We start from the raw sequence: 72,089 nt of genomic DNA, 5'->3' as shown, positions 1-72,089 counted from the left end.
TACTCTTTTGTTGTAATTTCCTTTATGTTGTTCTTGTGTTTTGTTGTAGATCTACTTTTGTTTCTCCCATTTTCTTTCAATTCAATAAGAGGTAATTCATAATAATTGTTCTTCTTTGCTTTTCTATTGTTGATCTCTTGCCTTTGTAGTTAGATCTCTCTTTAATTCTTGCAATTTATGTTGTTTACTTGTATTGCACTCTATGTGTTTGTTGAAATGCCTCTTCTAGATTTAGTGTAGATTTTGTTCCTCTTGGCCTAGGTAGAGTAATTAGTGACACTTGAGTTATCTAATTCCTTTGTTGATTGATAATTGGAGAGATTGCTAATTGGTTTGGAGTGCACTAAAGCTAGTCTTTCCTTGGGAGTTGGCTAGAACTTGTGGCTCAAGTCAATTCATCCACTTGACTTTCCTTTATCTGGTAAGGGTTAACTAAGTGGTAGCAATGAACAATTCTCATCACAATTGAGAAGGATAACTAGGATAGGACTTCTAATTTTCATACCTTGCCAAAAGCCTTTTATAGTTATTAGTTTACTTTCATTTCCATTTACTTTCATGCCTCTTATCAAAACCCCAAAACAACTCAAACCAATAACAAGACACTTTATTGTAATTCCTAGGGAGAACGACCCGAGGTTTGAATACTTCGGTTTATAAATTTAGGTGTTTGTTTTAGTGACAGACAACTTTTTGTATGAAAGGATTATTGCTAGGTTTAGAAACTATACTTCGACGAGATTTTATTTGAGAAATTTTAAACCGTCAAAAATCTAATCGTCAACAGTCCATTCATCATTTTCTCCCTCATTTGAAGCTAAAAAATGTCTTTTCATAGATTAGATTATTTCTGACAAAAAAATCTGAGTCAATAACATCTCATTAGAGTTCAGATTGTTACATAAGCATATAATCTTTTTTCATGACAAATCTACTATTACTTAAACAAGAGGGCAATATTTTAAATCACTGCATCACCCATTTCTTAACTTCTAAATTTTGTAGGAGTTTAAATTATGTCTCATCTAACTTAAGCAATAATTCATTCAAATATATAAAATTATTAAGTACAAAAATTATTAGTGCATAATATAAAATAACATAAAAATTTGTAAAAGATGACTTATCCAATCAATAAAATATTTTGTGCTGAAAATGTTTAGTGTTAGAAAACAGCAAGAATTACTAAAATAAAAAACGAAACAATACAAGTTTCAAGCAAAAAGTGTTGACAAAGAGGTTGAAGATCTTGACGAACAAATTCACCTTATTATTGAACAAACAAAAATAATCCAAATGAAATGGACCAAGTTGAATAAGGACTTGGAAGAATGTGACGGCAAAAGGAGGAACTAACAGATGAGGATAAGAATTGGGTAGGTGAAAGCAAGGAGCTGATGTTGACAATTAACAATTCTAAAGTCTCATATGCATCTGAAACATCCAAGCAGGAGAAGTTGAAGCTTGAAATGGGAAGGTTTTGGAACATCCTTTTCACAGAACTCAATAAGAAGTTAAACAAGATCAATGTTGTAGCAAGAGTTTTAAAAAGGTGTTTTCACAAGGTGTTTTAATGGTTGAATCTTTGAATGTAAATATACTTGTAATGATCCCATTTTTAATAAAACAAACTAAATTATTATTTTTTTTAAATGACATCATCATTAACAACCCCGCTACGTTACCAACAACATTTCTGCCAACTTCTGTCAACTCTAATTTATAACAGTATTTAATAGAAGTGTCTTTGTGAATATGTCTAATAAAAATATTTTTTTTATGGTTGTATCTAATGAAAATGTCTTTATAGATATATTTCTTAGATGTGTCTTTTTATACATATGTTTAAAATATAATAATTTTAATAATAAGTTGACAAATAGTATATTAGTATCCTATACTTTTCCTAAAATCTATATACATCTATTATTATAAGCAATTAATGGAGACTAAGATTTTTAAAAATAGACAAAATCAAGGATATTTTAGTAAGATTATATAAATAGAATGTTATTAATAATTGAAGAGTGTGTAATTAGTTTCCCCAAGACACTAACAAACTATAGCTTAATGGCATAGTCTACTCACCTTCGTCTAGAGATTTTGGATTCGAATCTCAATTCTATATTTGAAAAAAAAAATTCCCCCCAAGATGAGCACGGTCAAAATTTAAATCTTGGGGTCAAAATAATAATTTAGTCGCCACGGACATGGTCATGACCACCATTGTCAAAGTTGCTGGTGTCTTCTTCACTTTCAGTCTCCTCCGTATTAGATGGGGATACTATCTGCCCATTTTGAATCTCCTTGAAAGCTCCAAGCCTACTTAAATCAAGTTCAGGGTACAATTTAGAAACCTGCAACCTGCAATTTTTAAACGAGCATTTTGCCGCTTCCGTAATCAGCTCACTCTCTTTTCTTTTCCAATAAGATTCTCTCTGAGCTCCTACATCTTTCTCATCTTCAAGTTTCTTTCGGGTTTCTTTGAGCGACTTTTCAGTTTCTTCATATTTACTTCTCCAAGAAGCCACCTCAGTATTCAAATCCTCAATTCTTTTCTCCAACGATTCAACATGTGAAACCCTCTCCTCCATTCTTTTCAATGCTTCTTCAAACTTTGCATTTTCTTCTCTTGCAACTCTTAATTCTTCCTCTCTTTCCCGTTTGGCCGCTTCGAACTTCATCTCTGCGTATCTCGCAACGCTCACTGAACGAAGACCTTGAACTTGAAGCCAACGACAGAGTGTCGAAACATCAAGGTCTTTTGTTATGGAATGATCATATGGATATAGAACATGATGGTCCACAAACTCTGTTATTTGGAGGCGTTTCGCTGATGCATCGAAGTGTTTTAGCAACTCCAGAGCAACTTGAGGATCATCCAAGGAGGGAATGGTAATTTTATCATGAGTTTTTGCAATAGAAGTAGAAGCATTTTGAGCTGGAACCTTGTTCAAATGGATATCTTCTATTCTTTTGCCTTTAATATTCGAACGGGAAAAATCAGAAGTTTCCATGGCTAAATTTGTAGCTTGAGTTGCTCTTGCAGGGTTGCCTTCAACTTTTGCCTTCTTGTCTACCTTCCTTGAGTGACGGCGGAGTTCTTTCACAGTCAACTTAGGAGCCCTCTTCTCTGCAAAAAATAGTCCAAAGTAGTTAGGTTATGTGTTTGGCAAAGTTAAAAGATTAAAAGACCATATTAGCCTCAATTTGAAATCTGTTCTTTTAGTTTAAGATAATCCGTTTTAGTTTCTAAGTTTTAAATATATTTTAATTAACAGAATACTACTTATGTGTGAAAGTAACTGTTGTAACTTATTAGTTAGTTGGTGTGAGACTTAATTTAGTCATTAAATGATCCAAATCAATCAAATTTAGTTCATTGAACAACCGAATTGAGTTAGACCCCTTGAGTGCCATGTCAAAATAGCAATTAACTACATACACAAGAATTCTATTAACTAGATTGATAACAGAAGAATCAATTTGATTCACGGCTATGAAACTCAATGACCAAACTGTATATGTCTAAAACTTATATATCGAATTGATTATTAGATGAAAACTAACATTAAATTAAGTCTTATCTGATTAAAACATTTTTCACTTATTTATAATCTGAAAACTAATTTTGTTTAAATAGTTTAATTAAAAAGAAGAGAAATTATGGAGTGATAGTTGTGTTATCTCTGTGTGATTTCAAGGTTATAGATTCAAGATGTGTAATTAGCTATTGCTATTTGTATTAGATTGGTTGCCTATGTTACATGATAGCTTGTGATGCAAGTTAACTCAGAATTAGAAGTTAGTTCAGATATTTAATTAGTCTGATTGTTATCGAGCCCATGTGGCTTGTAGTTACAGTTAGTTGTCGAGTAGTTGATTCTTTCGGTTCGTTGTGTTGCTCGGAATTGTTGTGGAGGTTGTATATAAAATTATAAACTAAGGTGAACCTATCTGTTAAGTAGGATTTAACCATTTCTCTTCACCAATAAGAATCTCAGTTTCACAGTTTTCTCCATTCCACTATTCTCTCTTGAATCCTGTTCTCTTTTCTCCTTTCTCTTCACCCAAGCTCACGCCATACATATTGGTGAAATCTAATTTATATCTCATACAATTTTCTACAGCATACATTATACTTTGTCAATACCTTAATGGGAGTTTACAATCCCTTCACCTCCTCTATATTCTGTTTCCAGAAACCTGATCCACCATTGCACCTTTGGCATAGCCATTAGCCCAATAGTGATCCTTCCAAACAGCTCATCGACATTATTATCAGTCCCAATCTCAAGTACAGAGTTTGTTCCTTCAAGCACTACACCCACTTGCTACTTTCTGTCAATCCTAATTTAAAATCTTTGTCCACAAATGACCATTCGGTTTGCTTCGTGCTATGGTTTCAATGCTAAAGTTGCATCATTCCTTTTAAAAATGTGGCTTATGCTTATAGAATATTTTTCAGCTTACATTAACAACTTAGTACCATAATGTATTCCTGAAATTTTACCAACCAAGATTATTAATTTAGAAACGACTTTCTCATTGAGGAAAACAGTTGTTCTTAGTGTTCCATAGCCTAAGATTGAAAAAAAGATGATTTGGAACAGTAAAACGAATAGTAAGATTCTACAAAAAGTACAGTTCATCAACGGAGCTATCAAACATAATGAATGATAAACAAAGGGATTGCTTAAAGGGAACTCACTGTCGTGTGGAGGTATGCAGGAATTAATGGGTTGAGCAAGCTCAATCGTTTTCTCTTTGCGTAGCTCTTGCACTTTCTTAGCATCCCCAAGATTTTCTGTTTGTTCTACATTGCTAGTGTGGTCTTGACATTCAGATGTTTCAAGATCCATTGGTTCCCCTTGTTTTTCTTTGTATGGTTCATCAGCAGTCATATCATGGACGTTATGATGAACTTCTTGTAGTTTTTCTTCCAAATCTTTGGCCTCTTCCATACTATCTGGCTGATCATAATAATTTTCATTTGAAATGTCCTGGAACACATTGTTTTTAACTGAATCAATACATAGAGGCAATGCAGCATCAGGTTCAGTTGGTGTTTCTTCATTTCCTTTGCCTTTGATCTGCACAATGTAATTTTAAAATAGTGGTAAAATAATTATGACTATGTTTGTAATTATGGCATGTTTTGAGTAAGATGGAATGAAGTCAACAAAGCTTTTTCAATACTTCTCTAAGAACTCAGGATTATAAAACACTTCCAGTCTCTACCAATAATATTATAAGAAGGTAAACAACTATGGCAGATATACAACTATTTTTCTAATTTTATTGACTGATAATATAATAATTTTATACTGTCAGAGTGTCAGTATGTAAAAATTAATGTCAGACATAAAAGAAAATTTTTGACTTACTATGTTCTCCTTATCACTTTTTCCACCACTAGTCTTGTTTTCATTGGGAGCGGATTCCATCTTCTCTTCTGAAAATGTCAATGATAGTGACTAATAATGTAGATGATAGTATGAAAAAATTTTACATTATCCGTACTTTTAACAAATATAATTGCAAAACTGACCAAATTGTAGTAAATAACCATTCACCTTAATACAGTTTATGTAAAATGATTTGACAATGTGTGAAAATGGTACTAATTACTGTATAAGAATAGTGAGGTAGAAGAATAGGTTGTTACTTACCAATTTTCTGATCAAAAGATGATTGTTCATTCATTTCTCTTTTTCGCTTTGATATCTGGTTTTCGATGTCATTGCTCTGCTTCTCATCAAATCTTTCTTTCTTCTTGTCTTGAGGTGGAGTCTGGACATGGCTGTGATCTTGAGATCCATGTGGTGGATGAAAGTGTAAATGCTGCGCTGATGATTCCTCCTCCATGTCTTTTTTCTTCTTATCTAATTCCAGTAAAAATCTCTGCAATTCTAATTCATTTATGATGTGGACACCACACTCTTTAATAATAATTGACTCATCAACTTCCCCTGTGTCAGTTGCAACACTGAACTCAAGATGAAAACTTGTCCCATATTGTCCAAGAATTTTGTCAGCGAGGAATGGATCATACCATATATATACAATATCCGAGTTCAATTCACTTATGGTTATGTCCTCCCACGAAGAATTCTTGCCTCCTGCAAAGTTGTATTCGCATCGGATTTTGGCACCCTGCATCTTCATTCCATGAGGCGGTGAAAGAACCACTGAATAGATAAAGCCAAGAAAGTTGGAAGGAGAGTCAGGGAGTTCAATTGTTATGGAGGAGGATTTCTCCGTCTTATATGCAAATTGCTCTGGGATTGTGTCTCCTGGCAAACAGACCTCCACACTATTGTAGTTGTAGCTATGGACATCGGTTGCATAGCTTCTTACCGTGACATTGCTAGATACAGCACTCACCATTGTTGAATGAATGCTTTGCATGATCGAATGCAATGTGTCTCCGGCCGACAATTTCAAGCTATTATTGAAGGAGATGCGTTTCGTCTTTCCCACCATCTTTGTTGCCAGAGTGTTTAGAGCTGATACAGACCCCAATGAGATGCAGTTATCGGCAGAGAACTCCTTGACAGAGGATGGAAGCTCAGGCAGTGTCTCAAGAAACCTGCAATTCTTTAGGGACAAAATTTCCAACTCTTGAAGGCGCTTGATGGTTGCAGGCAACCAGGTCACATTGCTTCCGTCTAGCCTTAACTCGCGCAATTTCGATAAGGAATCAATGTTGTCAGGGAATTCAAACAAGTGATTACAATCCTTCAAATGTAGTATTTGTAGAGATGATAAACCGTTAAACAGGCCTTGCAGCTGATGCTTGTCAATATCTAGTCCACTGTATGAATGCTTCAACTCCTTAAGCAATTTTAAGGCTGATAGCTCCTTTGGAAGATGCTTAACTCTTGAACCTTCTAGATTGAGACATTTGAGGTTCTGTAGCTGCCCAATTGATTCGTCCAGCTTTTCAACCTTTGTGTTGCTCAAATCCAAGTTTTCAATTAAATCTGACGATACCACAAATTCTTTGAGATTTGAGCAGCCTTTGACACTTATGTGCTGCAGAGAATTCAAATGCCTTTCGGCCTTAACACACTGCAAATTCGTACACCGATCCAGTATCAAAGAAACAAGTGTGTTGGAGGAAAATACAGATGAATGAAGAATAGGCAAAGTCTCACAACCGGAGAGATTCACCCATCTGAGTCTTTTAGCCCCAGACAAATCTGGAAGCTCTTCTAAGTCTTTGCATTCACTTAAGTCGATTCCTTCTAAATTATTAAGTTCCTGTTCCAATTGCACAGGGTACTGAATCATCAGAATGGAAAATCTTCAAATCTGAATTTAACAAAAAAAGAAAACCTGATCATGACTCATATGTATGTTTATATCTTTACCTGCTTTTCCTCCCAGAGTTTCTTGACATGGCTGTGCGGCATGCGAATCTCAACAAGTAACTTAGCATAAAAACTTGGTGGAAGAGAAATGAAAGGGTACTGATGCCACTCAAAGTACCTTAGTTTATCAGAAAATGGTTCAAGGTCTGTAGGAAGGATCATATTACCAGAACTCTGACCCGAGGGGATGTATAATTTTAGAAATCTCAAGTTATTCATCCTTTTAAATGTGTCAGGACTCAAACGCAAGTCTTTAATTTGAGACAAATCTAATATTATGCCTTCAATTGCATCAAGCGATTTCTGAAAAACAATGCAACCAAAAAAGTAAACTAAGCTACAATATAATTTCCAAATAAAATTGTGTGCAACAAGAATGCATAGATACAAGTTACAACCTCTTCTTTACCTTGTTCTCTTTGAGTACAACACAAATGTCTTCAGTATCCTTCAATCGGCTACGTTTTCTAGGGTCTTTACTGTTTTCCTCGTGTACGATCTCGTAAGCCATTTCTCTTAGCAAGCCATGCATTTCGATTGTTTCTTTATATGGAATAGTAGTAATCATTGCTTTATCTTGAAGGATCTCTATTCCCCTTATTGGTGAGAATTCACATGCTTTTAATATGCTTGTGACAAGATCTTTCTTTTCTCCATGGAAAAAGAATGCAATGTCAAGAAATATCTCCTTGTCTAACTCGTCCAATTCATCATAGCTCTCCGTAAAGGCAGCCTGAATGCGCTTAATAGGATGCTTCTGGAGCTTTTCCAAAGTACTTTCCCAGAACTGAATGCTTTTGGATCGAAGATATGAACCCAAAAGGTTCAGAGCTAACGGAATTCCCCCGGCATACTTAACAACCTTATTCACCAGAATCTCATAAGGCTTTGGAGGGATGCTTTCCTCGAATGCTTTCAGGCTAAGAAGCTCTATAGATTTTGAGTCGTCCCATTGTTTGACCTCAAATGTCCAATCAACTCTCTTTTCAAGCAAATGCTTATGTGTTGTTGTTATAATAAGTTTACTTTCTCGACTGTGGCTCTTGTACCCTTGGCAAACTGCTTCTAACAATGGTTGATCAGAATCCTTCACATTGTCGAGGATAATGAGAACTTTCTTATTGCTAAGGCTGCTCATACTGTTGACAAACCCTGTTGCGTCAGTGGTAATTCGTTCCCTCAATAGCTCCGACAAAAGCTTTTGCGGCGTATACTCTTTTGCATTTTCCGCATAGCAAACATGGTCATAATGAGGAAAGGATTTTGCAAATAACATTTTAGCGATGGTTGTCTTCCCTATCCCACGCATACCCCAAATTCCAATTACTCGGTGTTGCTTCATGTTGACTTTAACAATCTTACGGATTTCTTCAATTCCAACCAGGCCTGTTGGCACTATGGGATGCTTTAGTATACGCATTTTCAATACATCATTCACAACCTTCCTGATGAGTTCATGATTGTCCCTACAATGAATTCAAAAACCAAATAAACTGGCTCTCTTCTTCTCTAAGAAATATCATCTTATTAGACTGTTATTACATAATTTCCTTGACTGTTTTTTAGTGTTTAAAAACCTACAATAAGTCAAGTGATGTGAGTTCCATTCTCCACTACCATCCATCAATCTATCTATTTTTAATATATAAAAGTAAATACATAAGTTTACCCATATTATTTTTAAGGCATTTCTTTCTTCCTACTAATGTCATGTCAGCAATATCTTATACTTAGCAAAATTTTAGAATCAACCACTCAATTCTTGCCAAATCAATTATTATTTTCAAATTAACAAAAAAAATAAAATATACAAATAAAAAACTAAAAAATACAATACAATAAATTTGTAACCTACAAATACATTGAATTCATATTCCTATATTTATTATATCTTACCGTTATAAACAACACAATAAATTTATAACCCCAACAATTAATTTATTAATTTTTATAAATAACTCACTAAAGTTAATAAACATCCATATTACAAATGTCATAATAATATTATTAATCATAATAAATTTTACGTTATAAGTATTCAAATTTAATACTATTTAAACTACTTATATAAGTCTCTTATCAATATTCCTTCAAATAACATCAAATTTAGCACAAAAAAATCATTTTCAAACTATACATCTCAAACTTACTCAATAGAGCATCATTCTTTTAGAGCAGAATGATTAGAAATCGAATAACTATCAAAGATCTAATGGCCATACAATGAGAATCTGATGATCAGGTTTGACAAAAAAAAATTCACAACATGCATTATACATTCATACTTACTCAAATACCATATTCCTAATGATAACATAAATTGAATATTGAAATAGGAAAAGATCTTCATAATTTTAGCAAATATAAACGAAATTGATGACAAATATGGATTGAACTATGTTTGGATGGAACTATGTTGAATGTAAAAAGTGTCAGAAAAAGCATATAAAAAAAGGAAACAATTACATTTGTGGCATATGTAATCAAACACCATAATATCCAACAATAAAGTAACTCTATATATTTTTCATAATCTCATCTATCAAATTATTAGTTACTAACCCAATACTTATTTTAGGTTCAGAATTCAATTAAAGGTTTTAGATCAAAGTGTTACAACAACTTTTGTACTATTTGATGGCGAAGCAAAAAACTTATTGGGCACAACTGCTTCAAATCTAATAACATTTCAGAAAAATAATGATATTGAAGCACCACTACATCAAGAGATTAAGGAGAAAGAAAACCATACAAATTCAAGACACATCTTCGAAAGAAGAACATACATACAAAGATGGAACAAACAACACAATAGAAAGTGCATCAAACTCAACAATTCATAAAGAACATGTCTTCATAAGAACCTACGACAGAAAGAAGAAAGCAACAACTCTAACAACAACCAATGAAAAAAAAAGAGGACGAACGCCACATAAAAAGATTAAGTCCAACATCCAAATCTTTTATACTACAAATTATTTTAAATAAAACACTTTTTATATACTATCATTAATTTACCGCCCCTCATATTGTGCAGATCTTATTCTAGTTTCTACTAATTCTAAAAAGGAACTTGCACCATTCTCTTGCTATATCTTTTTTATTAGTCTTTCCTTTATTATAATGGAGTACTGGACACATAAATGAATTTCTTTTTTGTTTTTTTTAATTTCTCATTTCAAATATATTTATTCTGTATATTTTCAAAACAATTTATGAATGAAATTTTTATTTTTTAAAGCCATTCATCAATTTTTAAGACTATTATATTTTGAATAAAGGAAAAGGAAAGTTTAACTCGTGATGACCCCAAATTCTTTCATTATTAATAAATATTTTTCAAATTCTTTCGCATCCTCTTATTCTAAAACACTCCGGACTTCTCTAGTGATGTAATTTTTCACGTCTTTTTCGATAAAATTTAACTCGTGGTGACCCCCGGTTGCTGCAACAAATAATTGGAAAGTTTTGCTAGGTCTGATACCGGCTTTTTCGCTATTCTCTATTGTACGATGCACGGACATGCTTAGTTTCCTGTGCTGTTTGAATATCAATACTTGATCTGGACAGTAAGGATGTGAATGATGTAACACGACCTTCGAAATGATCCAAACATCAACATCCTTCAATACGTGTATATAAATTCTTGCAGGACAATTTAAACCAGCTGAGGGATTTGTCTTCTCGGTCGGAGATATTTTTGATTTCCATTTTCCCTCTCTGCTACATGTAATCAATTGATTCTTAATTTCGTTTCCCTTCTTATTTGTACTCCGAACTCTTGTAGAAAAACCTGCAACCTTCGAATAATCCTTGTAGAATTTTGCAGTATCTTCAAGGGTGTTAAAAGTCATCCCAACTTTGGAGACAAACTGGTCATCAACACCACAGAAAGTTTACAAAATACACTCAAAATACACCATATTAAAACAAGCATAAACTATAGAATGCAAATACAACTATATAACCATCATCAAAAATAAGAAAACCAGATTTATGAATCATTACTAAACAAAAACTAAAACAATTCAACTAAAATAATAAGACAATTCACCCTCTGTCAGATGAAAAGTCATAAATTGTAAATACACCCAAACTTTCTTAAAATACACCGAATTATGACTGATCTACATCCAAATCTCTGATATAAAATGGACAAAATTATTTTAATTCTAATGAGAACTAGTACATTAGATTCAATTCAAATAAGGAAGAATAAACAACAAATATCATAGGCAAGGTTCACGCATTATTCAGCTACACAATCAAAAACTACTAATTGGATTCAAATTCAGATTCAATTACTAAGTAAAACTAAATCACACCTCAGGAACTCATTTGATTCAGTTTCAAAATCCATTTTGCTCTGGTTCAGCTGATAATCTGAAGTTGAATCATCTATTATCTTCAAAAATGATTTCACAACTTGATGTCAAAAAACAATGGATAAATGTACAATGAAAAATCTGAAGTACGTAAATGAAGAAGGAGAAAGCAGAGAAAAACGCATGTAAAAGACAAAGGAGAAGGCAGAGAGAAACGCAGGAAAGAGATCGAAGAGAGAAGGTAAGAAATTCGAAAAAGGAAAACGAAATTCTTTCAAAAAAAATTATATATTCGCGCGTTGATTGAGTTAAAATCTGTTAGAAGCGCGTGAAACATACGTGCATAACAGACACGTTTGAGCATAACATCAATTAGAGGACTTGTAAGACTCTAAAGTAAAATTACTTGTATGTAGAGATTAATTATTATTATATTTAAAATATGTTGTTTTTTTTATAGTTTTTATTTTTATTTTTGGAGAAAAAGAGAAGGAGAAGAAACAAAAAGGGAGAAACAAGAAAAGAGCAAGGAAGAGGGGACTAAGCAAGGTCCTTTTGCAGGAGCAGCTGAAGCGGGCCTGGTGGGTGCAACCACACAGTAGAGGCAGCCTCGCCATGAGCCCCTTCCTTAGCAAGCCAATCAGCCACCGAATTGGCATCTCTCCTTATCAGCCCAAAACGCACAGTCCAGCCCTGCAGTCTCTTCAACTCAATGAAGCGCATAACCAGATCCTTCTCCACATGGTCACTGGGAATCCTCCAACCTGAAACCAGAGAGAAGGCTTCCATGGAGTCCGTTTCACACACAAGGAACTCGATGCCAGCTTCCAAAGCCAGGAGAAGACCTCTCCATAAGCTCCAAAGCTCCAATCTCAACCCACTAGTTACAGCCACCTTGCCACAGCAGCCTCGGACCCACCTTCCAGAGCTATCTCTGAGCACGCACCCAAAGCCCGCCTTATGCTCATCTTCAAAAACACTGCCGTCGCAGTTCACTTTGAAGAAGCCCGTCTCAGGTCGTGCCCAAGAAGCAGCTGGAAAGAAGCGGCCATGCTGATTAACTGCCCAAACAGAGCTGGTCTTATCGCTGAACATCTGCTCGTTCCTATCAAATTTAAAGTATAGATCTTAGTTAAGCATTTTAAAGTATCAAAAATCAAATTGGCTCAAACAACCAATTTGAGAAAATAAAACAATTATTACCTCCTAATGTCAGGATACGGAATTTGAACCTGCAACCTACTATTTTGAAACGAGGCAACCAACATTGCCACCTCTGTCTCCAACGCACTTTCCCTTATACGCCATTTCTCTTGAGCTTCTTCATATTTTCTTCTCCAAGAAGCCAGCTGGTAGTTTAGATCCTGGAGTCTATCCTCCATTATTTTCAAACTTTCTTGCTTCCTGACCGCCTCATCTCTCGCAAGTCTTAATTCTTCATCTTTCTCAGCAATGCTTCTTGAGGCAGCTTGGAACACCTGCTCCGCGTATCTTGCAACGCTCGCCGAACGAAGCGCTTGATCTTGAAGCCAACGGAAAAGTGCAGGACCTCCATGGCCTTTCATTAGGGAATGATCGTCTAAATTTAGGACATGATCATCCAATAACGGTCCTTCCAAGTTTTCTAACAACTGAGCAGCCATTGCAGAGTCGCCTTCACCTTCTGCCTGTTTGGCTACATCTTTCACTGCCATAGAAAATACAAACACAAGACTAGTTGATAAAAAAAAACAAAATAAAATGGAGTTTCAAATATAGGGCTTAAATGAAACTAACTGTTTGAAGGTAAGGTGCATTCAGTTCGTTGCACGAGCGCATTTTTTCTTTCTTGCAGTAATCCTTTAGATTTGTCAAGATCCATGGATTTATTTTGATTATCTTCTGAAGGCGTATCTAGTTGAGAAGAATAACATGCAATTGGCTTCTCCTCAGGGGCCAGCACATTTTCTTCCTCAACCAAATCAACAGGCAAATGCAGCTCCAATTCTTGTAAAACACTTTCCACAACGGAAAAACTTATGAGGAGTACACCGCACTCTTTAATATGGATTGATCCATCCACTTCCCCTTCATCAGTTGTAACACTAAACTCAAAGCGAACCTTTGGTGGATGGAATCTAAGAATGTTGTCGCAATGAAGTGGATCATACCATACATAAACATGATCCGAGTTCAATTCACTGACGGCTTTGTTCAACCATGTACCCTTTTGGCCTCCTACCAACTGGCATTGACATCGAAGCTTAGCGCCTTCCTTCCTTATTCCTTCGGATGGCGAAAGAACAACACAGTAAATGAAGCCTAACCATTCAGAGTCAGGAAGTTCGGTAATGATAATGGATGAAGACTCTGATTTTTTGTATGCGAAGAACTCTCTTGGAACTCTGCTTCCTGGTAAACAAACCTCCATACTGTTATAATTATAGCCTCCGCGGTGTTTTCTCACTACCACATTGTTAGCCACAGCTTTAATCATTGTTAAATGGAGGCTTTTCATAACAGACTGCAACGACTCTTCCTCCAATTTCAAGCTATTCTTGAACGAAATGTGTTTCGTCTTTCCCACCATCTTCCTAGAAAAGGTCTTCAAGTTTGACACCGACTTCAATATGGCGCAGTCATCAGCACAGAACTCATGGATTAGTGGTGGAAGCTCTGGCAAACTCCGGAGCTTCTTGCAACTCTTCAAGGACAGAATTTCCAGCCTTTGAAGATGCTTAATGCTCGGAGGCAAGCACTGCACAGAGCTTCCATCAAGTATTAGTTCCTGTAATTTTGACAAGATGCCAATGTTGTCAGGGAATTCAGTGAGATAGATTACTACATTCCTTGAGATGCAATATCTGTAGAGAACGTAAGCCATCAAAGAGAACATGAAGTTGTTGCTTGTCGATTACTAGGCCATCATACGAGAGCTTTAGGACCTTAAGCGATGTCAAGCATAGCTCGGTCGGGAGATGCTTAACGGGAGAACCTTCTAGATTGAGGCTTCCAAGTTTGCATAGACGGCCAATTGATGTGTCTAGCATTTCAATTCTTGTGTTGCTTAGATCCAAGCTTTCAATCAAATCAGATGACACTGCGAATTCCTCCAGACTTGAGCAACCATTGACGCTAATATTCTCTAGAGATTTTAAGTGCTTATCGCCCTTAACATATTGTAAATTTATGCACCTGTCTAGTATCAAAGTTATAAGTGTGTCGGAGGATAAAACTGATGAATGAAGAGCACACAAACTCTCACAGCCGGAGAGGTTCACCCATCTCAGTCTTTTTGCCTTAGACAAATCTGGAAGCTTTATTAACTGCTTGCATTCACTTAAGTCAATTCTCTCCAGGTTGCTAACTTCCTGTAACAAACAATTCAAAAGTAAGCATACATATTTTATTTAGGAGAATTTTTTTTAGTACCTATAAAATTGTGTTTAATTTGCCTAAAAATAATTTATAGTTAAATTTTATGAGTAAAATTTAGACACCATAAAAGATATATTTTATTTATAATGTTATTTGTACGTCTGAAAAAATCACATTTATTTATAAAAACTCCTAAAATATTTTAACAATTTTGCTACCCATAACTTTTAAAACTGGTATTTTAGTGTTGGTATTTTTTAATAACTAACGGTATTCTCTTCTTTTTATTTAAAAATAATTTGAATACATAATTAATAATAACTGTTATTTTTATACGAATGTCAAAAATTTAGCATATGATGAATAGTGATATTGTATTTTTAATATGATTTTAAACCACTGCAACTACTCAATTTAATTTATATTTTTTAAAAAAATAATAAAACTAGAACTAAGTAGTTATAGTTGATCTTAGATAATGCATTAAAAATGTGTTTTACTCTATTTTATTGAAACAAAAATACCCAGAAAGATAAAGTCTTATACACACGCTTTTTTTTTCTTATATATCACTCTTAAATCACATTATAAACTATATATATTTCTGTAATAACCAAAATATAAGTAAAAAATAAATAAGTAAGATGGTGGGTCTATTTTTAGATTTTTTTTTTCTCTAACCCTAACCACGCACCAATATTTTTTACTCACCTCACCATTCACTAACTCTCAACCCGGCGCACACACTTTTATTCTCACTCACCCTCAAAAAAGAAAAGAAAAAAAAAAGAAAAATAGGAAGAAGAACCAAGAAATAAAAAGAAAGAAGAGAAGATAGGAGAGAAGAGAAAGAAGTGTGTGACGGAGAGAGAAACATAAAAGAGGAGGAACCGTCCGCTACCACTAATGTTATTGTTGCCATTGTTGTTGTCATTGGGGCTCACTGTCGTCATTTGGGTATCTAACCAAGCCATCGTCTTTACTGTCGGAGTTGTTGGTGTCGCTAGAATTGAACCGTTTATATCACTATCCCGAACTATTTGCCATCTCCACCTTGTCTTTGTCCCAGTCTAAATTCTACACTCATTCATTTTATTCTACTTCAAGTCTCCTTACTTTAAATTTGGCGTTTTGGGTTTAGTGTCTTCGGTCCCTTAAGACTAAGTTGTGAGTAGACTTTACATTTATAACCGTTAACCTTTTGGTTTATCCTTTTTTGAATTTTTAATTATATTTATAAAAATATTGTTGAAGAACTTTGATTTGATTAAAATAATTAATTTATTATAGTTGATAATTATTTTTATGATGTTTATACCTTCAAAATTTTATATGAGACTATATATATGTTTAATAAAGTTTTATATTATTTTAGAATATTTGATTTTACTCGAATATATACTTTTTGAAGTATTGAAGTATTTGTTGACATTTACTTATTTTAAAATTGTGAAATATGTTCTTATAATTAAAAAAACTTTTCATGAGAAAGTATTATTTGATTTGATTTGATTCGATACCTTATATATTTGAAAGATTTTATTGTACTTGAAGCTATATGTTTTGAATTGGTTTGGAAGGCTCGTATTAAAAATCCGTAGTTAACACAGTTATGATGTTAATTTAAATGCATCTGATTCAAACTCCAGCTAGCAGGAGTATTACTAGTCTAACGTGTAGGCCACATATTAGATATGTTATTCTGTTAGGACACACAAGAGAAAATGACTAATCATAGAGGTGGAGTTATCCATGTATAGATTTTTTATTTGATTTCTGTATGAGAACTTCATTATTGATTCACTTATTATTATAAACTATTATTTTCTAATTAAAAATACTTTGATAATAATATTTATATAGTCTCATATCGATTATAGATATATTATTTAGTCACTGAATTGCAAAACTCACCCTATTTTTTTAAAAATATTTTTTAAAAATAAATACTTAACTATGTGAGACTTAACGATATGTGATGAATATCTACTCTTTGTCGAATTCCTAAATATTATATGCTCTATATGTCAGAGACATAATCTATTTATATTTATTTATTTTATCTTTTATTAAAAATATATAATTATTTATTTTAAAACTGTAAATTTATTAAGAATATTTATAACTTTTTTATTTTTCTCATATTTAAATCTATTAAACTTGCTAAAAAAACTATCTTTTTAAACGCCAATCATAATTTAGTTTGGAGCGTGACCATTATTTCTCATCACTTAGCTTACCTGTTTTCTCTTATCATTAAATTTAAAAGATATCTTAATGGACACTAGTTTCAGTACGGAAATTAACATTGTCTAGAAATCTATATCTACCTGAATCCCCTGCCATAGTTGTTTGACATTGCTATGCGACATACGAATCTCAACAAGGAACTTAGCACAAAAGTTTAGTGGAAGAGAGTCCAAAGGGTATCCATACCACTCAAGGTAAACTAGTTTGTCAGAAAGTGAGTCAAGGTCTTCAGGAAGACTAATTTTACCAGCACATTGATCTGAGGGCTTATATAATTTAAGAAATCTTAAATTATTCATCCTTCTAAAAGCATCAGCACGCAACTGCATTTCTTCAATTTGTGACAAATCTAACATTATGCCTTCAATTGCATCTGTACCCTACAAAGCAGAATAATAATAGCATAACATTGGTTAATATTTTAGAGAAAGTCTAGGGATTAGTAATTTTTGTGTTTTGTGATCAGCATTTAACCATAAAAAAAAAAGTAAGTGATCTCTCATTATTGGATGTAATTTCACACTATTAAAAATACTATTGATTGTCAATTAATCTATTCTATTATATAAAAATCGGATGTCTGCACTTAATGATGAAGTTGAGGTGGCATGTTTCGGAGAGTATTTCTTAATTTAATTGTTTTGACTTATTCAATACAATTTATTGCACTGACTTAATTATATTAACTAATTGATTTGATTAGATATTTAAATATTAATATAATTAATATAATTTATTATAATTTATATTACTTAATTAATTATACTACATTAATTATAATTTGTTATATTAGTGAATTAGTCTTTTCATTTATAAAGTCTAAAATAAAATAAATAAATTGTTATTTATTCTAATTAAATTTATTTATATACTATATATGAATTAACGTTAATTTATAAAACATAGAACTTGTGGATTGTGATAAAAACGCAAATCAGAAAAAAAAACGCATATAATTATAAAAGAATTAAATCTATCCTCTTTATTTATTTTTAACCATCGTTTTAGATTTTAATTTTTTTAAAACCAGTGATAGTGGAATTTTATTGATACTAGATAAAATTATAGAAGAATTTATGAAGCAGTATAAATTGTTGCTCTTTCAATCAAATCATACCACATACAAAAATAAATTAAATTAAATAAATTGAATTTGCATTTCTATATAAATTGAATTGAATAAATTCGATTTAGACAAATACGTAGTAAATTGATTTCATAAGATTCAAATTATATGCAACTTCTGAATAATTATAATAATATTGGTATTTTATATAAAAATTAATACAAAAATAAATTAATTTTTGTACAATATTTTTTTTGTATTTATGAGCTATTAAAAATGAACAAAAAAAATGGTATGAAATTTGAATTTTTTTTGTATGGATTGTTATATAAAATATTAATATCATTATAATTATTTATTTTAAAACGGAGTACAACTAAGATTTTACTAACAATTTTAAATAAAATATTTTTATAAAATTTTAAAATTTTTATTATGAGCACTTTTTGTAATTATTATAAATAATTTTATAAAATTTAAAAATGGCTTAAAAGATGTTATGAATAAATCGTCTGACAAAAAAATTGATTACAAAATCGGTCGAATATGTGATTAATCGACCGTTAGAATTGATTGGTTTTTTTAAAGGATTTTTTGTTAATAACTCCTCCAAACGGTGTCGTTTTGACTTTAAAAAAAAAACATAAATCCCCAACGGCTTAAGCCCGTAATCCAGTCCCACTCTCACACTCCTCTACTTTCCTCCCTGAAATTGATGTGAAATTTTGAAATTGAGAAAAGAACCATAACTCCCCAAATCACGAGTCTGCAGCCACCGCAGTGTCAGACTGAGAGAGAGCGTGCTGAGATAGAAGAAGAAACTATTATAGTTAAAGCAATAGCAGAGAGGCTGAAGGTCAAATGCATGAAACAATTGATTGAGAATCATAAAAGGAGAATGCTTATAGAACAGATGTAAAGTGAAAGAGATAAATGACTTGCTGCGATCAACACATCCTTTAGTAAATAATAATAATAATAATAATAATAATAATAATAATAATAATAATTATTATTATTATTATTATTATTATTATTATTATTATTATTATTATTATTATTATTATTATTATTATTATTATTGAGAGTGCTTAAAGAGAATGCTTATTATTGGCATTTAGAGTCATCACATAATTTTTAGAGAAAATAATAAACAAATTTCTAACTTTTTAATTTAAAAATAAATAAAATTTATTTATTAAAAATACAAAAATAATTTTTATATTTTAAAATATGAGACATATAAATTTTTTTGTTCAAAATATATAAAGATAAATAGCATTTATAACTTAAGTACAAAATGAATTTTACTTTTTAAACTAAATTTTGGATGAATTAGACCACTTGATTAAAGAAAAATTATAATAAAAAATATTTTAAAAAATTATTTTAACAAAAGGACTAAAATAAAAAAATAATACAACACTAGAAATAAAATTAAGAGTTAATTTAAATAGTAGGAACTAAAATAATATTTTATCCATCTTTAAATTTAAACTTTCATATGTACGCACAGGCACACTTGAAAATAAAAATCGAAAACCAATTTTTTTTGTCAGTAATCAACCAATAATTTTATTTCTCTCTTAGCCTTTGTCCATCGGTATTTTGATTATGTGTACGAGGAGGATTCGAAAAAATTGGAGAGGGAGAGAGATAAGGAGTGGCCCATTTCGTGTTCAGCTCCGTTTGGTTGATGTATTTGATGAGACATAGACACAGAGACACAGACATTAAAGACATGGACATAAAATATTTGTGTCTATGTATTGTGTTTGGCAAAAATAAGAAATAAGACACATATATTTAAAAAAGACTAAATTACCCTTCATTCAACCACAAGTTTTACCACTATTACAATACACCTATTATCCCAAACAATACATGCCATCACCATTAAATTTTTATTTCTTCTAATAATTTTTTATTTCTTCTAATACCATCTTAAATTATCATTTAAATATTAAATATATAATTGTTCTTGAAAAAAAATAGAAAATTAAAGTTCAGAATTTATCAAAGATTAATCAAAATTTAAATAAATAAAAAAATTAAATGTACAAATTTTTTTTTGAAAAAAATAGAAAAGTAAATTTAGTTGTAGAATCTAAAAGAGAAAGAGAAAAAAAAGATTTGGGAAGATAAGAAGACAAATTTTAAAAACTCAATAAGGGTAAAAGAGTAAAAAATTAGTGTCTCACAAGTTGTGTCTCAGTGTCTCACCAAATTGGAGGTACACAAATTTAGTGTCTCCGTGTCCATCCGTGTCCTCCCGTGTCCTTCAAAAATCTGTGTCTCACCAAACCAAACAGCAGACATGTGTCACCGTGTACCACTGTGTCTATGTCTCAGTGTCTGTGTCTCAGTAACCAAACGCTACCTAAATGGATTATTCCATTTCGTGGTTGGTATACATGACTTGCTCTATTTTGTGACTGCCTCCCTTGGAATGGGTTTTCTGACGCGCACAGTACCTTCTCATCCATTTTGTGTTCACCTCTCTTAAAATGGAGGCTAATTTTATTTTGTTGATGCTTCACATGAAATGGCCATACGCAATTTAGAAACACTTTTGAGCCATTCGCATTATAAAAAATAATGTTTTTCTCATGCGTATATAAATAAAAAAGTCTCAAATCTTCATGTACTATTTAGGTTAATTAATTATTTAATATTATTTAAGATATACTCTGTCATAATTTAAAATAATATACTATTTAATCTAAATTAATACATAAAACTCTATACTAATTAGAAAAATATAAAATTTGATGCTTTTGTGTAGATCTATTTAACTCGAATTAAATAAATTAAAATTTTAAAATTATATTTAAATTTAGAGTTTTATTTATTATTTAAATTGAATTGTATTTATTTTTAAGTCATGACTTAGTATATTTTAAATAATATGATATAGATACTCATTGATTTAGTTTAATAATTTGAAAAATAATTCAATAAAACTAAACTAATACAAAAAAATTTTAACTACCAAAGTATACTACTAAAATGGTATAAAATCAAATACGAGATTAGTTAATTGCATAATTATTATTTGTGTTTCATTTATTTTTTTTGACTTAACAATGTCGAAGAACAACAATAATACAAATTTTGACGTATATAAAAATGTGCATCATATTACTACAAGTCAAAGAACAGTGTGTGGAGAAACTGGTACCTCATCTAATATTCTCAGTTTACAATCCAGTAAAGATAAATGTGACATTTTTCTCACTGTAATTGACTCATATTTATCTAAATTTAATTTATATCAGTTTATTGACAAAAATTTTCTATTATTTCTCATTACTCATTCATAGGAAGGCAACTATCTATGTATGGTGTACATTGTGCCTCGCATGGAATTGGACAGAAAAATACTTCTCCTAATTATGCAAGACCTTCTACATCAGAGATAAGATCTAAATCTTTAACTCTACGAACGGATCCCTCATTGACAAGAACTCTACTGTCCGTGTTAACAAATAGTACGTATAATTAATGATTGTCAAATGATTCATACACCAATATTTAACAAAAAATATACTTCATCGAAAATCATTTATATAACATAGATTTATTACAATTCTAGCACACTCCAATGTACAGCCTGTACCCCACGTCCATTTTATTCGATTTATCTACACTAGAAAATAAATGTTCAAATAACTTTCAACAGTTATAATCTGTAGATTATACAATTTTTTATTTTTCTATATTTTTTAGGAAAATTATTCTTATGCGAATGTGTAACTACATAATAATTAAAATAGCGTAGCTTAATCCATTTAACAATTTAAAAGTGGGATTTTAACCAAGTTTTTTGCAGCAAATACCGAAGAATATTACCAACAACTTCTCTTGAATTCTCAAAGAGGATGTATGAGTTTTTGAGATATATAAACAGTAGGAGGAACAATTTATGCTACGTATAGAGATGCGTGATTTGTCCTTGGACTCTTGTAGGATGACAAAGAATTCATTGATGCAATTAAGGAAGCAATCTCATGGGCTTCAGGATCATATGTTAGGAGGTTATTTGTCATTCTATTAACATCCAACAATATCTCAAGACCAGAACATGTCTGGAATAGATGTTGACATGAACTCTCAGATGATATTTTGTATCGACAGAGAGCCGTGATGGACATGAGGGGTGAATTTTTATTAATTACAATGATAAAAGTTCTTTCTTATTGATCATTTTTAGTTTGATTGAATTTTTACAGTATCGTATAATATGCAGAGTTAATAATGTCAGATGATGAGATTAAGCAATTGTGCATAATGGATATAGACAAGATCTTATATTCCTATGGTAAAACCTTGAAAGACTATCCTTCTATGCCTTTAACAACTGAAGTTGATAGTTTGTTAACCGAAAGGGTTATTAGGGAAGAGATAAACTTTAACAGTGATGATTTAAAGAAAAATGCCTTAGACATATTAGCCATCGCAACACCTGAGCAGAGATATGCATTCGATAAAATTGTTATAGCTGTGTATTGTGATGAAGGAGATTTTTTCTTTGTGTATGGTCTTGGGGGTACTGAAAAAACATTTCTCTGAAACCTTATGTCTGCTGAGATTCGCTCAAGGGGTGATATAGTGTTAAACGTTGCTTTGACTGGTATTGCATCTTTACTTCTTTCCAATGGAAGAACGGCACACTCAATGTTCAAAATACTGCTGAATATAACTGTGAATTTTGTATGTAACATCAAACCTGGTTCCCCTCAAGCAATGTTGCTGTTGAAAGCCAAACTTATAATTTGGGATGAGGCTCCAATGGTTAGTAGGTACTGCTATGAAACGCTTGATAAATGCTTGGTTGATATCATGAGGTGTTCTCCAACATATAGCAAAGATTTGCGCTTTGGAGGAAAAGTGGTTGTACTAAGTGGAGACTTTAGACAAATTCTTCCTGTCATTCCATGAGGATCGAGACAAGATATGGTTCATTCAGCTGTGAATTCATCTTACCTTTGGAAGTTTTGTCAGGTGCTCAAACTAACAAAAAACATGAGAGTCTCTTTAGGGACGACTACTTCAGATCAAGATGAGACAGAGCAATTTGGTGAGTGGTTATTGAAAGGTGGTGATGGTCTAATAGGTGACAATATGGATGGTGAATCTGAGATATGTCTTTCAAGAGATATTGTTATTCCTTCTTCGGACCAGGCGTTTGATGAGTTGGTTCATTTTTCTTATCCAATTATTTTGGAAAACATGTCCTCAAAAGATTTTTTCAAAGCAAGAACTATATTGGCTCCCACGCTAGACATCGTTGAAGAAGTCAACAACCATCTGATGGCTATCATTCCTGTAGGAAAAAATTATATCTTAGTTCAGATTCCATTTATATGGAATAAGGAAATATGGAGAGTCAACTAGATTTCTATGGTCCTGAATTACTAAATAGCATAAATTGCTCTGGTTTGCCTCCACATAATTTAATACTCAAGGTTAGTGTTCCGGTGATGTTACTGAGGAATATTAACCAATCCAGTGGTCTTTGTAATGGTACAAGGCTACACGTTAGGAAGCTTGGAAATCATGTCATAGAATGTGAAGTCTTAACGGGTAACAATATTGGTCATATTGCTTTGATTCCAAGAATAAATATGGTACTAACAAATGAAACCGTCCCAGTTAGATTCTAATAAAGACAGTTTCCCATAATAGTATCGTTTGCCATGACAATTAATAAGACTTAGGGACAAACTTTATCTCATATTGGATTGTACTTGCCCAAACCAGTTTTTACACATGAACAACTATATGTGGCACGTTCAAGAGTTAAGAGTAAGAAAGGTTTAAAAATTTTACTTATGAATCATGTAGAAATGTCTGCAAATTTAACCATCAATATTGTTTATAGAGAAGTCTTTGAAAAAATAGTATTCTAATGTAAATATTTTAATTTTATTTTAAATTCTATATCAGTGTATAATTATTTTACCTTAAAAAATATACAATAATTATTACTCACTTTTTTTAAGTTAAACTTTGATTTTGATAATAATTTTATAAATTTCTTAAAATAATAATTATTTTGTATTTTTATTTTAAATATCGAAGCATATAATTTTTTTTTACTTTTATAAATTTTTCCGTGCTAAGCACGGGTCCATACACTAGTAATTATAAAATACAAAAATTATTAGCCTCCTAACACTCCTCTATTATTATTATTATAAAACAAATTTACTAGAGATGTGTATAAAAGATGTATACAAAAATAGATGTACAGCATTTTTTTTGCCAACAATTAATCAACATTTATCTTTTTTTTTCTTAAATTTTTTTTCCTTCGATTTATGTTCATCCACTATTTTAGTTGATAATTGTTGGTTAAAAAATTGATTTTTCCTAACAAAACTACACCAAAAATATCATGATATATTTTTATTGACATCAAATTATTAATTCAAGATGATATTTTTAAAATATCAAATTAAAGTGCTATATTATTTATTTATTATTTATTACTACATAATAAATGCAACAACAATTTGTATATTGTCTAGCCAATTTTTAACTGATTTTATTTCGTTAATTGAGTAAATTTTTTTGTCTTATTTGACACTTCGACAAATTACTAGATCAATTTACTAGTTTCCTTGACCTCTCGGGTTGGAAATACTGTGAAAAACCAAAAAATTTATTAGTTTTTCTGTGGAATTGACTAGTTTATACCTATTCTAATAACTATACCAAAAGTAATATAAAAAAAAAAACATTTTTAACTTTCTTAGTAGGTATCACTTTTTATTTAAAGAATTTTGATATATGAGAGAAGAATCTTACCTTGTTATCTTTGAGGATAGTACAAATTTCTTCAGTGTCCCTCATCAATCGGCTACGTCTTGTAGGATCTTCACTACTTTCTCGACGCACTATTTCAAACGCAATTTCTTGCAACAAGTCATGGATTTCTATTGTATTATTATATGAAATAGATATGAAAGCTTTATCTCGAAGGACCACCATTCCACACCTTGCTTCAAGCCCACAGGCCATGAGTATGCTTGTGACACTATCCTTTTCTTCTCCTTTGTGAAAAAATGCAATTTCAAGAAATATCTTTTTCTCTTCTTCATCTAATCCATCATAGCTCATTTTGTAGAAGTCTTGAATAGCCTTATCAGGATACCTCTTCAGTTTCTCCAGAGTACCTTTCCAAAAGTCAACTCGTTTCGATCGAAGACTCGAACCCAAAACCCTCAAAGCTAATGGAACGCCGCCAGCATACTCTACCATGCTAGCAGATAGAACCTCATAACCCTCTCGAGGGTGAATCTCATTGAAGGCTTTTAAGCAAAAGAGTTGTAGTGATTGTGGGTCGTTCCATTTTTTTACCTCGTGGATCCAATCCACTTCATCATTAAGAATATGCTTATCTCTTGTTGTTATGATGAGTCTACTATCTTCATTTAGGTCTCGGTATTCTCTGCAGAAATATTTTACTTGATCCAAACTATCCACGTCATCAAGTACTATGAAAACCTTTTTGTTACCAAGCCTTTTTAGACCATATTGGAATCCAACAACATTCGGTATGCAAATTTCTTCTTTTAATAGCTTAGAGATAAGCCTATCATGTGAATATTCTTTTACATTATCTACATAGCAAACCTTGTCAAATTGGGGAAAGAGTTTGGCAAACAACACATTAGCTATGGTTGTCTTGCCAATTCCAGGCATGCCCCAAATCCCAATGACTTTGTATCTTTTCATTAAAATTTCTACATTTTTACAGATTTCGTCGGTTCCAACAAGGCCATTTAGCTCAATGGGTCTCCGCAGACATCGCTTTTGCAATACATCATTCACAATATTCTCTGTGAGTTGAGACTCATCCCTGGCATGCATAAATGATGAAACAAGAAAGAGAAGGAAAAATTAAGAACTAACGAGTTGTTCATTTATTTGCGGAATAAACATTAGAGTAATACTAGATAACTAATGTTTTTTCGCCAATTTCAATAATTTTTTTAAAAATTATTTTATTTATTTTAAATTATAGATCCTAAAAGTTTACTAAAAATTTCTGTTGGTATTATATACTTACGTTTTTCATTTTTTATTGGTTTTTAATCTCTACTAGTCTACATTTAATATTAAATTGCAATATATATTATAAAGATAAAAAATATTATGTGTATACTAAAATTAATCGTTATATATTTATATATTATTTAATTTATTTTTAATATATATTTTATATTTTAATATATATTTTATATTAATAATTAATTTTAATGTATCTCTAATATAATTTTATAAAAGTTTATAAAATTTTGGAGAAGGATCAAAGGTTTTTCAACTTGTATGAATTAACGCATATTTTACGTATGTATATGCCATCAAAATTAATGAGCAAAATAAAATAAATACATAGAATTTAATTTTAACATAATTTTATACATATATTTAATTAGATAATATTATGTCAATAAAAATAATTATTTTTTATAAATTACATGCATAAATAATCATGAAAAATAGATGTTAATAAATGTGAGTACATCAAAATTTAAATTAAAATATATATTAGTAATATTAAAATCATTTGTATGTGTTTATATTTTCAGGAAGAATAATAAAAAACAATTATAAAATCTAATTATAAAAAAATAAGGGAGGAATATTGGATTTTTAAATAAACAAAAAATTACATATTTACCATTTTATACAAAAATACAACTATTTATCAATTGGCTTATTATTTCTCAATTTGACGGTCAATATATTCAATAAAAAAAATTTCCTCAAATTTTCTAGTTTCGAAAACTCAACTGGTCATTGAATCAGAAGAATTAGAAATTTAAAAATTTAACGAAGTTCAACTACAGTTGAATTTTATATAATAAAATAATATTTTCATATAAATTATATATTTTTTAAAAAAGAGTTATTTTTTATTTTAGTCTAGTTAACCGCTAAAGATTATTCCAAATCGATCGATTAGCCATTTTTTAATTCTTTAACCGGTTCGTTGCTAATTGATTTTTACTTAAACCAAGCCAATCACATGATTAATTTCTAATTAACCTAATTGAATGGGTCAGTTTGTTCCAATTCTCGAAACTATTAAAATTGGGGTAGAATATATACAGCATGCGAAATTGAGAAATAATATTTAATATTTTTGTATTATATATATATTTAAAAAGGCAAACTACTAAAATCATACTCAATTTTGAAAACGTTTACAAAAATGACGTTCACTTTTGAAAACGATAAAAATATCTTTAAAATAGTTTAAAATGTGATAAAAATAATAAAAGATATTATCTTTTATAAGTAACAAATAAATTTTATATTTAACAAATTATTTATATATTTAATTTAAAATTTTGTAAAAATATTTAAATTTAAAAAGTACATATAAAAAGGATAAAAATTCCACCTCTAAATTTTTTTAAAACTATTTTTAGTCATCAATAAAAAAATCATAAAAAATATAATTAACATAAAATCATCAAATTTTAAATATAAAATTATCTTTTTTAATGATATTTACAAAAATAACATCAAAATTTAATTTATAAAATATTTTTTGAAAATATATATTTAATATTAGATATTTTTGTTACATTTTAAAATATTTTAAAAATATTTTTGTCATTAATAAAAATGAGTCCCATTTTTGTCAATATTCTAACTGAATACAAAATTACTAATTTACTCTATTTGAAAAAAAAAACTTCAAATTTCAGCAATTTTAATTTATGTTGGTCAGCACTTTTAATTAATAGTTTAACACATACTATCCAACAAGGCAACAACTGTACTCAATACTATACTTTAGCTAACATTTTTAAACCTGCTACCAAAATATAATAAATTGTGCTTGACCCTTTAGCTTTAGCATTAGCATTATCATTGCTATTTAAAAAAACAAAATCTATTTGAACCAGATATAGTGTTGTTGACTTATATTGTTGAATAAATAATGAATATGGTAAAAGAAAAAGGTTTAAATTATTGCGAGGAAAAATAGTAGAATTCTCACAGATTTCGGGAGTCCCATCCAGAAATTTGGGCAGCTTCAGTGAGAGCGTCTCTCCATTTTTTGACTTTGATGTCATTGTCTCCCAGACCTCGTACATGTTTCGCAAATGATTGCTCGAAGCTCCCAGTCTGACCCCTTATCTGTGACGGATCTGTTCCATAAAAAACAGGTATAACAACCTGACCAACATCTTTTCTGCACTGCAGAATCTTCACCAGTTCTTGCAAACACCACTTCGAAGAAGCATAGTCTTTAGAGAAAACCACGATTGACACGTGTGAGTCCTCGATCGCTCTCTCAAGTGAAGGCCAAACATCTTCTCCTCTATCAATAAGACAGTCCATGTACGTCTTGATTGATTTGTTTTTCAGAGCGTTGAAGAGATGGATGGTGAAGTTGTTACGTGTGTCCGCACCTCTGAAACTAAGAAAAACATCGTACTCTTTTGTCGATGAACACATCTCTTTTCAACTAGCTACTTCTTATTGCTGTTGCAGAAGTAAAGGGCCAAACACCTCAACCTGATGCTATTTATATACAAGATTATAGGGGTGAAGACTCGTGTAGTCGTGTGCACATATTTTTATATAAAATTTAAAATTAAAAATTATTAAATAATAATTTAATGAAATATATTAAATTATTTAAAATTATTTTTATGTAAAGGGCCAACATCTCAACCTCGTGCTATTAGATTTGAATTTTCTAAATTTTGAATTTACTTTATAAAAAGATAAAATATGATCTATCACTATTTATTTTATATGTGAAACTAAAAAAAATATAAAAAAATATGCAATGATAAGAAATCACTTTATCATCTAAAATTTAAAAAATCTAAATTTCATACTATTTATATACGCGGTTAAAAAAGAGTAAAGGATATAGAAGGTTGCAAGTTATATATATTATTTTGGATTTTGGATAAATAGTGAAATTAGTGGGATAAGTCATTTTTTAAATTTATTTTTTAAAGATTTTATTAACTAAATTAGTTTTTTAAAATTTATAAATAAATTATTATTTTTTTATTATTTTATTAATAATTTTTGTCAATAAGTAATAATTTAAAATATTAATTAACAGTATATATAATATTTAATATATTTTATTAGATACTAATTAAATATGTTTATGTTAAAGATAATTAATAAAAATTTTAAAAAATGATTTACAAAAAAATATAATATATAAAAAATTGTGAAAAAATTCTTTTATAAAAAAATTAGAAATTAGATTAAAAAATATAAAAAATTAATGTTTAATTTATTTAAAATTTAAAATTTTAAAAATTAATTAATATTAACTAAAAATAATTGGCTAGAATTAACGACGACCTAGCGAATGATATCGTGTAAATCTTATATGGAAAAGTATAGAAAGACAATATTCTTATTGTACAATACATACAATGGAGTTTAATTGAAATTAAAATTAAATTATGGGTAATTAATTAATTTTGATTTCTTTTTAATTTGAAATTTGAAACAAATTAGGATTACCGTCAGGTATAGAATCAGAATAACGAATTCCCTCCTTCAAAACGGCGTGACCTCCATTCTCTCGATTAATCCGAGAATCTCGCCGCTTCAGTCCTCCGTCCGACACCACCGCCATCACCACCGACAACCACCATCGCCTACCCCCCTCTCTCTTCCCTCTCTTCTCTTTTTCTTCCCTCTTTCTCTATTTCTCCTAAATCCCCTGTACGTTACCCTTGGTCTCTGTGCAAAGCCCAACCCCAGCGAGAAACCTCAGTGCAACCCAGCAGCGGCTGAGCTCTGTGCCGTGCAACACCGCCTCTTCTACCTCTCTCTTTTCATTCTTTCCCTTTTACCAACGCAGATTCCATGCTTCTTCCTGTCCGTGTTCTTTCGTTTATTTATTTTGACTAATTTTTAATTCTTCTTTTAGTGTTTAGATTAGGCTTAAATTAATAGATTGATACTTTTTGGATTCCAAAATGTTTGATGGCTGATTTTTCTGGATTGATTGCTGCTTAAATTAAGTTTAAAATTTCTATTTACATATTGTACACACCATATACTCGATGAAATGCCTGAGTGAAACTTTTTATTTAATTCTTATGTTTGGCCAGCCTTTGTCTTAAATTTTGTTATCTTTAGGCATTATAATTCAGAATTGTGTAATGTTATGCTATTTTTAATGATGTTTAGATTGAGTTTTGACATGGCACTTGATTATTAGTTTTGTTTAAATACCAAATTGGTTTAAAATTTTAAATTTGGTCATTTGATTAGTGTAATTTAAGAAGTGCATATAATGTTTAGTTAAATGAATTGAATGAAACTACCTATTCATGTATGTTTTAAACATTCCACATGGTTGCCATTAGATTATTTTAAATTTCCATCCTTATGCCTCCATGTCATGCATGCACAAATAAATTTGGTCACAACTCACTTCACAATTGGAAATATATACTCTAAGTGGGTAGTTGATAAGTAATCACCCATGATATGCTTAATGCCTAGAGACCTAAGTGGGTAGTTGATAAGTAATCACCCATGATATGCTTAATGTCTAGAGACCTGCATGAATCTAATTAGTGTAGTATATTTTTAAATAATATAAAATAGAACTAACTGCATTATTATTGTTAAGAATTTTGCTGAAAATGTAAATTAAATAGAATAAAAAGAAGCATGCATGTTTAGATTAGGAATATATGTATGAGTATACATGATAGATAGCCTATGCATTAACAATGCAATTGAGTAATGAAATAAGTGCATGGTGGTTGTATGTGTTGCCTTTTGATATTGGTGGTACACAGTGTGATGTAGCACAGAGAATAGAGGTAGTTAAAATACTTATATAATAGGTAAAATAAAATAAGTAATTTAATTAATATCAATAGATGGTGTTAATGCATTTTTTTCTAAGTTAATATGGGTAGGATGATGTAGTTCGGTTATATTTGTGTATTTTTCTCTATGAAATTTAGAGAGAATTTCTTTGCATCTCATTTATTAATTGTTTATCTAAATAGTTTTCATGATTTAATTTGGGTGTTTATTTTGTGATTATAGGTCATGTCACTATTGGATGTTACTGAGGTTGGAAGTGAAGAGATGAATTTTGGCTACATGGTTATCTTCAAACAGACACATGAGATGTTCATTTCTGTAGGCGATCGGATGTTCAATTTACTTGTGAATGCGGATGGTTATTATTGGCTCCCTATTTCTATGTGATGAATGTTATTTATGACTTAACTGACTTTCGTGGTTTGCAAAAGTTTTTTCATTAACATGTTAATTTAGTGGGTATCTAATCGTGATAGGAAAAAAATAATGCTACAGTATTTTCAGTCAATCTGAATGTTCGTTTCTGCTTGATTTTGGATGTTCATTTTTCACATATAACCGGATGTTCATTATCATAGACCAAGGGATTGTCAGGGTTCATATTCATTCATTAGCTCACTGTTGCATCTGTTCAAAATGAATCAAATTAACTAGTCCTAGGGTCAAATATCATGAGAAAAATGTTTCACCAATTCAACTCATTCAAAATAGGAAAATGAAAAACATATATCCTTGAATACATTTATAATTAAAAAATGTCATAATAGTAACTCTCTAGATAGTAACTTTCACTTTCAATCATTATGCCTAAGAGAATCCAAAAAAACACAATCACAACAACTTAACAATAGTTATATAGGATCCACAGTTACATCCCTCTAATTGCACAGGAAAAAATATAAAAACCAATCTGATGTTACGCCGCTGACACCTGCAATACATTACAATATGTTTTCAAATTAATAACCAATAAACAAGATAGATAACACGACAATGTAACATTTAAAGAATCCAGTCAATATTTGGCTAATCCAGTCAATATTTTGTTGTTGTGTTGCTTTATAGACGTTTAGACTTCGACTAATATAGGACAGCAAAAAGGCTTGGTATTTTATGACTTAGATTTTGGCTTGCGTTGTGACATAACCAAGGGTAGCAAACTGAGTTAAGTGGGGTTATTGTTATATTTGTGTAAGTATGGTCTGAACTCTAAAATTACAAAATGGGCTCGAAGCTTTACATGTTCAAATAATGCCGAAATATAATGACATATATACTACCATAACTGGATTAAGAGTAGCTGAGTCCAGAATTAAAATTGAATCTATCAACATCTAGTTTTTCTAACCCCATACGGTTAAGCACTTAAACCTGTTATTATATAGTAAACCTGGAAATGGCAGAAACTTGCTTAGCCAAACATATTGAAATTCCTAGAAAAATATTGCTCACATAACCATCTATTAGGCCCTTCCTTCAGCAATATTTATTCATTTTTGGAGATTGGTTTATTAATATTGGCCTCACTACCTTGTACTGTTTAATATTGGATGTTGTCTATGGTAACTGGTAAGTAGTACCTATATCATTTAAAATTAGTATTTGATATCTCATATCAGAAGCCAGTATTCGTATCATACATGTATTATTTTACAAAAAAAAAAATCCAAACCATGAAAGAATTAACAAAAAAAACTTCCGATTCAATCCTTCAGTGGACCATATAATAAGCATATCTAAATAAAATAAAAACTATAATCAAGCATGGATATATGTGAATGTGAAAACCAACAATCTGATTACTTACTACAGTTTTCATCCAATTCAAGGGGCAAAAAAAAATCTATCATGAACACCAAACATCCAGTACTCTGGCGATAGTTTTGATCGGCGGCGTCTCGTCCGGCGGCTGGGTTGCAGTGACGGCCGGATGTTCAGCGACGGTGCCGAACTTGAGGGCAACGCACAGGTCGCTTGAGTTCACCTGTGACCTTCCTCGGTTGCAGGTTGTGGGGCTCAGGGTTCTAGCGCCGTCAAGGGGCTCTGCAACGAATTAGGAGTGTTTGAGTAAGGGGAGGAGAAACAGCGTAATAAAAGGGATTGAGAATTTGGAGAAAAAGTGAAAATAGTAAAAACCTGGTGGTGTGTTAAAGTAAACAGCCATAATAGGATTAGGGTTAATTTTCAGATTTAATTTCAATTTGGGCCTAATAAAGATCCATTGTAGGCATTGTATGCATATTTCATTGTCTCCGTAGCGGGATCCATCTTATATCCCTCCGTATACAGTATGAGAAAGTATAGGGAGCCAATGGCCTAAGCGTACAATGTGTACAATTGAGGTTTCGAAAGTATTAGAGATATGACCATTAGTGTTATATTGTCCTGTCAGGTTACGCTTTTGGGATGAGTGGGTTCATGACATGGTATTAGAGTTCTAGATCTAAAAGATCAAGAGTTTGATCCTTGGTGAACCCCAAAATCAGTTTAAGTTTTTGGGATAAGTGGTTTTATGACATAAGATATTTATTATCCCTGCTATCCGAATGGTTATTCTGGATAGTATGGGTGATGTTCATTTTATTCATGGACCAAAGATTTAGCCCATTGTACATATTGTACGCTTAGACCATTGACTCCCTAACAGTACTCATACAGTATATACTATTACACAGTTATTAATGATTGATTATCTCAATAAAAATTTCGGGTTATCTATGCTCTAAGAGAAATATTAAAAGGGATGTTTTGATAAAGACGCATAAAACGTCTTTTTGTAAAGATGTTTATGTGTTGTATTATTATTGGATGTATTAATAAATCAGTTATTTTTTAATTTTTTAACAAACTAGAATAAAACTGATTTTTTTATAACAATAACAATAAATCCATTTTTTAGGGATCTAATTGTATTTTTAAATGTTTAGAAATTTAAATGTCTGCAAAACAAAAAGTCAGGGATATATTTATCTTCTTATCAAAAAATTTAAAGATATTCGATTTATATTATTTAACTCGATCGAATCAAATCGGATCTAATAATTATAATGCAGACAATTGAGTTTATTATTGTTGCTATAATAAACCGATTTTGTTCTAATTTATTAAAAAATAAATTATTAACCGGTTTAATAAAGATGTCCAATAATAACATAACATATATAAACGTCTTTAAAAAAATATATTTTTAATATCTTTATTAAAGTGCTCTTCTTATTAAAATATTAGATAATCGCTAGAATTTATTATTTTTTATTAACAGTTAATTTATAATATATTAATATTTAAAAATATAAATTAAAAATATATTATTAATTATTAAATTAAATAAATTGAATTAACAATTAAAAATATTTTAAAAAATGGCAAAATTTATTAATTTTTAATTTTTTTAAATAAGTTCAAACTTAATGTAATACGTATGGATTTTAGTAGCCTAAAATAATCCCTAATACTAGTGTTATTAATAAATATTAATATATCTCTTAACTTAACTTTAGTAAATTAAATAAAAATAATAAATTTTAGATTAATGAAAATAATAAATATATTATGTTAAAATAAAAAAATTCATAAGTTAAGCCATTATAATAAAAAAATCCTTTTATAAATTATATGAGTTTAATTTAAATACATTAATGGTATAATATATTTTTTGTATAATAGTTTAATTATATTCGTCTTTTTATGATTATTTATATAATCAAAATGTAAATATATAATTTTTATTGATATGATATTTTATAATTTGATACATGTATAAAATTGTTTTATAATTCATAATTTATAAAATATAATTTATTTATATATTAATCGTTCTGTCACATATCATAATTATATTTATAATTTATAATTTTTTAACAAAAAAAATTATAATTTTAATTAATCTTGGCTATTGATTATTTTTAGTTTTATTTTGTGTTTAATATAAATATTAAATTTAAAGTTTAAACTAAAAATAATTTATTTTTAAAAAATAATTTAACGAACTGACTCAATAATTTTTTTGACTTTTTTTAAGTATATAACCTAATCTTTTTAATTAATAAATTTTACAAAAGAATTTAAATTTAACCTATTAAATAAAACGAACCGAGTCAAATTAAACTTAAAATGAATTGAGTCACGAATTTCATCCTAATTATTCTGTGGCTACGTTGTTCGTTCGATTTTTAATACGAAAGCTATATAAGCGACAGCTTGTTCCTACACGACGGTGGAAATGTCGATCGCGTTATCCTCCACAGTATACGTATATATATAATTGGCTGCTTTTCCACGTAATTGCGCAGCGATGCTTGAGAAAGGATTGAATGAAGGAATCTGCTTAGATTACAGCAAATTAAAAAAGAATATTAGTTATGTTAGAGAATTTTTTAAGTTTTGTCTTATTTAATAACTACTATCTGGGGAAGAATTATATGTGTATTATTGCCGATGAACACATCTCTTTCTTTTCAACTAGCTAGTTATTATTGCTGTTGCACAAGTAAAGGGCCAACACCTCAACCTCATGCTATTTATATACAAGTAGATATAGTTAGATAATAATTTAATTATGCATATTAAATTATTTAAAATTTTTAACTAATAATTTTACATAAAAAATAATTGTATATATTTAAATTTCTATCGATTATAGAAAAGATATAAAAAGATGATAATGAAAGTTATATATATTATTTTTGTGTATATATATAATTTTTATTTTTTATTTAAAAATAATTAATAAAAATTAAAAACATTTCTTTATAAAAGATTTTGTGATATATAGTAAAAATTGTAAAAGAAGATTCTCCTATAAAACAGGATTAGTGTATGATTGTATATAAAAATTAATATAGGAATTAATTTTTAAATAATTAATATTATTATAACTTTTTTTTTATTTTTAGATAATTTAAATATAAAATAAAAAAATTGATATTAATAAAAAAAATTGCTGCAAGTTGAGCTCTATTGGTAAACAGCGACCCAATGTTGATGTCTATTACACCTTATCCCTATACACGGTTGCAGGTTATTAAAGATTGCTGACACTGGAAATTTCGGGGTTATCCACCAATTTATAAAAGTAATTTGAAGTAAAGATTTTAGTAGTCTGAAATAGTTTCAAATATTAGTGTATGAATAGATATTAATATATGTATTAATTTATTTTTTATAAATTAAACAGTGATAATAATAAATTTAAGATTAATCAAAATAATAAATATATTATATTAAAATAAAAGTCATGAGTTTAATTATTAGAATTAACAAAATAACTTTTTATAAATTATATATGAATATATGATAAAAAAAATATGTTTAAAAAAATTATATATCAACTATTTCTCATATTTCCGTTATATAATTAGTATTATTCATACTAATAGTGTTTTACCGTGTTTGTTGGATTGTCTTTTTTACGCAATATAATTTATTATATTAAATTATTAAAATATTAATTATGTAATAAGAAAAGACTTAGATATGGCAAAGTTGTATGAAAGTCAATGTAAAATTCCCTGTATTTTCGCTGATAATTTACTCTCCCTCTAATGTAAGGGAGTGTAAAATTCTCCATATTTTCATTAATAATTTATTATATATATATATATATATATATATAAACTTAATTTTGATATATTGATAATATACAAATTTTATATATATATAATTATTTAATTAAACTTATGTATTTAGATCATTTTTAAATATTAAGTTTAAAAGTTATTTATTTATTATTGTTAATGTAACAAGATTTGTTATTGTGTTTACACTAATATGAAAGTTATATATAATAATAACACTACATTTTAGGTAACATGTATGGATTTTAGTAGTCTAAAATAACCTCATCATTTATATTAGTGTATTGATAAATAGTAATATATTTATGAATGTGCTTTTAAGAGGAGTATTAGCGGTCAATAAATTTTGTGTTTTGTAATTATCAATTGACTATTAATAATATTTTTAATAGTGTGAGATTATATTTAATAATGAGAGATTACTCACTTTTTTTATATGGTTAAGTGCTGTTCAGATTATTAAAAAAGTGTTGGCTTTTAGACTTTTTCTAATAATAATGTATATAATATATGATGAGTTCAATCTTAAAATTAATAAAAATTATTTATTAATAAAATATATTTAGAAAAAAAAATTGTATATCAACTCTTTCTCATATCTCCCTTGTATATAATAAGTATTATTCATGCTAGTGTTCCAACATGTTTGTTGGATTTCCCCCTTTTTTTTTTTTTTGTAATAAGAAACGACCTAGAGTCTTAGATAAGACAAATTAAAGTTGTATGAAAGTGAATGTAAAATTGTCTGCCATTTCATTGATAATTTACTCTTTTCGAGACGAACACATTTCTTTCTTCTCAACTAGATAGTGTTTTTGACCAAAACTAAAGGATCAACACCATTCACCTACTGCTAATATGGTTATGGATCAGAAGAAAAGATATATAGATTAAGAGAAAGTTTAGAGCATCAATACTTTTTATTAAAATTTGACTAATATTTATGTAAGATATGAATGTCATGATATTATGTTTTAAAAAAATTTAAATTAATAACAATTATATTTTTAATACGTTTTGTAACCGAGAGTTTTTTTAATTTGTTTAAAATTTTTGTATTTTTTTATCTGTCTTATATCTTTATTCTTTTAAATTGAACAAGGATTAAATTTTAAATTTTTAATTATAAAAATTTTGATATTATATAATATTTTTTTAAAAAATTTAAACTGGTAAAAAATGACATATACGAATATGTATGTCTCTAACATGGAACATGGTTGTATTAAACATGTAAGCGACGACCTAGCGCTGTCATGCATTAAATTAATTAACAACTTGATAATTTTTTTTAGGGCAAAAAATAGAAATAAATCAAGTTGGTCAATTTTTTACACGAATCAATCAAAGTAAAATCTGTTTCATCAATTAATTAAACAATATTTATATATAGTTCGAATCATGTAAGTTTGAACTCTACTACCACATAATTCGAATCATGTAGATTCGAATTATTGAATGACACGTAATGTCTAATAATTCGAATTCAGCTGGTAATTCGAATCAGGTTGATTCGATTTACTCTCAATGACGCATTTCCATGTAATTCGAAATGGGTTAATTCGAATTACACAAAGCATAGTTCGAACCAGGCTTGTTCGAATTATAAAGGACCAGATGTTTATATATATGGTGTGAACTAAAATTGATCTCATTAGAGTGGGAGAATGGCTAGTGATGAGAGTTTTGTCGTCTTGGTTCACCATAGAGGATCGATTAAGAGGAAAACACGATCCGGTGTGAAGTTCACTGATAAGGATCCTCTCAATATTTTTGTGAGGCCTATGACCAGCTATGATGATCTTGTTAGTTCTGTTCTAGGGAAACTTGGTCTAGAAGTCGTGAAACGTGTTAAGAAGTTTTTCTATCGCATTCCAATCTCGGTCCTCCAAGAAATCGTGAAATATGATTGTTTCACGATCAGAAGTGATGAGGACTTGCAGGTCCTGTTTCATTATCGCAGGCAGTTTTCCGAAGTGAGGACACCAGAACTGTTGGCGAAATTGGTTGACGTGGTATCCAGCTCGGGGAGTTCGAACCAGAACACTCCCACTGTAGCCACGGTAGCCGGTTCTAGCTCCAGACCTACGGGTGCATCTTCCTCCGTCCCTGTGTATGAACTTCCGGTCCAGCCTGTCGCCTCCCCTTCGTTTGCAGTGGATCTCAATGGAAGTGTAGGCGGCGACGTTGGAACAGGGGATTATGTGACGACCCCTGTACAGTGTGCTGCACCGGTTGGTGTTGGAGATGCATTGTTGGATGATCCAGAAGACGAGGGTGTGGAGCCGGATATCATTGGTGATGACAGTGGCGATGATATTGGACCGAGTTAGCCTGTTGGTGCAGGAGGTGGTTCTAGTTCTGGCACACAGCAGTACCCTCCACATTTTTCATCTTTGGACTTGGATGCCATGAGGCAGGAGGGGAATCCTAGAGCCCCTGCTGGTTTTGGCGCCAGAGATGCGGAAGGGTCTGTCGGGGTAACAGAGTTTCAGGTTGGTCAGCAATTTCAGGACAAAGATGAGGCCGTGATAAATGTGAAGACTTACAGCATCCGATGCGGGGTACAGTACAAGGTGGTGGAGTCGGATTATCACCGGTATGTTGGGAAGTGTGCTGAGTTTGGGAATGGGTGCACATGGTTGATTCGGCTTAGTCTCCGGCAGCGCAAGGGTATTTGGGAGGTCAAACGGTACAATGGACCACATACGTGTCTAGCAACCTCCATTTCCGGCGATCACAGGAGTTTGGATTATCATGTTATCTCGGCATTCATCATGCCAATGGTTCGGGCTGATGCATCCGTATGCATCAAGGTGCTCTTAAATGCCACGGCCGCACACTTTGGGTTTAGGCCGACGTACAGGAGGGTTTGGCTGGCGAAGCAGAAGGCCGTTGCCCATATATATGGTGACTGCGATGAGTCGTATAACGAGCTCCCTAGGTGGGTGTTAGGAGTTCAGCTGACGATGCCTGGTACGGTTGTAGTCCTTAGGACGAGCCCAGTTCGAGTTTGGGGACAGGTGGATGTTTCCGCCATGTATCGAGGCATTCCGTCATTGCAAGCCGTTGGTTAGTATTGATGGTACCCATCTGTATGGCAAGTACCTTCCTGTTATGTTCTCCCTCGATGGAGCAAGAAGATAAAGTGCAAGCATACGTATGTCAAGAGTAGCCATGATGTCAGTCGGTCAGATGAGAGTCATGTTGCATTCAGGGGACTGTGTGCACACTTCTATAATGTTGCTCAAGAGTTCGTCGGTGACGATGACGAAACAGCATTGCTGCATGTTGCTTTGGAATAAACAAGGGCCAAGTTGGCTACGCACCGTGCCAACATTGGCTCACAGAGTTCGAACGATGTCGGTGTTGATGACATCCAAGGCCCATCGAAGGTCACCACAAAGGGCAGGCCAAAGAGTAAGCGGCTCAACGCTGCCCTTGAGAAGTCATTCAAGAATTCAACTCGGAGAAAACAAAAGAATTCATCCCCAGTAGATGTTTGGCTTAATCTCAACTTTGTATGTGTATTTGGTATAGTACTATCCAAGAACATAACTGTTGGACTTTTTCTTTTTTTTTTTTGGCAGGTGGTTCGTCCGCACGCATCTCAAGATGTAAACCATGGTGCTGTTGCTGGCCTGAATGTTCCCGAACAAGCCGGCCGGTGGTTTCATGTCTTTGTCTTCCTTCAACAAAAAATAGGATTAGTTGGACAAAGTTGTGATAGTGTATATTTTCTCATCTCTGTGTTTAAAGGGTTCATGTTAGTTTCAAGGTTCTAAGGTAGCTGTTGCAAAAGTCCATATGTTATTAATTGCAAGAACCTTTTTTCCATTTGTTAGAAGGAACCATTTTACTATTTTTATTTCGTTTAGACTTAATGCATAACGAGTGTATTTGATGGTTATTTTGTAATTTACGAGATAGTTTAATAAAGCTGTACCTGATTTCTACATGCTTTACTGTATAGTTTTTCGGTACGTAGCTGTTCATTATAGAAATTGTTTTCACGTATTTTTAATAAACTAAAGTGGATGTTCATTTCTATAATTGATCAGATGTTCGTTTTCACTCTAAGCCTGGATGGTTAGCCGTTAGTATTCATGTGTGCAGCACTTGGTTATGTTTAAATTTTTACCAAGTTACACTGGATGTTCATTATAGTAAAGTATATGATGTTCAGTTTAGCTATATTGGTGGATGGTTATTGGTCACATATTTCAATATGCACAAATATGGCAACTTTACCAAACAACTTTGATAAATCCGGGATTCTAACCTATAAAAAAAACATAGATAATTTTAAGGTAATATAACCAATAAATCATTGTTCTGGAATCAAGTCTTTCTAATGTGACATAAACAAATCCCTAAGTATGTCAGCAGTAAGTAAACTAATTATAATCTGGTAGTTCAATTCATTGTAACTAATCCTAAGTAAGCAACTTCTTCCTCCCTTTGCGCATTGCCCTCTTCGGTAACCCTTCCGCACGTTCAATCAATGACCGTGTGCTAAGTGCAGTGTATGGTAAACTAACTTCCTTCTTCTTGTTCCGTGATGCATTGCCCCGAACAGGTTTAACCTTATCATTCAATAATGAAATAAGCTGGTGAACCAATGCATTGTGTGGGCCACAAATTATGTCTAGCATCAACTCCATCTTGTATGATCTGAGTGAATCCTGTGAGTAGATTTATCAGGCGATTTAGTGTTAAAGAATCGTTATAGTGATATTTTTACATCAAGAATAATGAGAAGTGCGAAAATGTTTATTTAACAAACCTTGTCCCATTCGTAAAGTTCACGATCTTCTGTCCAACTTTTCATGAACTTAATAACGTACATGCCACAGTCAAAGCTACAAGAAAATAAATTACTTTTGCAATTAGGATGACAAAAACTTTTAACATGCTACGCCCAATTATTGAAAGAAATCTAAAGAAGCCTCAAATTTGGGTTATAATTTCATCTCACTTGTTCGGTTGCTTTGGAACCCTAGCGTAGGAACAAGCTGGGCCATACGGAGTCCGAACGAATGCAGGAATAGCAATGTTTGCCATATCCTCACACAGTCTCCCCTGAAAACCATGGAACAAACATAATGGAATAACATGCTATTGAATTAGATAATATATTTGTATATTGAATAAAAGAAGTATAGTATCTTACCACATATGCATCGAGTTTATCTCGTTTGTCATCTTCTGGTGCAGAATGCAAATTGTCGAGTATAACTATGCGCTTCGCATTCACCTCAAATGCATATACCCACCATGGCCCCTCCAACAATAAGGAAATAACTACTGCAGCAAACAGTACATATGAATGAGTTTGTCTCGTGAGTAAACAAAAAGAAAACCCCAAAAAAACCTATTGATCTCCCTCGAGCATTCAATAACCAAACATTCTCGAATTATATGATAACCTATTTCCAACAGCATAGTATGGTAAAGTCAATCAACGTAATAACATGGGAAAACCTAATACCAAAATATGCAAATAAAAACACACATAAGAAAAATTGGTCACAGTGACCCCCCGTTCTAGATTTAACCATGTATTTATTAGGTGAATCAAAAGCCTGGGTTAGGTCACGTATACAAATCGTGGTAAAATAATAAACAACCCGCATAAACCAATACCGGGTTCAAGGAGAATATAAACAGTTCAAAACAAAACATTAACTCACCCAGTTTCTCTTTGCTGCTACTGCCTTGTCAAAGAACCTAGTATCCTCACCAAAGCTTGGACTAAGACCAGCATAAATTGGTCTCACACCGTCAATAAATGAAGCAAGACTATCATTTTGTGTCACTAATTCCTGCAAACCCACACACATAGTAAGAATCCCAACAAAATATTTTCCAAATTGTAATGAGAAGAATGTAATTACCAATATGCCTGGACACACACAACAGAAATCTCGCTTGAATCTAGATGATTTGTTGTCGTTTAAAGAGTAGCACATTCATTAAATTACCTACACAATTTATTTAGCTAGTGTAAGCTAAACCCCGATATAAAGATAGTGAATAAAAACACATGATTTAGTCCATATACTTACGCAGCTGTTGACCCAACTGCAGGGTTTCAAGGTCCTGAAGTCCTTCCTTTGTAATACCATGTAGTCCCGCCCTTCATACTTAGCTAAATCTTGATCTTCGTCCAAGGACGAGCTAACTATCCATGTTCTGATTTGTTCCTCCTTAGCCTCCCCCAACTTTATATTTCTTAGGGTTGGATGAATTAAATGTATCGAAGAAGAGATTGGAGTCTTTTCAAATTGAGTTAAACCGAGTGAAAAGCTCGGTCTCCCTGGACTTGGTGTATGGTAGCTTGATTTGTTTGGCAACACCATTTGCAAGGGCTGCATGATGATGGCATTTGTTTCGCGCCCCTGTTCAACATTATTGAGTACTTGCTCAAATTCAGGACACTGAACGATCGAGATGTCGAATTTGCTGCAAACGAATGCGACATGAAGTTAGCTAAAATAACAAGTTATGCCTAGCTAGACGGGTAATCACATGGCATGAGTATGAAAAATAAAGAAGATAAACATACAACAAGGTAATCCAAAAACTATTAACCGGTCAAAATCATAGTCACTGAGCTGTACAAGTGCTGCTGGCGGTGTGTGTGGAGATCCACTTTTGAGGTCAGTATTTTCTTCTTGAGGACTATTAAGATTGCCCTTGACCACGGGATCTGCTTATTTTACATCATGTGGCAGAGGCTGCTGTTGGAATAACCGTATCCTTCTAGCAAGCGGCACGTTGTCATCATCATCAGAATCTGGGACTACCAATGGTGCATCATTACTTCCTGGTAAATTTTCTCTTGGAATTGCTTTTTTGTTGCCACGTCTAGATCGGCTTTTGCGGACAAGCAACTTTCTCCTCGTACCAGTCTTGATTCCTGTGGTGTAAATTCATGCATATCGTCATTTGCATCAAAAATGTTGAAACTCTTCATCATAGATATTGTCATTTGAATGAAAAAATAAACACACATGATAATAATGCAATTAATTCTAATTAACCAAAAGAGTTGTCAAGTACATGCACATCACAGCATGTTGCACACCAGCCAATAAAGGAATATAGAAAGATTAAGAAGGATGCATGAAAATATTAACAAAAATGAATCACAAATTAGTAATCCAGTTCAAAGCATAAACCCCTTTTAGCATCTTAAATGCATTTGTCTACATAACAAAGACAATCCAAATTAAGAATAAAAACCGACTATTGTAAACAACTCTCCCAATTTTCATTCCCAAACATCATCTATCAAAATCAAACATTCGATTCCATAGTAAAGTTACCTTCCAATTATACAAACCGAAGTTCTATGAATAAAAACAACCAACCAATCATATAATCGAGTAACGATCCAACAGGAAAAACTCTCTATCTATCATAAAAAACAACCATCTAAAATCCTACTAAAGTGAACAACCAAGATCCAACTAAAGTGAACATCCAATTCAAATTAGCGCATGAGCTATCATGAAGAAAATAGATCACCTTATCCACTTTCTTATAGCTTTGCTGAGATGTAGTCTTGGCTTGGATAGACGGAGATTTGTCAGTTTCCTTGCGAGGGCCTTTTACACCCTCCTTTCTCGTTAACTACTTTACTCGAGGACTGTTCTTTCTGTTTTTTCTCTTTCATTGCATTGTTGACTAGACAACCCTGTGTGTTCAACATGGGACAACAAATAGATGGAAAAAACTAATGCGAACCTTATGGCGCAAGGCAAACAGAACAAAGTCACAATCTATCATCACAACCAACCACCTAAAGCCCTACTATAGTGAACACCCAAAACCCTACTACATGCGAACATACTCAATTACAACCACACCAATCATCAATGAAATCTATTTTCATAGAATCAATCAACTTGGCAGCCCCATAAAGCAATTCTTTCATACATAAAAAAGCCATCCAAATAAAGATATCATACGTTATCTATCCAGTTCAGATCAAAACCTAATTAGAGCATCTTATATCCATCTGTTTACTTAACAAACTTGACTCAAATAAAACCTTAACAAAAATAAGGCACAACTAATGTAATCAAACAAGCCTTCAACATAAAAACATGTAAATATCGTTCACGGTAATTGGAGTCAGCTCTCCCAAACGTTCATTAATAAACACCATATATTAAAACAAGCCATGCAGCCACATAATGAATTAACTTTACAATTTTGTAATGGCAAATTCTATGATAAGGATCAACCATCCTATCAAATAAGTAATGATCCAATTAAATGAGCTCGCGAGCTAACATAAGGAAAGCAAATCACCTTTTGCGCCTCCTTATAGCTTGGATGAGGTGTAGTCTTCCCTTTGGTAGACGGTGATTGGTCAGGGTCCTTGCGGGGCCTTTTACACCTTCCTTTCTCGTTAACTGCTTTACTCAAAGAATGTTTCTTTTGTTTTCTCTTTTTCCTTGCATCGTTGACTATGCAACCCTGTGTGTTCAACATTGGGCAACAAAGAGATGAAAACAATCAACGTGAACCGCCAATTTGCATTTTTGTTCAACTAGATTATAAAAAATGCATTATTAGAGATTGAACTTGTGAGATAACATGGTCGGCCTTCTTATCAAGTTCATTAGTTGTTCATTCAACAATCCAAGGGTCGGATACTTGACATCCATGCAGCGGATCATGCTTTAAGCGCTGAAAGTACAAAACCTATACAGAAATAACTTAAATTTTAAGAATTATACCTGCAGTCGTACATGGGTTTTAAATTTAAGTAATTTATTGCCATTACCAGCAACACGAACATGCACCCGCCACATGTTTCCCAGTTCTCGTCTTGGAATTTCCTTATCGCATCTCACAGCCACTTTAATATGTAATATGACCAATGAAACTTTCTTGGGTTCGAGATATCCAATATCAGAGGGAGGTGCCATGGACAAATAGTCTGTTGGCTTGTGGGGTTAAGAAACATCTTCAACACAACCATGATAAAGTATCTTCTAAAGGTCATACTCTGTTGCTCGGTCTCCATCGGACAAGCAAAGACAAAGTCCCGCAGTTGGGTTGTAGTTTTCTTCTGAAATTCTCTCTTAATTGCCAAATGCGATTCATTTTTTTTCTATAGTTCAGGGATTGGGTCCCCTGCCCGAAACGAAACAGTTTACCACAATCAGTACATGTCAACATCGGAAAAAGCATTACCATGCAGCAAAAAGCTTTACAGCTTACATAATTTACACTAACCTCGAGAAGGTATGCCGAATACATTGCCGATAAGTTCTACAGTAATGCGAATGTCTCCGACGTCGACCCTGAGAGTGTTTGTCTCCACGTCATAGGCACTAGCTAGTTAGAGCATGATGCTCTGCTTCACATGCCATTGTGTTACTTGGCGCAGGAAATCAAATCCAATGGCCTCAATTTCGGCCAACTTAGCTTGCTCATTATGTCGTTCCAAGTGGGTAAATAAGTTGTTAATGTAGCAAGGTGAGCAATGCATCTCGACTAGTTTCTGTAGAGCAAAACAAATATGTATCAGCAGAACGTCATAAAAAATACCTAGATATGTTTATTTATTCATGTAATCAATGGGATACCTTTTTACCCATCTGAGTTTGTCTTGAACCGATTTAGAGATTGGTTTGTTCGATCACCGTGATAATTTACTCACGCAATAGCCCCCCTGCAATCTAAGTCGTTAACTTTTGCAAAGGAAGCAAGTAACCTGCAGCCAAATAACGTAAATTATAGCATATTATTAAATTCCAATTGATGTCACCTTAATTATTGGAGCTATATGGCATGACAATATCATACTATTGTATCAAGGCAAATAAGAAAATATTGACCTTAAAGACTAGCTTTTTTCTTATATCTGCTATGTTATTAGAGAGATATAAAGTTCAAACCTCAAATTTTCCCTTTTGTAACCATATATAATTAACATAAAAAACCAATTCATGAAGACATAGCAGCAAATACAAAATTCAACTGTCCAACCACAAATTTAAGTAATGATCCATATAAATATGACCAATGTCTATCAAGTACACCAACCATCCAATACCCTATTAAAGCGACCATCCAAAAGAATTAAAAACTACCAGCACATCACAGCATGTTTCACAAATATAAAGAAGGATGCATGAAAATACTAACGAAACTGAACCAAAAACTATCATTCCAGTTCAGGCCATAACCCCTTTGAACATCTTAAGGATGTATAAAATGTCGTATAAAGCAATATAAATGTCGTGAAAATTAATATCTAAGGAACACTAAATCAAGGGGTTTCACCTCCTAGCAATTAAGGACGCCTGTCTTGTAGAAACCTTGAACCTGTAATAGTGAGATTGTTTTAATTCTTCCTGTGGCACACACCAAAAAAATAAATAATAAGCTTATATTGTGTAGTTATCCTGCTCATGTAGCTGGAAGCATGACTTAAGCACAATAAATAAAAACATAGCCAAATTTAGTTTGCACAAAACAGCATGACACAAGGATGCACTTCAAGTCCATTAACCCTTTCCTTATATCATACAGCAGATATTACCTTGTTAGAGCCTCCTAAATGCAATTTTGACGTCCGGGTTTAAAAATCCTAATGGTCCAAGCGTGAGATGAAAATTATTTTAAATTTATTACAAACCTATAACAACAAGTTCATGTAATTCTTTGGCTGTAGTGGCAAGAGCAACATACCAGGAATTAGAAATTGTTCAGACTTGAGAAAATTCGCAAAACTAACCATTCAATATCCTACTAAAGTAACCATCCAACAAATATTAACCAATTTTCAACGATGGTCAGCTAGTATATGTCACGTTGCATGTACATGGTCCACACGAGAACAGACAACAAATTTTTAAATTTAACTCATATATAAACAAGATCCCAAACTTTTCTGACCTTTTCCGCGCTAAAATAAAATCATCATGAACTGCAACAACCTAAACTAAGTACAAAAATGGCTCCTACTGCTATTTCACCATGGTTAATCATGCATTTCATCAACAAAATCTATCTACAATTAAACATGCAACTGCGATTACCAATAAAAAATGAACAACCTCACCCATTTACTTTGGATGGATAGGATTCTTCCGGTCATGATGTTCGTTGTGTTTCCGGTGAACCGTTGACTAGCTGGCGGCTATTTCTTCAAGGTCGGCTGCTTCGTTGCTCAGAGACAACGGGGCCCGCTCGCGGAGTACTCTGAAGATGCTCGGTTCAGCAGTGAGATCTCCCTGGCGGCAATTCTGGTCGGCGGCGTCTCGCCCCGCGGCTCGGTTGCAGCGAAGGCCGGATGTTCAGCGACGGCGCCATGCTTGAGGGCAACGAACAGGTCGCTTGCGTTCACCCGTGACCTTCCTCAGTTGCAGGTTGCGGGGCTCAGGGTTCTAGCGCCGTCACGGGTCTCTGCAACAAATTGGGAGGATTTTGGTGGGAGGAGGAGAAACGGCGAAACAAAAGGGATTGGGGATTTGGGAAAAAAGTGGAAATAACAGAAATCTAGTGGTGTGTAGTAAACAGCCATAATAGAATTAGGGTTAATTTTTTTCTTTAATTTCAATTGGCCCTAATAAAGAGTCCATTGTAGGCATTGTATACATATTCCATTGTCTCCTTAGCGAGATTCTAAATTATAGCCATAACCTTCAAAATATGATCACGAAGAGTTCACCACTTTAAAAATAATAAATAAATAAATATTTTTTAATTGTGACCATATAAGAAGCCTATAATCATGATTAATAACTTTGATCACAGAATAGTTTAATATCACAGTTAATAAATATAACCATAAAAAAAAGTAAGATATATAACAGTTTTTATTAATTACTAGTTATAGCCCCGATTTTTTAGTATCAAACAAAAAAAAATATTATAATGTAAATAGTACTAATAGTATTTTAAGAATAAAGATTCTTACCCATTATTTCTATTTTGTGAATATTTAATCAATTAAATCACAGTTGTTATAATCCATTGTTGCCATCAAATGATAGATATCCCCAATGCCATATCCATCGGAGAAATGACCCATGAAAAGAGCTACAACAATATACACCAAATTAACATGTGTGGGAAGATAACATTGTAAATTGTGAAGAATAAATAAACAGCGTATACAAAATCAGCAAGATATAAGGCAGAACAGTTCCGGCTAAATATCAGTATATTAGACCATATCATGCATCGTGGATGATAATCTTTAATAATTTATTTGTTTGAAAATAGGATCTTTATCGTTCATATATCATTATCTAACCAGAAAAACTAAAACTTCTGATTATTTTTTTCGTATTCTGACCCTATAAACCATCTAATAAGATTCAGCTAGCTTTCACCACATTATATCAGATTTACGTAATGAAAAAAAAAGGGGGGGGGGGGGGGGGGGAAGAAAACGAGGCTTTTAAGAGTTTATTGGATGTATTCATGCTTAGCATCTCCGGTCATACCAAATACACAATTAAATTAAATCACGGCAAACAATTAAAAGATATTTAAAAACAAATTGATCTATGATAAAAAAAAAAATAAAGGATCTTCCTTACGTGTTTTAGGACAACACACAAAATGAAGATACTTCATAAAAAATTTTATTATTATACCCTCTAAAATAAAAATGCACCTTGACAAGAGAGCGCAACAGCAAAAGAACCCCCTTACGGGTTGAGCACTAAGTGACGAGAAAGGTGTAGAAATAAGAAAGATTTGGAAGAGTGAAGTGAAAACTCCACAGATGAACGAGACACTATATATAGAAAGAGAATGAAGTTACTAAAAGTAAAACGGAGTGATTACGCTTTGTTTACATTGTTGAATTTAAATTCTTATCCATTAGATAAGTTAGAGAATTAAATTTCAACTGCGGTTTAGAGTCAACAAAAGATTCTATTCCCTTTCCTCGCTGTCAACCAAAACCGAAAATCACAAATTGAATTTGTCAACGTAAATTACAATGCACATGGATATATATCTTCGGACGGACTGGGACTCTCTTGTATGGTAAAATCTGTAACTTTATACCTTATAGAAACCTTTAAACTTGTATATATATCCATATATGAATATGAGCACTATATATATACACACACGTATTGCACCCCCAAGGTTTAATTCCTTCGTTACCATATATTGCATTAAAAACGCTCCAACTTATATTTATATTAATCTAAAATTATTTTACATTTTTTATTGATACAATTGACAGTAATATAAAATTTTAAAACATATATAAATATAAATTTTTAGATTATATTCTCATTAATATATAATAAATAAAACTTTTAAGTAATTGAGTAAATTTATAATTTCAAAAGTTATGAAAAAACCAATTATACCTTTGAAATCACCCATAAAATTCTCCTAAGCGATTGTTATTTATAATGATCTGACATTTCATGCTTAGTAGGTGGGACTCATCAATGTTGTATGTAACATTCTTCATGGTTATTATTAGTTATTCCTCGTTGCAAACTTGGCTGCCAAATTTGGACGCTACTTCGCTTCATCATCTGGCTGCATGCCTAACCTTGTTTGCTTATTCTATTTTTATCTTGTTGTCTTTTTTTCTTCCTCCTAAAAAAATTGATTTTCTTAATCTTGAATCTAGTTTTTTGTTTAAATAAAATTTTGCTTTGCATAACTTTATTTAAGCAAAACATACAATATGTGCATACTTTATATTTTGATATTCTCTAAATATACTGATAATTGTATAATTATGGCTAAAGTTTTTTAATTATAGTCAATAAACATATTATTAGTGATTATTTTTATTGCTGTTAAATACAAAATAAATAGCTACTAAAAGCAATTTTCTTTAATAGTAAATAACTCTATTAAATGAAGTTGTCAAGATATTGTAAAATAATTTTTATCTTTAAATTTACATATTTAAAAACATTTTAATTGTATCTATTTCCAATCCATTAACCCTTACTCCTAAATCAATTTTTTATTCTAAAAATTAAAATAACCAAAAAAAAAATCCTTTGTCTATTTAGTTTTTTACTCATATACAAAACCTCTTATATGAGACTATATCTTAAAAGGTGAATTATATGATAAATATAGAAATTTACAAATTTTTTTTATGAGATGAAAGAGAGATTAAAAAAATTAGACTCACATTTTAAATAATAATAAAATAATAAAAAATAACTATAAAAAATTTTTATTCTCTTTATACAACTTTAATCTGTACAGTAGAATGTCCATCTTAAAAATATAGAAGACTCTTTTAAAAAATTGGTCAATAAACTTGTTAATAAGAGTCTTTAATATTGAGTCATTATGATACCCTAAGATTTATCATTTGTGGCGCTTAGTTAAACTTAAATATTTTTTACACTCTTGTGGCGTTAACAAAATAGATCATATAAGGACTTGGAACAATACAATGCAAGTTTCAAGCAAAAAGTGTTGACAGAGAGGTTGAAGATCTTGACGAACATATTTGCCTTCTTGTTGAACAAAGAAAAAATCATCCAAATGAAATGGACGAAGTTGAATAAGGACTTGGAAGAATGTGATGGCAAAAGGAGGAAACTAACAGATGAGGATAAGAACTGGGTAGCTGAAAGCAAGGAGCTTATGTTGACAATTAACAATTCTAAAGTCTCTTATGCATCTGAAACATCCAAGCAGGAGAAGCTGAATGAGAAATGGGAAGGTTTTCGAACATCCTTTTCACAGAACTCAATAAGAAGTTAAGACCTTATTCTAGAGTAATGTTGTAGCAAGAGTTTTAATTTTCTTAATTTTTCTCTCCAAATCCAGTAACAATAACATGTCAGCTTATTATTTGCTTTCTAGCTATCTCAATTTCCATGAAAACTTGTCAAGTTGCTATACAGTTTGGTACAATCCATGAAAATTTTACTAAAATAGCGATCCAAAGGCTGAGTAAGTTCAAAGGTTATGGAAGATCCCTTTGTCTAATATGTGAACCAATTTGGTATTCTGTTGTCTGGGTAAATGATTCTAAGATATCTAGGCCATCCAATTGCTCTTCCTCCTACTTTTTGTCTGAGTACATATGCATGCACTAGTTTCCTTGTACTTTGACGGAATAAATGAATGCATTTCCCTTCATCCAAACTTGCAACATTTTGGAATGAAGTACTGGTGCACTCTTGTTCCTGTGGCCTAGAATTGGTTGAACTATTTGCTACCATCTGAACCAATGGGCAGTTGAATGCTTTCAAATTAATAATTGATAATGGAAGCTCTGGCAAACATTGAAGCCTCTTACAACACCACTCCTCCGGAAGATTCTCAAGTCTACTTCCATCGACATACATATCTTTTACTTTGCTGAGACACCCAATGGACAAGTGTGATAATATGACTCTAGAACTGAAATTCAATGACTCCACTTCTAAAGACAGAAAATTTCCTTAGACTTGAACAACCCTCAACATGGAGTTGCTGAAGAGATCTAAGATGAATTTCACTTTCAATTGCCTTAATATTTTTGCAGTTGTGTAGATTCAAGTAGCCAAGTGTGCCAAGAGATAAAATGGATTGGTGGACATGCCGCAAACTTCTACAATAGGAGAGATCTACACTTTCAAGATTATATGCCTTAGAGAAATCTGGGAGCTCAATCAACTCACGGCATTCAGCTAGGTCTACTTCCTTCAAATTAACAAGATTCTGCAACAATGCAAACCAAGACCCCACAATGGTAAATCATTTGAAAGTTGAAACAACAAAAATCACATCCCATTTTTCAAATAAAATTTAAAGCATGAAAATTATGTGAACAAACCTGCACTCCACTCCAAAGTCTTTTAAATTGACTGTGTGGCATGCGTAAAGTAACAAGATTTTCTGGGCAAAAATTTGATGGCAAGGACTGAATAGGGCATGCATGCCACTCAAGGTACCTTAATTCATCAAGAAGTGATTCTAGCCCTGTAGGAAGATGTAGATCACATAATCTTCCATCAATGTCTAAGAAGGTGAAGAATCTGAGATATCTTAAATTAGGCATCTTCTTGAATGTGTCTGGACTTAAGCATAGATTTCTACATCGAGACATATCTAACATTATGCCATGAATTGCTTCAGTTCCCTAACAGATGAAGGAAAATAAATCAAACTAAATTATTGTCAAGGAGTTTAAGTAAAATATATCAGTGCATTTGACTAAATTTTCTTTCTGAAAAATAGTAGTACCTCTTTCTTACTTTATTGTTCTTCAAAACATCACAAGCATCGTCAAAATCCCACAGACAACTACGTTTTCCAGGAGATTCTTGACGAACAATTTCCCAACTCATTTGTTGTATCAGGTCATGCATCTCCACAGTATTGTTACTTGATATAGTTATAAGAGCCTTATCAAGAAGGGATCTCATGCCAATAACCGCATAGAAGCCACAACAATCTAATAGATCAACTACACTTTTTTTTTACATTCCCTTTAAAAAGTATCACGTTTCCAAAGCGCTCCTTCACCATTATGAACAACTCTTCTTCTTCTTCCTCAATGAAAACTACAACTGTCATTTTTTCTTCACGTTTTTCCTCCTCCTATTCTTTCTTCTTCTTTTCATTCTTCTTTGTGTTTCATCTTCATCGTCATATTTCTCCTTCTTCTTCTTTTGATTTTGCAATATTATGTATTTTTTTTTCTTTGTTTGATTTTTTCTTCCCAAAAAGAATTATGAGAATATGAAATAAGAAGATGAAAAAGAAGAAGCAGCAGAAGATGAGGAAGACGAAGAGGAAGAGTTCTGAATTATGCAGAACTTATCAGAATAAAAATACACCCAAATATCTTCGTTTTACACCCAAATTTGCTGCAAATATAGAAAAAATGTTTCCTTTAATGCTGTATTTTTTTCTTCTGAATTGAATCACACCTCAGCTACTTGATGGGATTCAAAAACAATAATCAATTTCATTCATTCTGGTTCAATTGACAATCTGAACTTGAATTATTCATTATATTTAACAACGAGATAACTGATGATGGAGGAGAAAGAGAAAAAGAAAGGAAGATAAGAAAATCCAATGAAAAAAGAAGGAGGAAGAGGTGGTGTTGATGACGACGATAACGAAAAAGAAGAAGAAGAACGCGCGTGCGTTGATTGAAAAATCTGTTAAGGAGGAGTGTGAAACATACGTGCCATAAGAAGCACGTTTTAGGGGTAAATGAATTTCAGGACTTGTAAGACCTGTATAGCAAAAAGACTTGTATGTGGAGATTAATTCTTTGAAAAATTGACCAATAAGCTTGTTAAGAAGAGTCTGTAATTTCGAGTCATCATGACACCCTAAGATTTGTCATTTGTGGTGCTTAGTTAAACTTAAATAATAAACTTGTATGCCTCAATTATTCCTTTCCTAACGTTAGTAGTGAGGAGCAGAACCAAATCGGCAGCATAGTTTCTAATATCTAGATTAAGAAAGTAATTTTTAATATGAAAAACTTTAAAGCACTAGAAAAAAATGGCATCCAAGATGTTTTTTTAATCAAAGTCAATGAGATTGTGTAGGAATAGATTTGTGCTCCTTGGTGCAACAGATTTTTGTGGATCCTAAGAAAGTTGGGGAGATTAATAAAACTTTTATCACTATTATTTCTAAATCTAACCCGATTATCATCCTGGTCAAATGTGCTCTATCATTTTTTATAACATTACTTATAAAGTGGTTACCAAGATCATTGCGCGATGGAAAAGGAGGAGGTGCTGCCTCTACCGCCATCAAGTTGCCGCCGCCACCAAAAAATCCAGAGAGAGAGACTACAAGAAAGGAGAAGGAGAATGCGACGGAGCTCGTTCCTCTCACCGCTGCTGCCGTTATTGTGGAAGGAGGTCGCCGTCGAGCTACGTGACGCTGTTGTCGCCTGAAAAACCACGCACCTTTGGAGCCTCTGCTAGCTTGCCCTAGCTCTATCCTTTATTCTTCTTTCACATGCGTGCGTGCATGCATGTATGCTTAAACTTCATCGCGATTCTAACTAGGATTTCAACTTGGTGTAGTTCTTAAGAGGCAACTAAATTTACCATTTGATCTAGGCCTCAACTGCTTGCTTTATGTCATCTAATTGTGCCAAAGCGTTTCTATGGGCCAAAGAGATAAACTACATCTTATATTGTTATATTTTAATTCCTATGTTTTGGATATAGCGGAAGATGGCCTTTGAATTGCTGATAAAATGTTTGATTTAGCTACACCACCCAAACAGTTGTTGAAACCGCCGCAATCAAAGCATTCAGCGGCAGTTAAAAAACAACCACTAAAGGGCAGCCAGTGGTGAGTGATAGCATTTGATTGATTATTACTTGGCACTTGTAACCAAGATCACTTTGACTAGTCTTATATAATCTTATATAGTTTGTTTTTTCCTTCTCCATCTTAAGGGAATGGATTCTCTTCATTTTTTTTAACATTTAGAGAGAATAAAGTATGATCTCTCACCTTTAATACTATAAGTGGGACCAAAATTAAATAGGAGAGAGAAAGCAATGAAGGATAAAATCCTACACTGAACACCATCCAATTTTTTTCCACTAGAGAGGATCCACTCCTTCCATCCTAATACAAATATCTATTGAATATTTGAATGTACGCTGCTTCTTGCAGAATTTATTTTTGCATCAAAGTTATGTTTTCTACTTTTCTTATTCATTTTTCTATGTCTCCAGGGAATTGAGTATGCATTTTAAATCCTTCAAATGGTTGAGCTTTTGTGTTTTTATTTCTCAATCTTAATACAATCTTTATTATTTCTTTAGTGTGCAAAACAATTACATAATGTAAAGAACACTACTTAGGAATATATATTATTATATTATGTTGCTGTTATTTTGTTAAAACATTTTGATATATTTTTTTTACCTAGTACTAAAGAGACTTTAACTTATATTACACAACGTATGACGATATATATATATATATAATAAACATAAAAAAAATGATTAAGAACATATGAAAAAGGAAAAGGGAAAAATGGCAAACTTTCTAATGCAACAACGTAACGCTAGAAAAAAACACAAATAGCTAGTGTATGTAAGAAGCCTATAGTCATGATTAACAACTTTGATCACAGAATAGCCTAATGTACCAATTAACAAATATAACCATAGAAAAGTTTAGCGTGCTTCAAAAGGAGTTTAGAGCAAAGACTAATTACTTTTCAATAAAAGAGCATGAAGAGGGATATGTTGTTACTTACAAGGTTATAGAAGAGATTGAGAATGGTGATAAGATGTTTGATGTTACTTACAAGGTGTCATTTGATTCTTCAACTTTAGATGTTTCTTGCCAATGCCATCTTTTTGAGTCAAAGAAAATCTTATGCCGCCATACTCTTTCAGTCCTTGGTCTTGAAAGAGTGAAAACATTGCCAAATAAATACATTCTTGATCGATGGAAGAAAACTTTAAAGCGCAAGCATAGTAGCATCAAGTGTAGCCATGATCCAAGTCGTTTAGAGTCCGTAAAGAAACGTTATGATAATATGTGCAAGCAATTTTACGATATTGCTGAAGTAACCGCTGCATCTGAGGAGCTCACCGAGACCGTACATTGTATACTAGACTCGGTTTGGGTTATGTTGGTGGAACTAAAGGCATCTTCAATGGATAATGTAGATAATCAAAATTCGAATGAGGTAGATGAAAATGCAAATGATTTAGAAATTCACAACCCCCAACAAGTATCACGAAAAGGTCGTAGGCTTCAATCTACTGTAGAAAAATTTGTTAAACAAGGAAGGAAGAAGCATACAAAGAACGTGAAAGAGAGATCACAGGCAAGTTCAGTGCTTGATTAATTTTATTATTATTGCTAAAATGCTCTATTATCACTTTATTGATTGCTATTTTTTTTAGCCACTTGTGGAGTTACCTTCAGAGTTGAGCATTACCTCTAACCAACCATATGACTTTGTATCCTTGTTGAAGTCAATGCAACAAAGCCACCATTTGAAAGAATAATAGTTTTATTTTTTTTTTGTAATAGATTTGTTACATGTTGCAATAGAACTCTTGCATTTTTTTCAGTTGTAATAGTTTTTATATGTGATTAGTGAATTTACACTCAAACATTCTGAGTTATCTAAAATTCTGAGTTATTATTGGCTTAGGAACAAAATGATTGGTGATCTCTATTCTCTAAGTCGCAACAAATATTTAACTATACACTTCCAGCTATGGTGAATTTAACAAATAGTAACATCTAACAGGACTTATTGAATATTACAAATGAAATCCACAACTTCTTACTCGAATTTTATTATAATCAAACTCAATAATTAAATATAGCACTAAACGTGATTATAATCAAATTCAATAAACATTTATAATCAAAATCGTAGTCAAATATAGCACCGAACCTGACTATAATCAAACTCAATAAACATTTATAATCAAACTCAGTAGTCAAATATAGCACCAAACGTGACTATAATCAAACTCAATAAACATCTATAATCAAACTCAGCAATCAAGCGCTAAACCTGAGTATAATCAAATCCAATAAACATTTATAATTAAAGTCAGTAGTCAAATATAGTACCAGATTTGACTATAATCAAACTCAATAAACATTTATAATCAAACTCAGTAGTCATTTATAATGATACTCAGCAGTCAAGCACTGAACCTTAGTATAATGAAACTCGGTAGACATATATTAATCAAAAATTACTAACATGACATTCAAATTCAGTAGTAAAAATTCAGTAAAAAATTTATACAATCGATTCTTTCCCCCTCGATTTGTCTTTAATTTTCCTCAGACTTTTCTTCTTTCATATCCAATTATTCCTTTCATATCCAATTATTCCTTCTAAGGTTCCCGTCCCAACATTTGCATATGGACTAACTTAGGAGGCTCCTAGTTTTCTTTGTCACGGTGCTTTTGCCTCCTTCGGAGTATCCAAAGCTTTCTTTTCATTTTTATTTCTTTCTTTTTTATTGGCAATCTTTGTGAATTGATAACTCTTTGCTAGTTCCAAAATAGTAGTTCGGCAATCATTTTATAGGCATAGGAGCATTTGCATGATGATATTCTTCCTTAATTTATCAAATCAAATCATACATACCAAACAAATTCAGCAACCAAATTCAGTAGTCAAACAATCAAATTCCGTAAACATTTTATAATTAAACACAGTAGTCAAATATAGCACTGAACTTAAGCATAATCAAACCTAGCAGTTAAATATAGCACTGAACCTGAATATAATCAAACTCAGTAAAACTTTATAATCAAACACAGTAATCAAATATAACACTAAATTTGGACATAATCAAACTCAGCAAACATATATAATCAAACTCAGCAGTTAAATCCAACAAGCAAATTCAACAAGCTAAATCCAATGAAATTTTACCAAACAATACACATGTTTTAGAAAGAAACTTACATTAATCCATTTTGGCATGACTTTGGATGGTTCCCACAATTCCATCTATTTCATTACAAACAACCACAATAAATTTAGTTGTTTGGGTATATCTAGATATTCAATTGTTTAAAATATGAATAAAGTCATAATTGTTTTAAATGATTAAGAAAAAGAATGCAATACAATTTTTATCACGCTTTTCGACTAAGCACAAAACAACTATGGCTTAAACTCGAAAAATCCTCGCTATTAAACAAGGGTTAAACTAAACTGACATATAGAGAAAAGATATAATAACAGTTTTCATTAGTTAATAGTTATAGTCACATATTTTTGAATCAGACCAAAAAATTATAATATATATCAAACAATGTTAATCTTATATAAAATAGTACTAATAGTGTTTTAAGGATAGAAATCTTTACCCATTATTTCTATTTTCTGAACATTTAATCAATTAAATCACAGTTGCTACAATCCATTGTGGCATCGCGTTGCCATCAAATGATAGATATCCCCAATGCCATGTCCATCGGAGAAATGACCCATGAAAAGAGCTACAACCTACTAACGCATCCAAATTAACATGTGTGGGAAGATAACATTGTAAATTGTGAAGAATAAATAAACAGCGTATACAAAATCAATAGGATATATGGCGTAAGAGTTCCAGCAAAATATCAGTATCAATAATATTAGACCATATCATGAATCATCGATGATAATCTTTATTTGTTTAAACATTTTTTTTTCCATATTCTGACCCTATAAACCATCTAATAAGATTCTGCTAACTTTCACCACATTATATCAGACTTATACGAATGAAAAAGAAGGGAAAAAAAAAGAGGCCTTTAAGAGTTTATTGGATGTATTCATGCTTGGCATCTCCAGTCATAACAAATACACAATTAAATTAAATCACGGCAAACAATTAAAAGATATTTAAAAGCAAATTGATCTATGATTAAAAAAAAATAATAATGAAGGATCTTTCTTACGCGTTTTTGGACAACATACAGAACGAAAATACTTTATTAAAAATTTATTATTATACCCTCTAAAATAAAAAATGCACCTTACCAAGAGATCGCAACAGCAAAAGAACCCTCTTCTGGATTGAGCGCTTAGTGACGAGAAAGGTGTAGAAATAAGAAGGATTTAGAAGAGTGAAGTGAGAACTCCACGAATGAACGAGCCACTATATATAGAAAGGGAATGAAGTTACTGAAAGATAAAATGGAGTTTACATTGGTGAATTTAGATTCTTATCCATTAGATAAGTTAGAGATTTAAACTTCAATTGCGGTTTAGAGTCAACAAAAGATTCTATCCCCTTTCCTCGCTGTCAACCAAAACCGAAAATCACAAATTGAATTTATCAATGGGAATTACAATGCAAATGGATATATATTCGGACGGACTGGGGACTCTCTTGTATGGTAAAATCTGTAACTTTATACCTTATAGAAACCTTTAAATTTGTGTGTATACACACGTATTGCACTCCAAGATTTAATTCCTTCGTTACCATATATTGCATTAAAAACACTCCAACTTATATTTATGTTAATCGATCTAAAATTATTTTACATTTTTTATTACAATTGACAGTAATATAAAATTTTAAAACATATATAAATATAAATTTTTAGATTATATTCTCATTAGTATTTAATAAATAAAACTTTTATGTAACTGGCTAAATTTATAATTTCAAAATTTATGAAAAACCAATTATAATAGGACATCTTTTGATAGATTAATTTGTCCTTAGTTTTCGGAATATACCTTTGAAATCACCCATAAAATTCTCCTAAGCGTTTGTTATTTATAATGATCTGACATTTCATGCTTAGTATGTGGAATTCATCAGTGTTGTATGTAACACTCTTCATGGTTATTATTAGTTATTTCTCGTTGCAAACTTGGCTGCCAAATTTGGACGCTACTTTGCTTCATCATCTGGCTGCATGCCTAAGCTTGTTTGCTTATTCTATTTTTCATTCTGTTTTCTTTTTTTTAATTCCTTCCTCCTAAAAAAAATTGATTTTCTTAATCTTGAATCTAGTTTTTTGTTTAAATAAAATTTTGCTTTGCATACCTTTATTTAAGCAAAACAATATTTGCATACTTTATATTTTAATATTCTCTAAATATACTGATAATTGTATAATTATGGCAAAAAATTTTTAATTGTCAATAAATAAATTATTAGTGATTATTTTTATTGCTGCTAAAAATAAAATAAATAGCTACTAAAAATAATTTTTTTATACTAAAATAACTCTATTGAATGAAGTTGTCAAGATAATTGTAAAATAATTTTTATCTTTAAATTTACATATTTAAAAACATTTTAATTTTATCTATTTTCAATCCATTAACCCTTACTCCTAAATCAATTTTTTATTCTAAAAATTAAAATAACCAAAAAAAATCCTTTGTCTATCTAGCTTTTTTCTAATATACAGATCTCTTATATGAGACTATATCTTAGAAATATAAGAGACTTTCTTGAAAAGTTGGTCAATAAACTTGTTAAGAAGAGTCTTTAATTTCGAATCATCATGACACCCTAAAATTTGTGGCGCTTAGTTAAACTTAAATAATAAACTCGTATGCCTCAGTTATTTCTTTTCTAACGTTAGTAGTGAAGAGCTCAACCAGATCGGTAGCATAATTTCTAATATCGAGATTAAGGAAGTAATTTTTAATATGGAAAGTTTTAAAGTGCCAAAAACATCAAGCTGTTCTTTTTTTAATCAAAGTCAATGGGATTGTGTAGGAAAAGATTTGTGTTCCTTGGTACAACAGATTTTCGTGGATCATGAAAAAGTTGGGGAGATTAATGAAACTCTATCACCCTTGCTTATTTCTAAATCTGATCCGATTACCAGCCTCAATCAAATGTGCTCCATCCGTCTTTGTAATATTACTTATAAAGTGATTACCAAGATCATTGTGCTACGAAAAAGAGAGAGGAGGTGCTGTCTCTGCCGCCACCAAGTCGTCGCCGCTGCCGAAGAACCCAAAGAGAGACTACGATAAAAGAGAAGGAGAATGCGACCGTGATAGAGCTCGTCCCTTTCGTCGTTGCTATCGTTATTGTGGAAGAAGGAGGCTGCCGTCGAGCTGCGTGGCGCTGTTGTCGCTAAAAAGACCACCATTGGAACCTCTGCCTGCTTGCCCTATCTCTGTCCTTTATTCTTCTTTCACTGGAGCCTTCCGCCATTTCCCTTGCGCTTTTGAAAACGCCGCAGGAATCACTTCACACTTTTGTCAGTTTCGTTTCACCACCATTTTAGTTCGGTTAGTGGTTGCTTGTTCTATTTTGTTTTTGACACTGTTTTATCACTGTCATTGACGATGTTGTCGTTGCTCTACCTTTAGCCATTGTTGCGTGTCACTGGCTTGCCTCTTCTGCTCCGTTGTGTCCTAGTTAGTTGTTCTGCCTGTCTGTCGGAGCTGCCGCTGCCCAAGTCTAAATTCTGCGCTCTTTTGTTCTATTCTACTTCAACCATCATCACCTTTTGATTTGGCATTCCGGCCTTGGTCTCATCGATTCTTGGGACCAATTGTGAGTAGACTTTATATTTATAACTGTTAACCTTTTAGTTTATGCTATTCTGAATTTTTAATTATATTTATAAAATTATTATTGAGAACTTTGATTTGATTAGAATTATTGATTTATTACGGTTGAATAATTATTTCTATGAAGCTCATATCTTAAAAATTTTAGATGAAACTATATACATGTTTGATGAAGCTTTATATTATTTTAGAATATTTGATTTTACTCGAATATATACTTTTGAAGAATTAAAATATTTGTGGTACTCACTTATTTTAAAATTGTGAAATATGTTTAAAATTTTTTATGATTGAAAATGTATGATAAAAAATTTCTAATGAGAAAGTATTATCTGATTTGATTTGATTCGATACCTTTATTACCTTATATATTTGAATGATCAAAGATTTTTTATATTTGAAATTATATGTTTTGAATTGGTTTGGGAGGCTCGTATTAGAAAATCATAGTTAACGACAGTTATGACGTTAACTTAGATGCATCTCACTCAGACTCCAGCCATTAAAGGTGTAGGTCACACGCTATATATGTTATTCTTAGGACACACAAGAGGAAATGGCTACCCATAGAAGTGGAGCCGCCCAAGTGTAGATTTTTTATTTGATTTCTATATGAGAACTCCCTTATTGATTCACTTATTATTATCAATTACTATTTTCTAATTAAATTTACTTTGATAATAATATTTATATGATCTCATGTCGATTATAGATGTATTATCTAGTCACCGAGTTGCAAAATTCACCCTGCTTTTCTAAAAAGATAATTTAATTTTCAAGAACAAATACTTGACTACGTGAGATTTTCTATCCAAGAGTAATGATCTGCAATCAGTATCTATTTTTTGTCGAATTCCTAGATATTATACACTCCATATTTCACAAGCAGAATCCATCCATATTTATTTATTTTATCTTTTATTAAAAATATATAATTATTCATTCTAAAACTTATAAATTTATAAAAAAAATACTTATAATCTTTTTATTTATCTCATATTTAAATTTATTAGACTTACTAAAAAACTATTTCTATGAGCACCATGACTTAATTTACACTGTGACAATAACAACGGACAAATAACATATCCAAGTCTTCCTATTTCCTGTATCATATGTTTGTTCTCTGAAAACAATGATAAATTTGAATCACCTTCTGCCAATTTTCTTCTGCTCGGCAGCAAATAAAGTTGGGTAAATATATTTTGTTGTTAATAGTGCTTGTTATTCTAACAGTTATTTTAGTTTTCAATATAAACAGCAACAAATTTTAAAATTATTAAATTCGAGTGAACATCTAAAATGGTACCAAAAATACTTTTGGGTGGCACTCTTGAAACCACAAGTTATTAGATACTAGAGTTAATAAAAATAAAATAACGCAACTAAAATTTATAGACAAGAAATAAATGTAATTGAATAAGAATTTAAATAATAATAAAAATAATATGACAAAATGATAAAAATACAACAAAAAAATTTATCATATTTTTTTATATATTATGAAAATAATATTTTATACAAAGGAATAGGAATTTAAATTTTACTATTTTTCTCTCTTAATTTTCATTCACATTAACATTAAACAAAAGAAACTTATCTTACAACAAACAAATACATCACCTATATATAGGTTTTTATGGAGGTGTATTTGGTTTATAAGTTGATTAAGTGGTTGTGCACAAATTGCACATTATGAACCACTTACACAAATTACATAAGTTGTATGTACTATTATCTTTTTTTACATTTATGTTTATCAAGTTGTAATCTTTAATTATGCAAGTTAGACAACTTGCCAAATAGCTTTATGAGTTTTCTAACTTGATAAGAACTATTTGTATCGTATTTGATTCTAAATCAAGTTTAAGTTTTATAATATTCTTTAATTTTTTTTAAAACTTTATCATACTCTACTTATCCCATTTGTAACCACTAGCTATTTATATTGACTTCAAATTAAAAAAAAAATTACTTCTTTTTATACAAATAGGTTAAATAAATTTGAGTAAACATTTAAAATAGTACTAAAAATATTTTGACGTTAACAAAATAGATCACATAAGAACTAAAGTCTTTGTGGTCGTGAACATATGTTTGACATTTAAGTGATGGTTGGACCATTTTATCAAATACCCATAATCTTTCGGAGAACGCGAATATCAAGTATCCATATCAACGAAGAAATCTTTTTAGTATTAGTTTTTGTAGTTCTCTTCAAAAAGAACACTTTGCCATGATTTGATCTAGTCTATACTTTATAGTTCTCTTTAGAGCACATGGAACACTCACCTAACAACACACTTAGAATATATTACAAAAAAGCTTTGAAATGATAGATTCTATTGATTAATATATACTTCAGTCATGCAAAATTTAAATGCAAGAATTACCGAAAGAAAGAATGAAACAATACAATGCAAGTTTCAAGCAGAAAGTGTTGACAGAGAGGTTGAAGATCTTGACGAACATGTTCGCCTTCTTGTTGAACAAAGAAAAAATATTCCAAATGAAATGGACGAAGTTGAATAAGGACTTGGAAGAATGTGATGGCAAAAGGAAGAAACTAACAGATGAGGATAAGAATTGGGTAGGTGAAAGCAAGGAGCTGATGTTGACAATTAACAATTCTAAAGTCTCATATGCATCTGAAACATCCAAGCAGGAGAAACTGAATGAGAAATGGGAAGGTTTTCGAACATCCTTTTCACAGAACTTAATAAGAAGTTAAAAAAAACCTTATTCTAGGGTAATGTTGTAGGCTTGTAGCAAGAGTTTTAACAAGGTGTTTTAATTTTCTTAAATTTTTCTCTCCAAATCCAGTAACAATAACATGTCAGCTTATCATTTGCTGCCTAGCTATCTCATTTTCCATGAAAACTTGTCAAGTCGCTATACAGTTTGGTACAATCCATAGGAAAAACCGGAGTAATCAAATTTAAAAGAGGCAGAAATTCTTACCCGTCAGGACGAGCTAGTCTTCCAAATCCAACCTTACGTTCTGTGTGCTAAGCGGATAGACCCCGCATTCTTGAATAAACCAGTTGCTAACATTCCCAAGTGTGCAACAAGTAAAGAATTCAAGTGTGATCTTTGGGTTGCAATCGTAAGAAGTGCTCTGGTTATGTTTTCTTTTTCTTTTTTTGATAGAACTCTGGTTTACTCTTTGTTGCTTTATGTGATCCAAGATGCTGTCCTGAATGAATGACATAAAAACATGATGGAAATCCCAATCCTCCTCCATAATAACAAAGCTATCTGGAAAAGTGTTACCCCTAGAGCATCTACCATCGTCCAACCCGCAAGTGTAGCGGATTTGGAGATATTTAGCATCAGAGGTCGTGATCGGAGGGAGAACAACACAGAGAAGGAAACTAAAATAGTGATCCAAAGGCTGAGTAAGTTCAAAGGTTACGGAAGATCCCTTTGTCTGATATGTGAACCAATTTGGTATTCTGTTGTCTGGGTAAATGATTCTAAGATATCTAGGCCATCCAATTGCTCTTCCTCCTACTCTTTGTCTATTGAATTCATATGCATGCACTAGTTCCATTGTACTTTGACGGAATAAATGAATGCATTTCCCTTCATCCAAACTTGCAACATTTTGGAATGAAGTACTGGTGCACTCTTGTTCCTGTGGCCTAGAATTGGTTGAACTAGTTGCTACCATCTGAACCAATGGGCAGTTGAATGCTTTCAAATTAATAATTGATAATGGAAGCTCTGGCAAACATTGAAGCCTCTTGCAATTCCACAATGACAGTGTTTCAAGCCTTGAAAGATGCTTGATGCTCTCAGGCAACCTCTCAATAGCACTTCCATCCAACTCTAATATTTGTAACGATGATAAGCAGTTGATGTTATCAGGAAGTTCAAACAGGCCATGACAGTCGAGCAAAGTCAATTGTCGCAAGTATTGCAAGCCATCAAATATGACATGGAGGGTTTGCTTGGACATTACTCCACTGTAGCTATGAAGCGAAAGTGTTCTAAGAGATTTCAAGCAACACCACTCCTCCGGAAGATTCTCAAGTCTACTCCCATTGACATACATATCTTTTACTTTGCTGAGACACCCAACGGACAAGTGTGATAATTTGACTCTAGAACTGAAATTCAATGACTCCACTTCTAAAGACAAAGAAAATTTCCTTAGACTTGAACAACCCTCAACATGGAGTTGCTGAAGAGATCTAAGATGAATTTCACTTTCAAGTGCCTTAATCTTTTTGCAGTTGTGTAGATTCAAATAGCCAAGTGTGCCAAGAGATAAAATGGATTGGTGGACATGCCGCAAACTTCTACAATAGGAGAGATCTACACTTTCAAGAGTATATGCCTTGGAGAAATCTGGGAGCTCAATCAACTCACAGCATTCAGCTAGGTCTACTTCCTTCAAATTAACAAGATTCTGCAACAATGCAAACCAAGACCCCACAATGGTAAATCATTTGAAAGTTGAAACAACAAAAATCACACCCCATTTTTCAAATAAAATTTAAAGCATGAAAATTATGTGAACAAACCTGCACTCCACTCCAAAGTCTTTTAAATTGACTGTGTGGCATGCGTAAAGTAACAAGATTTTCTGGGCAAAAATTTGATGGCAAGGACTGCATAGGGCATGCATGCCACTCAAGGTACCTTAATTCATCAGGAAGTGACTCTAGCCCTGTAGGAAGATGTAGATCACATAATCTTCCATCAATGTCTAAGGAGGTGAAGAATCTGAGATATCTTAAATTAGGCATCTTCTTGAATGTGTCTGGACTCAAGCATAGATTTCTACATCGAGACATATCTAACATTATGCCATGAATTGCTTCAGCTCCCTAACAGATGGAGGAAAATAAATCAAACTAATTTAGTGTCAAGGAGTTTAAGTAAAATATATCAGTGCATTTGACTAAATTTTCTTCCTAAAAAATAGTAGTACCCCTTTCTTACTTTATTGTTCTTCAAAACATCACAAGCATCGTCAAAATCCCACAGACGACTACGTTTTCCAGGATTTCTGATAGATTCTTGACGAACAATTTCCCAACTCATTTGTTGTATCAGGTCATGCATCTCCACAGTATTGTTACTTGATATAGTTATAAGAGCCTTATCAAGAAGGGATCTCATGCCAATAACCGCATAGAAGCCACAACAGTCTAATAGATCAACTACACTTTTTTTTGACATTCCCTTTAAAAAGCATGCAATGTCTAGAAGTATCTGTTGCTCCTCATAATTTAATCCATCATAACTCAATCTTAACACATTTAGAAGTTCCTCACGGGGAATCTTCTGCAACTTTTTCAGTGCACTATCCCATTCAGTTCTACTTTTAGAATGAAGAAAAGAACCCAATAATACTAAGGCTAATGGGACACCTTTACAGTAGGTAACTGCCCTTCGTGATAGCTTATTGTATCCTCTTTTGGGGCAGTATTGATTAAATGCATTCAAACTGAACAATGAAAGGGAATCTTGAAAATATAACCCCTCCATCTGATGTACTTTCTCAACTCTCCTATTCTCTAGCACACTCTTGTCTCTAGTCGTGATGATGATCTTACTATCTGGACCATAGGACTCACTCCCCTACCAAATATTCCAGTTGGTTTGAACTACTGACATCATCAAGAACTATAAAATTTCTTTGTCTGTAGATCCTGCAGTCAATCAAAATGGATCTTGCTGTTCTCTTTTGGCAAACCTTGTCCCGTAGTAACTCTGAGTGAAGTTGGTCACGTAAAAGATGTAGCCCCTGCCCATGCTCACCAGATCTTTCCCGTATGTTTTCCAAGAAGCAGGAACCTTCATACTGAAGACAGTACTTGTCAAATATATATCTTGCAATAGTTGTTTTACCTATCCCACCTATGCCCCAAATTCCAACCGATAGGGCTTCACCTAGCAATGATTCTATAGGTGCAGCTTTATTGTGAATATTGACAAGACTTTCAAAATTATTGGATGGGTAATGATAATTCAGCTTTTGCAAAACATCTTTGACAATCCTTTCTATTAGCTCAGAGTCATCCCTGGAATATGGAATAGAGCAAAACATATGGAGCGCATTAGATTTACTATATGTCATGATCAGAAAATAAAAGTAAATTTTTAATTGAAATAATTATTGTATGTTATAATCAATAGTCCAAAACAGCTATTTCTCAATTCAGAAGTGATACCTATAGGAGCAGGAGTGAGTATCCCAGCCAGCTAAATCTGCTGCTTCAGCTAGAGCGTCCCTCCACTTTTGAACCTTGTTCGTGTCAAGCTTGCAATTCTGTAAATGCTTTTCAAATGCTCCTTTGTAACTTCCGGCTTGTTTCCGTACATGTGATGGATCTACGTTATAGAACACAGGTATAACGACCTGTCCGTGTTTTGTTCTGCACTCCAGTATTTTGAGAAGTTCTTCCAAGCACCACTTTGAGGAAGCATAGTTCTCCGAGAACACCACCACTGATATAAAAGAGCTTCCGATGGCTTTGGAGAGTGAAGGCGATAACTCATATCCCTTGCGAAGCTCATAATCAATGAAGGTTTTTATTTGCTTTTGGGACAAAGCTCTGTGAAGATGGCAAGTGAAGTTGGTGCGAGTGTCCTTGCCTCTAAAGCTGATAAACACATCATATTTTTCAGCATTCAATTGATCAATCGAACCAGATGAACAACAAGTCGAAGAAGATGCACCACAAACCTAGCATTTTTTCAAGACAATTGATCATCATCATCCATCCGAAGGTATATCCTTCAACTAACCAGAAATTGTAAAGGGTCTCCAGTCTCTATAAATGTGACAAGGAGCTAACCTCCTCCCATACTATATTCACATTAAGTCATTTATGATTTCAGTTTCCTTGGAAAGGTTTGGTTTCATAAGATAATTCAGGTCACATCTGAACTGGTCCGGTTTAAAAATTCCACTTATATTACCACACATTTTTTTTGGAATTTAAATATGAAAAATAGTATTTAATAGAGCATTTTAAGGTAGTACCTAAAACAATATATATATATATATATATATATATATATATATATATATATATATATATATATATATATATATATATATATATATTACTGCTACCAAAGGAAAACATTACTTGAAACTTGAAAGTAATAATTCATTAGTAAATGTAGTACAAGTGCCATTACTTTAAAATTTTAATAGGACAAATTTTTTAAATTTATATAACTTTGTGAATTCAATAAATCAATTTTTAACTAGAATATTTAAACTGATCCCATAATCCAAAAAGAATGATTATTTGGTCAACCAAATTTGTTGTCCGTTTACACAGCTAACTTCATTATCATTGATGTTAAGGTAGCAGTTGTTACTTGTTAGATTAATAACCACCATCACATCTCAATGGAGATAAAGTGGTTGCCTAAATGGTACCAATCTTATTTGTTCAAATAACACGACACGAAACCAAAACCAGAAGCAAAAGAGCATATAATTTTTGTATGATTTATAGAGTAGTAAAAGTACCGGTACTGCTCCAGCTATGCTCGGGAGAAACTGTTCTTGAAGAAGCCACTGATTCATGTGCTTGTCAACGGAACCAATTATGTCATGATCGGCTATGCTTGGAAGTGCTAGCGTGCTACAGAAAGAGGAAGCAGTGCCCGCATGCTCCGGCATAGGTGGAGGTGGAGCAACAACACCACCAGCATCCAGAGACTGTGAAGGAGGATTGGTGTTGGGGAAGAGGAAGAGTCGCAAGCGGGCGGGTGTATCCGAAGCGCGGTGGAGCTGTTCGTACTCGATCATCATGTTTTCGAGGTCTTCATCGTCGGTGACGGAGATAAGGGAGTCGAAATTCTCGCCGGGAAGCTGGTACTTGAAGGAGACGTCGGCGGTGGCATTGCATAGGGCGGCGAGCTTGGCGAGCATGGTGGGGAAGGTTATGATAGTGCGGTGGACGTAGAGGATCTTGGTGTGGCCGCCGACGTAGGAGAGCTTAGTGTGGTCGTATGTGTCGTGTTGGATCTTGCCGCCGTAGCTGCATATGAATTTTGCCTTGTAGTTCTCCATCTTTTCCTTTTTTCTCTTTTCTTTTTTTTTTTTTTTAATTCAGGGTTTGGAGTTTGAGAGAATAAAGAAGAAAAAGAAGAAGGAGAAGAGGAGGGGGGCGAGTGGGAGTAAGCTGAGAAAGGACCGGCTGGTCGACGGGCAAATAGTCATCCATTTATTTATTTATTTATTTATTTTTTTGAATAAAAGGGAGCTCAACATATTAAAATAGAGCATTGTAGAAACAGAACACAACAACTAAAACAACACAAACACAATATTCTAGGATATAATTCGTTGTTATCTCTGTCATTGTTATCAATAACTAAATGGATCAACACCACACCATTCCTTGTAACTTAAAAACGACCTATTCTTGATTCCATCAATCCCTGTCTCACATTTCCAGAATCCTCTAGTATTCCATTCCAGCCAGATGTTTCAAATAACCGCAAAGAATCCAATAAGCCATTTCTTTCTTTTCGAATTACGAACAGACATATCAATCCAACTCTCAAACAGCTCTTTTACAGTACTTGAAATAACCCAGGTTCTATCAGCACACGCCAACCACACACACCACACCTGTCATGTGAACTCACCGCCAAGAAATAAATGATGCACAAATTCTGTTTCTTTTTTGCACAACACACAAATCTCATCATTATTATGTATAATTCCAAGTTTACACAGTCTCTCTTTAGTGTTGATCCTGCCTACTAAGACAAACCATGCAAACAATTCAACTCTTAAGGGCACCAATCATCGCCAAATGGTACTAGTAAAGCTGTAGCTTGTGATGTCCTCCGAGAGAGTCTCTTTCTGCAATATCTGCACAAAGGAATTAGTAGAAAACACACATATTCTGTCAAATTTCCATATTATTGAATCCTCTATATCAGACGATAGTCTAACTAGCCGTAATCGGTCATGAAGTTGATTGACCAACTCTAACTCCAATTGAAATAAATCTCTTCTCCACTGAAAATTTCATACCTACTCTCGTCCATCCCAGAACCCAAAATCTCCTATTACAGATTCTTATTGAGTTGAAATAGAGAAGAGTCTCAAAAAACTATCTTTCAAAGAGTTGCTCTGTAGCCACACATCCTCCCAGAAACTAATGCATCTGTCATTTTCCACTTCTATTAATAAACCACTGATCATCATATCTCTTATCCGCTGCTCATTAAAATTAAGCTGACAAATATCTTTTCACGGACTACCTGTTGAGGATAACGGCTGTTTAGACAACATCACTATTTAGACAACATCCATTTATTATTTGAAAAAGAATAAAAATACAGACAGGTTGAGTTTCTAGGGATCTTCGTCTGCGTAGGAGCAGTTAATTGACTCGGATCGCTTAACAACTAAGTTTCACCATTTACTATTTAATCTGTATAATTCACTCAGGTTATCTCTTTATTTTTTCTTTTTATTATTTGAAAATACATTTTGGTATATTATTTTTTTAACAAAAATTATAAATTCATTACTGATCACAATTGATTGTATAAAATATCTTTTGGATCTCACTAAATAGTAAATAACCATCGGGGTTTATCTAGCAATAAATTAATAAATATTTTTACAATTAATTTTCACATACAAGTCTTTTCATTATACAAGTTTTACAAATTTTCAATATCTCTTATTCCTAAAACGCGCTTTTTATGGTACGTATGTTTCACGCATCTCCTTAACAGATTTTTCAATCAATCAATATGCAAATATATAACTTCCTTTTTCAAAAGGATTTTGTTTCTTTTTCGAATTTTTTCTACATTTTTTTGCCTTCTCTCTTCGATCTCTTTCGTGCGTTTCTCTTTGTCTTCTCCTTCGCCATTTAGGTAAGTTTCTCTCTCTGTTCTCTTTCTTCGGTTTTTTCATTTTCCATTGTTTCTAAAATCAAGCTCTAAAATTATTTTGAAGATAATGGATGATTTAACTTCAAATTGTCAATTGAAGCAGAGCAAAGTGCATTTTCAATTTGAATCCAATGAAGTTTCTGAGGTGTAGTTTAATTCCAGTTAATAATTGAATTTGAATTTGAATTCAGTTAGTAGTTTATGATTATGTAGCTGAATAATACGTAGACTTTGCCAATGAAACTTGTTGTTCATTGTTCATTGTTTGAATTGAATCTAATGTACTAGTTCTGATGAATTTTCTGCATTTTATTTCAGACGTTCGGGTGTAAATCAGGAATATTTATGTGTATTTTAAGAAAGTTTGGATGTATTTACAGTTTATAACTTTTC

General features: G+C 32.1%; 3 protein-coding genes, 1 long non-coding RNA gene and 1 pseudogene across 4 annotated transcripts; 1 reads left to right on the top strand and 4 right to left on the bottom strand.

Moving 5' to 3' along the window:
* Positions 1-2,195: 2,195 nt before the first annotated feature.
* Positions 2,196-8,829, bottom strand: LOC130948988 (disease resistance protein RPP2B-like). The gene is made up of 7 exons (XM_057877833.1): positions 7,786-8,829; positions 7,377-7,679; positions 5,673-7,266; positions 5,388-5,455; positions 4,712-5,093; positions 4,490-4,582; positions 2,196-3,133 (listed from the first exon to the last, which is right to left on the bottom strand). Exons 1-7 carry the CDS (start codon positions 8,794-8,796, stop codon positions 2,196-2,198), a joined length of 4,389 nt encoding a protein of 1,462 aa, XP_057733816.1. The 5' UTR covers positions 8,797-8,829.
* A 3,412-nt stretch (positions 8,830-12,241) lies between these two features.
* LOC130948986 (putative disease resistance protein At4g11170) lies at positions 12,242-28,859 on the bottom strand. The gene is given in 7 exon segments (XM_057877832.1): positions 12,242-12,806; positions 12,905-13,388; positions 13,478-14,516; positions 14,518-15,051; positions 17,389-17,688; positions 25,188-26,241; positions 28,399-28,859. Coding segments are annotated over 7 exon segments (4,437 nt in total).
* A 9,613-nt stretch (positions 28,860-38,472) lies between these two features.
* LOC130948985 (uncharacterized) lies at positions 38,473-39,138 on the top strand. The gene has a single exon (XM_057877831.1). The coding sequence runs from the start codon at positions 38,473-38,475 to the stop codon at positions 39,136-39,138; it is 666 nt and encodes a 221-aa protein (XP_057733814.1).
* A 17,170-nt stretch (positions 39,139-56,308) lies between these two features.
* LOC130947867 (uncharacterized) lies at positions 56,309-59,360 on the bottom strand. The gene is made up of 4 exons (XR_009072836.1): positions 59,286-59,360; positions 58,628-58,766; positions 58,221-58,265; positions 56,309-56,424 (listed from the first exon to the last, which is right to left on the bottom strand). It is a non-coding gene; the product is annotated as an uncharacterized LOC130947867 (long non-coding RNA).
* A 4,487-nt stretch (positions 59,361-63,847) lies between these two features.
* Positions 63,848-69,980, bottom strand: LOC130947865 (putative disease resistance protein At4g11170; annotated as a pseudogene).
* Positions 69,981-72,089: the final 2,109 nt, after the last annotated feature.

The sequence above is a fragment of the Arachis stenosperma genome, chromosome 9 (assembly GCF_014773155.1).
Source record: "Arachis stenosperma cultivar V10309 chromosome 9, arast.V10309.gnm1.PFL2, whole genome shotgun sequence".
Classification (NCBI taxonomy): Eukaryota; Viridiplantae; Streptophyta; class Magnoliopsida; order Fabales; family Fabaceae; genus Arachis; species Arachis stenosperma.
Note: the sequence above shows the minus strand (reverse complement) of the source record. Positions and strands in the feature narration are given on the sequence as shown.

Bases quoted from the DNA above. Each gene is read 5' to 3' on its own strand.
- LOC130948985 (XM_057877831.1), top strand. From the start codon at position 38,473: ATGGCTAGTGATGAGAGTTTTGTCGTCTTGGTTCACCATAGAGGATCG.
- LOC130948988 (XM_057877833.1), bottom strand. From the start codon at position 8,796: ATGCGTATACTAAAGCATCCCATAGTGCCAACAGGCCTGGTTGGAATT. The intron at 7,267-7,376 runs GTAAAGATATAA...CAATTGGAACAG, and splicing joins AACTCTGGGAGGAAAAGCAG to GAACTTAATAATTTAGAAGG. The intron at 3,134-4,489 runs GTACTAAGTTGT...TATTTTTTGCAG, and splicing joins AATTTCAGGAATACATTATG to AGAAGAGGGCTCCTAAGTTG.